The sequence below is a fragment of the Ranitomeya imitator genome, chromosome 1, assembly GCF_032444005.1.
Source record: "Ranitomeya imitator isolate aRanImi1 chromosome 1, aRanImi1.pri, whole genome shotgun sequence".
NCBI lineage: Eukaryota > Metazoa > Chordata > Amphibia > Anura > Dendrobatidae > Ranitomeya > Ranitomeya imitator.
Genome location: NC_091282.1, coordinates 447,993,935 through 448,054,567, shown reverse-complemented (window position 1 = coordinate 448,054,567; position 60,633 = coordinate 447,993,935). Strand labels below are relative to the sequence as shown.

Below are 60,633 nucleotides of genomic sequence, written 5' to 3'. Positions count from 1 at the left end.
AAAATTAAAAGTTTGAAAATTGCAAAATGTTCTAAATTTTTGCCAAATTTCCATTTTTTTCATAAACAAACACAAGTTATATCGAAGAAATGTTACCACTAACATGAAGTACAATATGTCACGAAAAAACAAACTCAGAATCAGTGGAATTCGTTGAAGCGTTCCAGAGTTATAACCTCATAAAGTGACAGTGGTCAGAATTGTAAAAATTGGCTTGGTCATTAAGGTCAAAATTGTCTTGGTCACTAGGAGGTTAATGCTGTTTTATTATTTATTATTATTTTCTTAAAAAATTTTTTTTAAAAATGTCAAATGTATCTGTGCCCAAGAGATGTTTTACAATGCCATTTATAAGGATAGTATTAAAAATATGGATAAAGAAATAATGACTTTGTGAAAATGTTGAAACCATTGCAAAAATACGTATTTATTATACAAAAATAGAACATCATGATAATTGTTATTACACATTTCATAAAGTGCATTGTAGAATGTATTATGTAACCAAACTGGTATTCACATATTGATTTCAGGAATTGATGTAGGAATAATTTACAGTGTTGAGAATATAATCCGTATGCCTATTTGAGTTCCACCAAATACACAGCTCTTCGAATTCTAAAAATTGTTTTATTCAACCTTAATGGAAAATCATTAATTGAAAAAATAAACTGATTGACATTCAAGTTTTGTAGATTTGCATCAAGGGCACATGAAAACAGCCAAATTAGACTCCATGAAAATTCTAAATCATGAGGAGCCATGATATTATACCTAAAGAGGTCTTTGGGGGCCATACTGTACCTTTTGTATTTGTCCAATTTCATGCAGAATGCAACAAACAAAATGACATGTCAAACTGGATAAAGGAAAAAGCAGGATCATTATTCCACCTGGATGGTTCTGAAGGTTCTGGACTGTTATGACCTGGTGGTTAGGAGCACCCGGCACGACCTGATAGTTAAACTCATACAGGACGAGCTCTGGGATGTGGGAGCTCTGCTGACCGCAAGCCCTAATCCTATCACACACACTAGAAATAGCCGTGGAGCGCTCCTGACCAGACCTAGGCGCCTCTTCACAGCCTAAGAACTATCTAGCCCTAGAGATGGAAAATAAAGCCTACCTTGCCTCAGAGAAATTCCCCAAAGGTAAGGAAGCCCCCCACATATATTGACTGTGAGTAAAGATGAAAGTCACAAATGCAGAAATGAGACAGGGTTCAGCAAAGGGAGGCCAGACTTACTAAATAGACAGAGGATAGGAAAGGTAACTTTGCGATCAGCACAAAACCTACAAAAGACCACGCAGAGTGTGCAAAAAAGACCTCCGCACCGACTCACGGTGCGGCGGGGCCACTCTGCATCCCAGAGCTTCCAGCTAGCAAGACAAAATCATGATAACCAGCTGGACAAGAAAACAATGAACAAATAATGACTATCAGGAACTTAGCTTCTGCAGGAGAAAGCAGGTCACCAGAGAGATCCAGGAGCGAACTGAACAAATGCAAAAACATTGACAGCTGGCATGGAGTAACGATCTGAGAGGAGTTAAATAGAGCAGCCAACCAAAGGACAAACCACGTCACCTGTGTAAGGAACCTCAGAAGCCGCAGCTTCACTCATAGCCACCAGAGGTAGCCCATAGACAAAACTCGCCGAAGTACCATTCACGACCACAGGAGGGAGCTCGACAACAGAATTCACAACACTGGACGACCATTTATTGATGTGGGAAACACACAGAAGAACATAATGCTGGATCCCGGGTAGTGGAATATGAGGAGAGAAAAGGATATCCAGCAGCACTAACACAGTATGAAAACTTGAGAACGTTATTAACTCATTTTTAAATCATAAGAATCCATGTCATGGATTACAGTGCCCTTACTCAGGTTGTTATGCAGAATGGCCGAAATATGAAATACGATATTCCACATTAAGTGTATGAAAAAACTAATTCAACTTGATAATAGAGTAATAGTAGTGAGTAGTAGTATGATGAGACATGACTTGTATTGATCCTGTCTTAAATAATCTTTTTTTCCAATTTTTCAGGTTACAAGAAATGTAATCATCTACTCCTATAGAACAGTCTTCTGCTGTGCCACATGTGCTTCAATCCAAATTTGAAGAACTGCCAAATACAATTTAATGTGAACAAGAGGTATAAACTTAACTGAAGGTGCTACTAAAGACTTCTAAAAGTGATAAACTATAGATGGTGGACTCTAAATACTTCTTGGTTTGTTTTTTTAATACTTATTATTATTATTATTAACAGGTAAATATAAACCAAAGCAAAACTATAAACAGTCAGTTCTCTGGACCTGTCAAACAGACAATCTCAATGATGTAAACATTCTACTCTCATAAAGTGCACATAAAATATTCTCCATTCTTCTTCACTTGCAGTTAGACATCAATAGACAGAGCTCAGGAACTGCTCAGGAGTTTTGTGACTGTGTTTTCAACATCTGTAAAATTAAATTGAACCCATTATGAACTCAATCAGTTAGATACAGTTTATATTTTTATTTGCAATAAAAGTCTTATAGGCAAAGTACAGTTTATCAATTTAGAGAATGAACTTGCCACTGATCTAAGCTCTGCTCACCACTGAACTACAAAGTGCATATTCACTCATCCGTAAGGTCACATACTAATCCCCGACATATCCAGAACAATACTGGATTATAAGCGGCTTGTAAGTTACAAAAATTAAGGACTGTTGCCTCTTGTACCCCACTGTTAAGAGCTGAACGGTCCAGGACTAAGACATCATTTATTGATAGCTATAGGTAATTGTTAACCCAGGGTACAGTGGTGATACCACTTAAATTACACTATTACTATCCTAATATTATTATGCACAGTAATTATATGATATATTATGAATTACATTACATTGTCCTATATGGTACACTGACAAGCAAAAGGGTAACAATGTTTTTTTTAATTTCAGTCTCCATATCTCACCATCCACTACGGCTTTGATCGTGAGACTACCATCATTTTATAGACAGTCATCTTGGCTATCTCATACATAAATTTGAATTGCAACTATTTAGCATATGATTAGTTATGCAGATTATTGTCATGTCACTGCATTGTTAGTGTTTTGCTCCTGGTGGTGGAAAAATCTTTTTCTTCCTGTATATTACAAAATACAACCTGCTCTCATATTCCCTAATATCTCAGTGTATTATTAGGTTGATTTGCAAGCAAAAGGTCACTGGTTCGAATCGAGGATCAGCCATGAAGAAGATTTCTCAAGAAAAGAGATACAGCATCATCCAGTTCATCGATAACGATCTCTCGGCCAAGAAAATTGACAAACTGCATCATGTGAGTGCCATGACAGTTGGAAAAATCTAAAATGGAGTCCATCCATCAATTCAAAAGGCAAGAGGTAGTCGTCCAGGCAAAATATCGGAATCAACAAGTCGGCTCATCACTAGGTCAATCAATTCTGGTGTGACAAACACGGCAGTGGAAGTGGCTCGTATGCTTCGTAATAGTGAGATCACAGACATCCATGCAAGCACCAATACAATGCACCTTACACAAGTGGCCCAAAAAAAAGGTGACGAAACCTAGACTTCAATATTGTCATATGATGCATCGGCTTCAGTTTTCAAAAAGTACAAAAAGTGGACAGTAGAAGATTGGAAGTGGGTGATTTAGAGGAATCACACGAAAGTGAATAGACTAGGCTCTGATAAGTGCAAATGGGTCTGGAAGAAACAAGGGAAAAAGGAGCTGACTGATTGAAGGAACTGTCAAGTTCAGTGAAGGAAATCTGATGATATGGGGTTGTTTCACAGCCAAAAGCATTGGATACCTGACCAGGATTGTTGTCTCAATGTTGAGCTATATGTGAGTATCCTACAAGATGAGTTACTTCGTACACTTGATTACTATGGGTATGAAAAGATGACAGTGTTCCAGCAGGACAACGACCCGAAGCATACTTCGAGATTAACAAAGAAATGGTTCAATGACAATGAATTAGAGATGCTGAATTGGCCCCCACAGTCCCAAGACCTCAACCCAATCAAACACTTTTGTGTACAGTTGAAGACAAAGCTGTATACATACCCAAGTGAGTCAAACAGAATGCACCAACTTTGGGAATGTGTAGAAGAGACCTGGGATCACATTTCACTTGAGACATGCTTGAATCTGATTGAGAGCATGACCAGAAGGATTCAGTCAATGTTGAAAGCCAGAAGGTGTACAGTATTTACAAAATACAATTTAGATTTTTAGTAGCAAAACACTAACAACGCAGTGACATGACAAGAATCTGCATAACTAACCATATGCTAAATAGTTGCAAGTCACATTATTGTATGAGATAGCCAAGATGACTGTCTATAAATTGATGGTAGTCTCTCGCTTGAAGCAGTAGTGGATGGTGAGATATGGAGCCTGTAAGTCAAAAATTCTAAACATTGTTACTAGTGATGAGCGAGTATACTCATTGCCCGGGTTTTTCCGATCACGCTCGGGTGGTCTCCGAGTATTTGTTAGTGCTCGGAGATTTAGTTTTCGTTGCCACAGCTGCATGATTTACGGCTGCTAGACAGGCTGAATAAATGTGAGGAATGTCTGTTTGTTAGGTAATTCCTACATGTGTTCAGGCTGTCCAGCAGCCGTAAATCATGCAGGTGAACTAGTAATTACTCGGAGATCACCCTAGCGTGCTCAGGAAAACCCGATCAATGAGTATACTCATCACTAATTGTTACCCTTTTGCTCGTCAGTGTATATGTTGTGTACTACCGTGTTCATCCCAAATTCCAATAAAGTTGTGAGTCTGTGTAATATGTAAATAAAACAAGAATACAATGATTTGTAAGTCTCTTATAGCCGATATATTTTATTCACAACAGAATGTAGAACACAGATCAGAAGATGAGAGTTAGACATTTTTCCATCTAATTTGAAAATAAATTAACTCATGTAGAATTTTATGGCAGCAACACGTCTTAAAAAAAGTTGGAACAGGGTTAACAAAAGGCAGGAAGAGTAAATGGCACTAATGAAAAGCAGCTGGAGTGGCAATTTTTAACTAAGTCACAGGACTGTGTATAAAAAGACCATGTTAGAGAGGCAGAGTCTGTCAGAAGCAAAGATGGTCAGTGGTTCACCAATTTATGAACAACTGTGAGTAAAAATTGAGGAATAACTTCAGAAAAATGTTATACAAGGTAAAATTGCAAAACCCTTGAATATCCCATAATCTACAGCACATAATATCAAGGGGCCTATTTTTAGGTAGTTGTCATGCCGTTGCTGCCGCCGCCTCTTCCCACTGCAGCTTGCCGGGTGCGCGCGCGCGCCGCATTCAGCTCTGCGCGTGCGCACATCTGATTCCTCTGTTGGCGCTCTTTCCTGTCCTCTCTGTCATCCTGGAGGACTGTAACCCGGAAGTAGCTCCCATGCTGCTATGTAAACTGCTTCCTGCTGCTTCTCTGTGCCTGATGTTCATTTGTGTTTACAAGTGCTTCTGGCCACCTGTGGTCTCTGAGCGTTCCTAGCTCTCTGACTTTGGGTCTCCTCCGCCCTCTGCAGTGCCTGCCTGTTTCCTGTGTTCCTGCCTTGTTCCTTCAGTTCCTTTTCCTCTGCAGTACCTGCCCGGCTCCTATATCTTTACCTTGCTCCCGTCAGCCTCGGTCTCTCCATATTGTCCTGCCAGTCTGGCCGCGTCCTCTTGGAGTGAAAGCAATTCAGCGATTTCTTGGATTTGCTAACTACTATCGGCAGTTTATACCTCACTTTTCCTCTCTTTCAGCTCCAATCTCCTCCATGATTCGGAAGGGTGCCAATCCTCATCTGTGGTCGTCTGAGGCCGAAGAGGCTTTCCGGTCCATCAAGCAAGCCTTTGCCTCAGCTCCTATTCTTCATCGTCCAGTGGCCAATAAACCCTTCATCCTTGAAGTAGATGCTTCTGCAATTGGAGCTGGAGCTGTGCTCTCGCAGAAATCCTCTTCTGGTCGTCTTGTGCCTTGTGGTTTTTTCTCAAAGATCTTCTCCTCCTCGGAAAAAAATTATTCCATCGGTGATAAAGAACTGTTGGCAATCAAGTTGGCATTAGAGGAGTGGCGGTACCTCTTAGAAGGGGCCTTACATCGTTTTATAATCTACAGCGATCACAAGAATCTGGTGTATATTCGTTCTGCGCAAAGACTTAATCCTCGGCAGGCCAGGTGGGCCTTGTTTTTCGCCAGGTTTGACTTCGAACTTCGTTTTTTGCCAGGAAATAAAAACTCCAAAGCCGACGCTCTGTCTAGGTCATTCCAGGTGGTGGATTTGGAGGACGAGCCTGCACACATCATTGATCCTGCCAGAGTCATCACAGTTGCTCCAGTCTCTCTAACTTCGTTGCCTCCGGGTAAGACCTTTGTCGCTGAAGGGAACAGGAGACGTGTCTTACTTTGGGGTCACGCCTCCAAACTGGCTGGACATGTTGGTTTCAAAAAAACCTTTCGTTTGATCTCTCGTTTTTACTGGTGGCCAACGTTGTCTAAGGATGTCCAAAGTTTTGTCGCCTCTTGTCCTTCCTGTGCCAAGAATAAGATTCCCAGGCAACTACCTTCTGGGCTTCTACATCCTTTGCCAGTACCTTCCTCTCCGTGGCAACATTTATCTATGGATTTCATCACTGATCTGCCTCATTCTTCTGGTTCCACCGTCATCTTCGTGGTCATGGACCGTTTCTCCAAGATGGCTCATTACATCGCTCTCCCAGGTTTACCTTCTGCTCCCGAATTGGCAAAGATTTTTGTTCACCATATTTTTCGTCTTCATGGTCTTCCTTTACATATTGTTTCTGACCGAGGTGTTCAATTCACCGCCCGCTTCTGGAGATCCCTCTGCAGATCTATGAACATTTCGCTTGATTTTTCTTCGGCCTACCATCCACAGTCCAATGGCCAGGTGGAACGTACTAATCAGACCTTGGTAACTTATCTCCGCCATTTCTCCAATTCTCATCAGAATGATTGGTCTGACTTACTGCCATGGGCTGAGTTTTCTTACAATAACCATCCCAGCGAAGCTACTAACAAATCTCCATTTTTTATTGTCTACGGTCAACATCCTGGTCTTCCTCTTCCGGTTCCTCCTGTCTCTACTGTACCAGTGGCTGATCTTCTGTCTAGAGAGTTCTCCAGGGTCTGGCAGGAGACCAAGTCCGCCCTTGAGTTGACTCAAGTTAGGATGAAGAGACATGCGGACAAAAGACGTCTTGATTCTCCTATATTCCATCCTGGGGACAAGGTTTGGGTTTCTTCTAAATTTATCCGTCTCAAAATCCCTTCACATAAGCTGGGTCCTCGCTATATCGGTCCATTCGAAGTTTTGTCTCGTATTAATGACGTTTCTTACAAACTTAAGTTGCCTGCCTCTCTGCGTATTTCTAATTCTTTTCATGTGTCTCTCCTTAAACCTGTAGTTTTTAATCAGTTTCATTCTTCTAACCTTTGTTCTCCTTCGCCTGTTTCCGAGGATGATGTCTTTGAGGTTAGGGACATCTTAGCCATGAAAAAACTTAGAGGGAGAACTTTGTTTTTGGTTGACTGGAAGGGTTTTGGTCCTGAGGAGAGGTCCTGGGAGCCTCGAGAGAACATTCGGGCTCCTCGTATTTTGTCCCGGTTTCTTTCTAGTCTTAAAAAGGAGGGGCGTAAAGGTGGGGGTACTGTCATGCCGTTGCTGCCACCGCCTCTTCCCACTGCAGCTCGCCGGGTGCGCGCGCGCGCCGCATTCAGCTCTGCGCGTGCGCACATCTGATTCCTCTGTTGGCGCTCTTTCCTGTCCTCTCTGTCATCCTGGAGGACTGTAACCCGGAAGTAGCTCCCATGCTGCTATGTAAACTGCTTCCTGCTGCTTCTCTGTGCCTGATGTTCATTTGTGTTTACAAGTGCTTCTGGCCACCTGTGGTCTCTGAGCGTTCCTAGCTCTCTGACTTTGGGTCTCCTCCGCCCTCTGCAGTGCCTGCCTGTTTCCTGTGTTCCTGCCTTGTTCCTTCAGTTCCTTTTCCTCTGCAGTACCTGCCCGGCTCCTATATCTTTACCTTGCTCCCGTCAGCCTCGGTCTCTCCATATTGTCCTGCCAGTCTCCGTGCCTCTGTAGCGTTCCCATCTTCTCCCTTGTCTCAGTATTTCCTTTATGTTCCCTCTTTCCCTTTGTGCCTGCTGTGTTCCCATCTGTTCTCTGTTGACACACTGCATGAATGATGCAAGTGAATGGTAATATAAGAGCCATTCAATAATTTGGGAGGTACACCCCAAGTCAAGAAATACCAAGGAGTGCCAATGAGTAGCAGTGGTGTAGCATGAGGTGCTGATAATTAGGAGCAAGTAAAGGTAAAGAACAGCCAGGGAGTCCTAATCTAAGGCATATGGCCACCATGACAAGGCAGTGGGTTGGGAGTGAAAGGGTTAACAAGAGTCAATGAAGTGACATTGTTCTGTATAATGTTACGTGGTGGACGTGCCAGGGATAAGATTAGTCAAAGAGATGTGAAAGAGGGTTGGCTTATAGGGAGATATATAAGGTGTGAGGGGAGCAATTTACCTCCTCTTGGTTCCTGCTTGAATTGACAACAGCAGCAGCACTCCAGGATTATGGCCGATATCCCAGAGTTACTGGAGATAGTGAGGGCAGCATCTGCGGCCCATGTTTCCAGCTTCATCTAGCAGCAGCTACATGCAGCCCGCACAGTCCCTCTAGGAACGCTGGCAACATCTCCTGCCCCTACATCGCACACTCGGCGGTCTCGGCTGCCTGAACATTATTCACTGGAGGGAGGCCGAAGTATTCATCAGAGATCTAAGAGCCCCTTTGGGGACCCTACAGGGCAGGAGGAACGAAGCAGACGTTCTGCCTCTCCTCCGGTCCCCTTGAGCAATCCTTGGCAGAAACGCACAGCACCAGAAGTTGGCGGGGCCAAGTCATGGCCTATTTCCGGTTTGCAGCCTTTGATAGTCCGTAGCTGTGTTACAGTGGCTCTGGGTGGAGGGCCTGCTGCAGGTCGATCACGGCAGTGTGGAAGAGAGGAGCAGCCCCCCCGCAGTCTGCGATGGGCTGAGGTTTGCAGATGCACCTGATGTGGGCATTGGGCCTGCCACCACTGAAGACACTATCGGGGCCTGCATAGCTCCCCCTCCTGGTGGGTCCTCCAGACAGACCACAGGATCAAGGAAGAGAGGTGCCGAGGTACAGGGAGAGGTGACTGGTGAGGGTGACAATGGGCAACATTGCTTGGTCCCTTCTGCATTCCCCTCAGACCTGTCAGCAATACCAGGAGTCCCATACACAGTGGAGAAGACGGTGAGCTGTTCACGGGAGCATGGGCAGATGCAGAACCTCCAGTAAGCAGTGTGGCGGCTGATCCAAGGACTCCTCTGAGGCAGCCTGATGAGCACGATATAAATGTTTTATTTGCCTTGTCGGGAATGTTGCTAGCGGTAGTGGGATTAGGAATGTGGAGAGGGTGAAACGAGTTAGTCAAGCACCTAATGCAGGTTCACTGGATTTCTGGGGTCAATTGTTTGATGTGTTTATAGGGTTTATTAGCAAAGCGGTTAGGGTCTGAGCACACGCTGTCTCCAGTGGGTTCTTAGGCATGAGATACCAGGGGCATAAGTGTTGTTCGGTTAAAATAGTGTCAGACTTCTTGCACGCGAGACGTGGTTATTCGGATTCATTACTCCAGAATTTGGATGGTTTAGCATTATCTAGGTATCAGTTCATTAAAATATTTGGGGAGTGTTTGTGACAATTGGCCAAGAGGTCCAATGAGTATGAGTCACATTCTTTTTTAATTGTGGCAGCGACAGAGGTGTCTCATTGGGGTTTGAGTGATGAGGTGGTTCGGCGCCTTGGGCACTGAGAGTCGTCAAGGTTTTGTGCCTATGTTCGTCCTCATTTAGTTACATTTTAAGGAAATTGTTTTGAATTTTAAGGGTGGTGTTACCTTTTCTTTGGTACTAGTTGAGTTGGTTGTTTCACCATAGGTTCTTGCCTGGTTTGGATTCTAAGTCACTGGTATGTTTGCTGGGGGGAGTTGTGACCTGATGTGCGTCCACATGGTCAGCAACTTGGACAGGATAGGTCTGCAGCATCGAGCAGATGATTGGGAATTCGCGGAATTACATGGAGTAAGGTTTTGCCCGGATTTGTTGGTGTTACACGTTGGGGGGAGCGATACTGGAGTTAGATCCTCCCGAAAACTAATCCAGGATATTAAGCTCGATTTTTTGCAGTTATGGTTATCCTATCAGGGGATTTTATTATGATTGTTGAAAATTGTGGCATGGATACATTGGAGGTATGGGAGGTCAGTAGACAGTCTGAACAAGACAAAAATAAAAGTTGAAGAAGCCATGGCTCATTTGTGGTCAGGAATAGTGGGATTGTGATATATCATAGGGATTTGGAGATTCCTTCAGCGGACTTCTTGAGACATGATGGTGTCCATCTTACCATGATTGGCACGGACCTGTGGACGTTGGGGTTGTGGGATGGTATAGAACAAGCCTTGAAGGTGTGGCGGGGGATAAATTTGGGTCAGAGGCTCTTTAAGTGTTTTGGGGGATATTAACTGTGAGTGAATCCCAATACAAATGGCGGGTGTAAGTCATGCATGGTCAAGGGTATTGACTGGGTGGTGTTAATACCCTTCCTCCCTGGGCTAGCGTGGTGTTGCCACAGAATGTTTTATAGGATGTGGAGTTTGCCTCTGGCCTGGACTTATTAGCCTGTATGTAGAGATTAAAGTATTTACTGCCTTTAAATATGTTGTGGGGTCGCTATTTTGTTGTCCGCGCCCGGGGTGTTGGTTATGTACAGTACAGACCAAAACTTTGGACACACCTTCTCATTTAAAGATTTTTCTGTATTTTCATGACTATGAAATGAACTATACATTTATGGTTCATTTATAAGGCAGGAAATCCCATTTATTAAACCTGACAGGGCACACCTGTGAAGTGAAAACCATTCCCGGTGACTACCTCTTGAAGCTCATCAAGAGAATGCCAAGAGTGTGCAAAGCAGTCATCAAAGCAAAAGGTGGCTACTTTGAAGAACCTAGAATATAAGACATATTTTCAGTTGTTTCACACTTTTTTGTTAACTATATAATTCCACATGTGTTAATTCATGGTTTTGATGCCTTCAGTGTGAATTTACAATTTTCATGGTCATGAAAATACAGAAAAATCTTTAAATGAGAAGGCATGTCCAAACTTTTGGTCTATACTGTATATTTAGTAAAATGCTGCTGTAGCCATTTTGCCCAAGTCGCAAGCAGTCACATGTCTTAACTTCATGTGTCAGTAAAGTCTCACAGTTATCAGCCTGCTGTTGTTCTACTTGTGCTTCCCTGTGAATAGCTGTTGAATAGTGTTCTGCATATGCCTGCATTCCATTACCCACCCCTAAGTGGGGAACAATTTTACCACCAGGGGTGACTGCATCCTACAATAATATTTATGGGGGTATCCCACCAAACAACTCCCTTTCACGATCATATTTTGTGATTGGTGCCAAGTTAAGAGAATTTAGATATATCCTTTATCAAGTAACGTAAATTGATTATATTCTTTAACAATTCTCAAATATTGTCATAAAACTAAGAATGGCATTGGTAAATTCTGCTTCTATTTAACATATATGGGGACTGTCCACAACAAGTAACCTCAGTAACTCCATGATTATCACGATATGTGGAGGACTTGCATAATACGAAGCAGATGGTTTTTATGCTATGGCTGATCAGTGTATGTTCCAGAAATGCAGTGTAAAATGCTTTTTCTAGCATTTTTGGCTCACAAAGGAAGGATCATAAACACATACACGCTCCCCCTTCTCTTTTATATTCATTTATTTACTTGTACAAAGATCCAAGTGTACAATAATTTTTTTCCTGCCTTCCCATTGAAAGAGAAAAATGTAAGATGGATATTCCCTAAATTGAAAAGAAGCATGGGACAATAGGTGTTTCTAGAGAATATGCAGATCTCTCCATGAGTCTTTGTTCAATTAATTGCACTTGAAGTTGTGAAATGCTCAAACATTGAACCAAGAGAAAATTTATATATTTTAATTATAATAAGATATGTACATAATGTGAAAGAAAGAGTTGAGTATTTACCAACAATTGTGTTCTCAGATATGTTTCCAGAATGGTCGCAAGAATATTTGCTTGTCGCTAATGTATCATCATTTATACTGAGTGCATCATTTGTACATCTGCTTTTGTTGAAAACAGTCCTTTCCTGATGAGCTCTTTTGTACTTTCCTATGGAAAGTCAAATACCAAGAAACTGATCAAAACTAGGCACAGTTTTGTGAAGTACTACCAGTTGATTTGACAAATTCATTTTAAAACAAATTATTGAAATCTATTGGAGTCGTAAATTATGATCAGGGTGACACAGATAAAAACTGATAATGGTAACATTTTACAATTAATTTTTTTTTTTTGCTCCAGTGTATTCAAAAATAAAAACACAGCAACTTTATAAATTAGCTGCGAGTAAGGAAGGAGACGGCAGCACTCACCGATCTTCAATGCAGGTAAAACTTTATTGCAGTAAAATCTTCACGGCTCGGGGGAGCATATACAGCAGAGTGTACAGGTCAAACGACGGCCATTTCACGCTGCTCAAGCGCTTCAACAGGTTTGCACAAACCTGTTGAAGCGCTTGAGCAGCGCGAAACGGCCGTCGTTTGACCTGTACACTCTGCTGTATATGCTCCCCCGAGCCGTGAAGATTTTACTGCAATAAAGTTTTACCTGCACTGAAGATCGGTGAGTGCTGCCGTCTCCTTCCTTACTCGCAGCTGCATTGTGATATTTTCTCGGTCCAGCACCCGAGATCTAGTGGCCTGCTCATGCTGACAGCCTGTGGGTTCATGAGTTCAGCGTCTTGGTGGTGCGGTCAGCTGTTTCTTGATTCACTAACTTTATAAATTAATTTCAGAAAAAATTACCTACTGTTTTGAGTCTACAGCGAACTATGTGTTTCCATAGTAACAAACTACAAGCAAATACTGTGTACCCTTATTCTGCTGTTATATACTCCTACATCAGTCTACTTATTCTTGCTATTATCATGAAGTCACAAACATTTGTATAGGAGTTGTAGACACATAGGACCCTATTCATCAAGGTGTCTACGCCAGAATTCTGGTATAAAACACCTTCAAATATCCCAAATTTTTGTGCAACAAGAAATTTCCAAAAATGTGTTAATTTTGGAGTGTTCACCCCAGTTTTGCCAAAATATGCAGAGCTGGGGTGGGATGGGGAGTGGTACCTGAGGACTATGAAGGCAGTCATGGAGTTACGAACAACCGACTTATGTATGAATCGTGCTTAAAAACGGAACATGCAAAAAACAAAAGAGAAAGTAATACTCGCCTCATTGCTCACCTATCCGGTTAACCCCTGCTGGTTGCTCACCTCTGTCAACCTTACAATGCTAAAAAACACCATAAGAGGAAAAACCTCCACTATTCTAGACAAAAAAACACCAGTACACAGGCAGAGATGCTTACCTGTCCAAGGCCTCCAACAATTGCACTAGCCAAGGTGCAGCGGACCCAAGTTAAGATGGAAGATACACAGGTGCAATAATACCGATAAGGCAGCCACCCTACAATCAGGAATTGGCCACTTGGTGCACCTGTGCAAACAAATAGTCTGTATGTGGCGTGTTCACACAGAAATGCAAAGTATATGGCTCAAAGCCTATTAATGACGCCATGTAGCGGGCTAACCATAATGCATCCTGTGTGAACAGAGGCCACAGTATACAGAGCCATCTAGGGCCCAGCCGCGCCCTGGAAAAATATACAGTGCACCAAAAACATAACAATGTATGCAAGGTATTGGTCGATATTATGGCTACAATATTTAAGCTGCCAACCCGCGTCAAGGGTCCCTACATATTGGCAGTCCTATTCTTTAAAAAAACACCATAAGAGGAAAAACCTCCACTATTCTAGACAAAAAAAAAACCAGTATACAGGCAGAGATGCTTACCTGTCCAAGGCCTCCAACAACTGCACTAGCCAAGGTGCAGCGGACCCAAGTTAAGATGGCAGATACACAGGGTCCGCTGCACCTTGGCTAGTGCAATTGTTGGAGGCCTTGGACAGGTAAGCATCTCTGCCTGTGTACTGGTGTTTTTTTTCAACCTTACAATGCGCAGTGACTTCCTAAGGCTGGGTTCACATTACGTTTTAAAAGTCTGTTAGACGGACTGCGTTACGCCATGACATAACGCGGTGTAACACAGTCCGTTAATGCTGCCATTATGATCTATTTCGGGCGCATCGCTAGCGCACGCCCAAAATGGGCGTGCGCTAGCAATGTGCCATCATTGAGTGATGGACCCTGGGACGCAGGCTGCAGCGCTTCCGGGACCGTCACCGCTAGCGCAGATAGAGCATCTGCTAGCTCTATCTGCGCTAGCGATATGACATGTCGGCACTTGGTTAACGAAGCAAGTTTAACGCATGTGTTGAACTGGGTGCTTTAACGCAATGTGAACCCAGCCTAAGCCTCCACATGGTCAGAATTCCTGACCTTTAGTGAAGAGGTAGGGAAGGCTGCATGTGATGGTGAAAAGAAGTGGACTGGACAATGAGCAGCAAGCAGAGGGGCAGCCAGAGAGGTGAGTGGTGAGGTGAGTATTCATTTTTTGCTTGTTTTTTTTTTAGAACTATTTGACGGCATTTTATCATTCAGAAAAATGGTGGCCAGCTGGCTACCATTTTGCTGAAATTGTGTGGCGCAAATTACAAATAAATCTGCATTTTGGAGAATACGGATTTTTGTAAAATTTGAATTAAATTCCACTAAAATAAATGTATCCATCTCTAGTAATAACCCTTCTTCATGCTATCCAAAACAAAAGATTTTTGCAGACTTTTCACTGAAAGGGAATCTTTCACCATGTTTTTGCTACTTAATCTAAGGGCAGCATAATATACAGGTGCTTCTCACAAAATTAGAACATTATCAAAAAGTTAATTTATTTCAGTTCTTCAATACAAAAAGTGAAACTCATATATTATATAGTCATTACAAACAGAGTGATCTATTTCAAGTGTTTATTTCTGTTAGTGTTAATGATTATGGCTTACAGCCAATGAAAACCCCAAAGTCATTATCTCATTAAAGAGAACCTGTCACCAGGTTTGGCCGATAAGAGATATGGTCATCACCTTTCAGGGCTGATACACATCATTGTATAATGCTGTGTATCTGTCCCCAACCTGTAAGAGAAAAAAACTGCGGGTGGTCCGGTCGGATGGGCGTCACTGGTCTTAGTCCGGCGCCTCCCACCTTTTTACGATCCCCATCCTACTGCTTGCTTCTTGTGAATGGTTCCTTCGTCATCCACACAGTCTCCTCGGCACAGCGATCCTGCGCAGGCGCACTTCTCTACCCTGTCAAGGGCAGAGCACAGTACTGCAGTGCGCATGCGCCGATGCTCTTTGACCTTTCATAGCACATGTGCACTGCAGTACTTTTCTCTGCTCTCAACAGAGCAAAGAAGTACACCTGCACAGGAGCGCGGGGCCGATGCGACGCGTCATCCACACGAAGAAGGCAGGGGGGTGGTATTACAAGAAGAAGAGAGGCGCCAGACCAAGACCAGTGACGCCCATAAGACCAGACTGCCCCACAGTTGAGTATAATAAAAGTTATTTTTCTTCACTTGCAGGTCGGGTTGGGGGCAGATATACAGCATTATAGAATGCTGTATATCAGCCCTGAAAAGTGATGGGTGTATCTCTAATCGACCAAACCTGGTGACTGGCTCCCTTTAAATTAGAATACTTTATAACACCAGCTTGAAAAATTATTTTAAAATCAGAAATGTTGGCCTACTGAAATGTATGTTTAGTAAATGCACTCAATACTTGGTCAGGGCTCCTTTTACATCAATTACTGCATAAATACAGCGTGGTATGGAAGCCCAGGTTGCTTTAATAGCAGCCTTCAGCTCGTCTGCATTGTTGGGTCTGGTGTCTCTCATCTTCCTCTTGACAATACCTCTATGGGGTTAAGATCAGTCGAGTTTCCTGGCCGATCAAGCACAGTGATACTGTTGTTTTTAAACCAGGTATTGGTACTTCTGGCAGTGTGGACAGGTGCCACATCCTGCTGGAGAATGAAGTTTCCATCTCCAAAAAGCTTGTCGGCAGAGGGAAGCAAGAAGTGCTCTAAAATTTCCTGGTAGATGGCAGCAATGACTTTGGTCTTGATAAGTGGACCTACACCAGCAGATGACATGGCTCCTCAAACCATCACTGATTGCAGAAACTTCACACTAGACCTCAAGCAGCTTGGATTGTGGCCTCTCCACTCTTCCTCCAGACTCTGGGATCTTGATTTCCAAATGAAATGCAAAATTTACTTTCATCTGAAAACACCACCTTCGATCACCGAGCAACAGTCCAGTTCTTTTTCTCCTTGGCCTAGGTAAAACGCTTCTGGTGTTGTCTATTGGTCATGAGTGGCTTGACATAAGGAATGCGACACTTGTAGCCCATGTCCTAGATACGTCTGTGTGTGGTGGCTCTTGAAGAAATGACTCACGCAGCAGTCCATTCCTTGTGAATCTCCCCCAAATTTTTGAATGGCCTTTTCTTAACAATCCTTTCAAGGCTGTGGTTATCCCGGTTGCTTGTGAACCTTTTTCTACCACACTTTTTCCTTCCACTCAACTTTGAATTAATATGCTTGGATACAGCACGCTGTGAACAGCCAACTTCTTTAGCAATAACCCCTTGTGGCTTCCCCTCCTTGTGGAATGTGTCAATGACTGCTTTCAGGACATCTGTCAAGTTAGCAGTCTTCCCGATGATTGTGGAGCCTACTAAAACAGACTAAGGGACCTTTTTAAACACTTAGGAGGCCCTAGCAATTATTAATTGCAATAACCACTTGTGACTTCCCCTCCTTGTGGAATGTGGCAATAACTGCTTTCTGGACAACTGTCAAGTTAGCAGCCTTCCCCATGATTGTGGAGCCTACTGAAACAGACTAAGGCACCATTTTAAACACTTAGGAGGCCTTAGCAATTATTAATTATTGAGATAATGACTTTTGGGTTTTCATTGGCTCTAAGCCATAAACATCAACATAAACAGAAATAAACACTTAAAATATATCACTCTGCTTGTAATGACTCTATATAATATGAGTTTCACTTTTGTATTGAAAAACTGAAATAAATTGACTTTTTGATGATATTCTAATTTTGTGAGAGGCACCTGGATGTGAAGAGATCCTGATTCCAGCCATTTATCACTTACTAGGCTGTTCATTGTGTTTTATATAAAAGCAGTGCTTTATCAGTAGGATACTATAACTAGAGGACTACTTTACCTGCTGCCATGTAGTCTAACCACGCCCCCAGCACTGATTGACAGCCTTCTATGTACACTGTGCGTTTGCAGAAAGCTGTCAATCAGTGGTATGGGCGGGACTATAAACAGTTCAGCAATTGGAGAACTGATAGATTTGCAGGAGATAAAAGTTTGTAATCAAAACTGCTACAGCCAATAAAGTAAGTTGGTGGAATCAGAGTCTCTGCCACTAAATCAGGCTTCTCCCAAATGGGGTAGCAAAAATCTGGTGACAGATTCTCTTTAAAATATATACCTATTCCTACAAATTCAACGTAAGAATTAACCTACAGAACCTACCTTGATCGTAACTTGGGAACTGACTGCATAGCCTTCTATCCAACTGTTATTGACTATAGAACACCCCTTGTAAAATGATAACCCAGGGAATGTATCTAACTGCCACATGAAGCCAGAGATAAATGAGAAGGATTAATAATAATGGATGTGTTTCCTTTTACCAGCGATGTAATTAACCCCTTCACTATGTACAGTACAGACCAAAAGTTTGGACACACCTTTTCATTTAAAGATTTTTCTGTATTTTCATGACTATGAAAATTGAACATTCACACTGAAGGCATCAAAACTATGAATTAACACATGTGGAATTATATACTTAACAAAAAAGTGTGAAACAACTGAAAATATGTCTTATATTCTAGATTCTTCAAAGTAGCCACCTTTTGCTTTGATGACTGCTTTGCACACTCTTGGCATTCTCTTGATGAACTTCAAGAGGTAGTCACCGGAAATGGTTTTCACTTCACAGGTGTGCCCTGTCAGGTATAATAAGTGGGATTTCTTGCCTTATAAATGGGGTTGGGACCATCAGTTGTGTTGTGCAGAAGTCTGGTGGATACACAGCTGATAGTCCTACTGAATAGACTGTTAAAATTTGTATTATGGCAAGAAAAAAGCAGCTAAGTAAAGAAAAACGAGTGGCCGTCATTACTTTAAGAAATGAAGGTCAGTCAGTCCGAAAAATTGGGAAAACTTTGAAAGTGTCCCTAAGTGCAGTTGCAAAAACCATCAAGCACTACAAAGAAACTGGCTCACATGAAGACTGCACCAGGAAAGGAAGACCAAGAGTCATCTCTGCTTCTTAGGATAAGTGTATCTGAGTCACCAGCCTCAGAAATCGCAGGTTAAAAGCAGCTCAGATTAGAGACCAGGTTAATGCCACACAGGGTTCTACCAGCAGACACATCTCTACAACAACTGTTAAGGGGATACTTTGTGCAGCAGGCCTTCATGGTAAAATAGCTGCTAGGAAACCACTGCTAAGGACAGGCAACAAGCAGAAGAGACTTGTTTGAGATAAAGAACACAAGGAATAGACATTAGACCAGTGGAAATCTGTGCTTTGGTCTGATGAGTCCAAGTTTGAGATCTTTGGTTCCAACCACCGTGTCTTTGTGCTTCAGAAAAGGTGAACAGATGGACTCTACATGCCTGGTTCCCACCGTGAAGCATGGATGAGGAAGTGTGATGGTGTGGGGGTGCTTTGCTGGTGACACTGTGGGGGATTTATTAAAAATTAAAGGCATACTGAACCAGCATGGCTACCACAGCATCTTGCAGCGGCATGCTATTCCATCCGGTTTGCGTTTAGTTGGACCATCATTTAAATTTCAACAGGACAATGACCCCAAACACACCTCCAAGCTGTGTAAGGGCTATTTGACCAAGAAGGAGAGTGATTGGGTGCTACGCCAAATGACCTGAACCCAATCGAGATAGTTTGGGGTGAGCTGGACCGCAGAGTAAAGGCAAAAGGGCCAACAAGTGCTAAGCATCTCTGGGAACTCCTTCAAGATTGTTGGAAGACCATTTCCGGTGACTACCTCTTGAAGCTCATCAAGAGTGTGCAAAGCAGTCATCAAAGCAAAAGGTGGCTACTTTGAAGAACCTAGAATATCAGACATAATTTCGGTTGTTTCACACTTTTTTGCTAAGTATATAATTCCACATGTGTTAATTCATCGTTTTGATGCCTTCAGTGTGAATGTACAATTTTCATAGTCATGAAAATACAGAAAAATCTTTAAATGAGAAGGTGTGTTCAAACTTTTGGTCTGTACTGTACATGTTCGTCAAAGGTAGTGTCCCTGCCTTTGATGTGGGCTCGCACTCAAAGCCCACATCTTTCCCACACTTGATGGCTGATTAAATCTGTCAGGTGATCAGGGGGCGCCGATGTATTGTCATGAGAACTGGGTGTCTTCTGATGACCCCCATGCCTGTCATTACGCTCCTCCTGTGAACACCGGCTCGTGGCTGATGTTCACAGTAGATCATGATTTCTGTTATATATAGCCATGCTAATGCACTGTTATAGCCAGGAGAACGGATGAGGGCAGCTTCAAGTCTCCTATGAGGACTATTGGAGATGAAGATAGTAAAAAGTAAAAAAAAAAATGTTTAAATTTGAAAAAAAAAAAATGAAACACCCCCCCCCCCCCCCCCCCCACAAAAGTTGAAATCACACCCCTTTTGCCCCATTAAAAATAAAACAAATAAAAAATACCCATATTTGGTAAGGCTGTGTTCAGCAATGTCCGACTTATCAAAATCTAAAATAAATTAATCCGATCTGTAAACGGCTCAACGAGAAAAAGAAATCAAAACTCCAGGATTTTGGGGTTTTTTTGCTCATATATCCCCAGATCACAAAATCTCGGCAAATAACAACAAAAACAAATTTTTTTTTACAGATTTACAAAATATTGTCATTATTTTAATAAAGATAAACTGTACATGTTTGGTATGTGCATACTTGTACTGATCTGGGAAATCATATTGTGAGGTCAGTTTTACCATGCAGTGAGCATGGTAAATTAAAAACCCAAAAAACAATTGTGGGATTGCACTGATTTTGCAATTTCAACGCACTTGAATTTTTTTTCCGCATTTTCCAGTACACTATAAGGCAAAATGAATGGTGTCATTCAAAAAACAAGCCCTCATATGGCTATATGGCGAGAAAAATATTTTTACTCTTTGTTTCATTGCAGCCATTTGGTAAATTCAAAAAAGTAAATTTTTCTCTCATTAATGTACATTCTGAACCCCATCTTGACTAAAAAAAACAGAAATGTAGAAATTTTTGCAAATTTATTAAAAGAGAAAAACTGAAATATCACATGGTCATAAGTATTCAGACCCTTTGCTCGGTGCTGAGTCGAAGCACCCTTTTGAGCTAGTACAGCCATGAGTCTTCTTGGGAATGATGCAACAAGTTTTTCCATACCTTGATTTGGGGATCCTCTGCCAATCTTCCATGCAGATCCTCTCCAGTTCCGTCAGGTTGGATGGTGAACGTTGGTGGACAGCCATTTTCAGCTCTCTCCAGAGATGCTCAATTGGGTTTAAGTCAGGCCTCTGGATAGGCCAGTTAAGAATGGTCACAGAGTTATTCTGAGGCCACTCCTTTGTTATTTTAGCTGTGTGCTTAGGATCATTGTCTTGTTGGAAGGTGAACCTTCGGCTAAGTTTGAGGCCCAGAGCACTCTGGGAGAGGTTTTCATCCAGGATATCTCTGTACTTGGCCACATTCATGTTTCCTTCAATGGCAATCAGTCGTCCTGTCCCTGCAGCTGAAAAACACCCCCATAGCATGATGCTGTCACCACCATGTTTCACTTTTGGGATTGTATTGGGCAGATGATGAGCAGTGCCTGGTTTTCTCCACACATACCGCTTAGAATTATCACCAAAAAGGTCTATCTTCATCTCATCAGACCAGAGAATCTTATTTCTCATAGTTTGGGAGTCCTTCATGTGTTTTTTGCAAACTCTATGCAGGCTTTCATATGTCTTGCACTGAGGAGATATGAGAGCAAACACCGTGTGCACTGCTATACTCTGGTGCAGAGACTAGGTACCCAAACCATATAGTAAAATGTGAAAGAGTCTCGCACTCAACTTAATTGTTTATATTTGTAGATTTATTAGAAGTAGCACTGGAGAAACGTTTCAGCCCAACCGGACTTTCATCAGTCACTACATCATTAAAGAAACAGAAAAACAATGTGGTATATACAAAAACAAAAGTATATACAGAATTTCACAAAATCTCATTAGAGCCAAAGTGGTAGATTATACATCTTCATACTGGTACCGCAGTAAAACCGTACAAAATATCCTCACTAAGTGTGTTATGTGGACTATGGTTGTAAAGGTGTAAAGTTAATACACGTACCGTGCTGTGCCAACGAGTGTGTGGCAACAGGTCCTACATTCAGATGCGGACAATTGTGATGCCTAGGGTGGCATAAGAAGGAGGTGAGGATAATTAACCAAAACCTAGTGGTCTGTGGTAAGTCTGGTATGAGAAGAAAACACACGTACCGTGCTGTGCCAACAAAAATGTGGCGACAAGTCCTAAATATAGATGCAGAAATGCTTGGTGCCTAGGGTGGCATAAAAAGGGGAAAAAAGGGATGTTTCTTTATCCATACGTAAAGGTCTATGACAGGTCTGGTATGAGAATGGTAGTACTTACAGATAGTGACCGCTTGATATAGGAATAGAGTAGTGGATGAGAGGAGTATACGTAAACTGTGGAGTAATAGTAACAGGAGGGAGGGGGGAAAAAAAGGGGGGGGGGGCGAGAGTGAGATCCAATGAAGATATGTCAGTGACCTCTATATAGATATATCCCCTTATAGTTGTACCATTACCTCACAAGGTAGTATGTTCGGCTTGAGGTGGTGACCTCTGACTGCCAAAAGTGGGACAGGGGCTGTAGAGAACAGAAAGTGGAGCATAAAAAAGAAAGTAAAATAATATGACAGCGCAAAGAAACCGGATACTCATATGTCCGGTTTGCAGACTGGTGCTCTGTTACCTGGAGTGATGCCGCTGCACTGTGTGGAAGGTCCTCTCAGATGCGGAGTCCACCGCTAGTCTGAGGAGAAGATCCCTGCGGCGTGCTTATATTTACGCGGTCTGTATAGTGGTGGATGGCCGCGATCACGTCATTTCCGGTCACTCATACCAGACCTGTCATAGACCTTTACGTATGGATAAAGAAACATCCCTTTTTTCCCCTTTTTATGCCACCCTAGGCACCAAGCATTTCTGCATCTATATTTAGGACTTGTCGCCACATTTTTGTTGGCACAGCACGGTACGTGTGTTTTCTTCTCATACCAGACTTACCACAGACCACTAGGTTTTGGTTAATTATCCTCACCTCCTTCTTATGCCACCCTAGGCATCACAATTGTCCGCATCTGAATATAGGACCTGTTGCCACACACTCGTTGGCACAGCACGGTACGTGTATTAACTTTACACCTTTACAAACATAGTCCACATAACACACTTAGTGAGGATATTTTGTACGGTTTTACTGCGGTACCAGTATGAAGATGTATAATCTACCACTTTGGCTCTAATGAGATTTTGTGAAATTCTGTATATACTTTTGTTCTGTATATGTTTTTGTTTTTGTATATACCACATTGTTTTTTTCTTTAATGATGTAGTGACTGATGAAAGTCCGGTTGGGCTGAAACGTTTCTCCAGTGCTACTTCTAATAAATCTACAAATATAAACAATTAAGTTGAGTGCGAGACTCTTTCACATTGCACTGAGGAGAGGCTTCCGTCGGGCCACTCTGGCAAAAAGGCCTGCCTGGTGGAGGGCTGCAATGATAGTTGACAGGTTCCCTTTAAACAAAGCTGGACTCCAATGAAGGAGTAGAACCATCTCAAGGAGGATCACAAGGAAATGGACAGCATGTGACTTAAATATGAATATCTGAGCAAAGGGTCTGAATACTTATGATCATGTGATATTTTAGTTTTTCGTTTTTAATAAATATGCAAAAATTTCTACATTTCTGTTTTTTTATTCAGTTAAGATGGGGGGCAGAGTGTACATTAATGAGAAAAAAAATGAACTTTTTTTGCATTTACCAAATGGATGCAATGAAAGAAAAAGTGAAAAATTTAAAGGGGTCTGAATACTTTCCGTACCTACTGTATTTTACTGACTTAGGCTGCCGTCACACTTGCAGTATTTGGTCAGTATTTTACATCAGTATTTGTAAGCCAAAACCAGGAGTGGAACAATTAGAGGAAAAGTATAACAGAAACATAGGCACCACTTCTGGATTTATCACCCACTCCTGGTTTTGGCTGAGAAATACTGATGTAAAATACTGACCAAATACTGCTAGTGTGAAGGCAGCCTAACTTTGTATTGTGATTCCTGATTTGGCATTAGAAAATACTGAATTATTTAAAGTTTTTTTGGGAGGGGAGCACTTAATAATCAGAATGCTTTAATGGTATTTTAGCGTTAAAACTAAAGTGAAACAAATATCTATGAAAAATAAATTAAATTGACTTACCATACCCCACTGCCAAGCTAACAACTACAATCCATATTGCCAAACTGACAAATGAAAGCTTCCATTCTTGAGATTTCTCATTTTTTACAGGTTCTGTAAAAAACATCAACAATCAGATAAAAATAACTAAAAAAATAGAGTAAACTAAACAATGCCATTAACACTATACAGCATGTGGCCATTTATACAGTAGAACACAGATTTGCAATGACAAGTGTTTGGCACAAGTGGTCATATGAACCGCTCAATGTTTAGGGTCTGAAGGGGATTATATTTGTTAAGTGCGAGCTGATGCTATAGTCTAAATTCAATACTTAAAGGGAACTTCTCACCAGGTTTTCCTTATATAAGCTTTAACCACCACCTTTCCATTGCATTTTACAAAGCATTCCTGTGACATCCCAATTTCCCCACATTCCTAAAAAGTTACTTTTATTATTGTCCCATGCCCTGTGCTAATTGACACAGTATAATCCAATGGGTGTTTCTGGGCTGAGCCCAATTTCTCCTCTGCTTGGTGCCTCCTCTGTCTCTGTAACTGCCGTCCTCCTGTCTTGATTGACATGGCTGACAATCTCCTACGTCATCTACACAGTCTATTCAAATATCACTCTGGCACTGTAGATGACAGGAGCTACGCCGACTCTGGGCATGATGTCAACCTTGTCAATCAAGGGAGGAGGACGGCAATTACAAAGACAGATGAGGCACCAAGCACAGTCCAGAGATATTCATCCCATAGGACCAGACAGCACTGAACATCTATAATATAATGCTGGGAACGTAACTCTGTCCGAAGCCTTTATAGGCCGCGGAAGCGCAAGCGCCGGCGCAGTCTGGACCCCACAGAGTGACGCAGCCCAAGAGATCACGGTATGTGTAAGCACTGAACGCATACCGCGATCTCCGACGGAGAAGCAGGGACGTGCCAGGAGGGGTTGAGTATGCAATATTCACCTGTCCCCGTTCCACTCCGCTCGGTCTTCCGCGCCCTCTAGCTGTAACGTTCAGGTCACAGCTAGAGGACAAGGAAGACAGAGCGTCACGCAGCGATGGAACGGGAACAGCTGAATATCGCAAGTGCCAGTGCCTGAGCCAGCAACGACTCCCGCACCTGACCCCTATAGCGCACCGGTGTTCCCACCTGCTCAGGCCCTCGGCACTCGGTGCCCAACGATGAGAGGTGAGTATGTCTTTTTTTTTTTTATCGCAGCAGCAGCATTCAGGGCATATTATGCTATGGAGCATCTTATGGGGCCATCAACCTTTATGGAGCAGCATACGGGGCATATTATGCTATGGAGCACCTTATGGGGGCCTTCAACCTTTATGGAGCAGAATACGGGGCACATGGATGGGAGCAGCACATGACAGAATTAGGGCGCAGGTTAGGAGCAGCACATGACAGGATGGGGGCGCAGGATGGGCGCAGCACATGACAGGATGGAGATGCAGGATGGGAGCAGCACATGACAGAATGGGGGCACAGGATGGGAGCACCACATAACAAGATTGGGGCGCAGGATAAAAGCAGCACATGACAGAATGTGGGCTCAGGATGGGGGCAGCACATGACAGGATGGGGGTGCAGGAAGAGAGCAGCACATGACAGAATGAGGGCAGCACATGACAGGATGGGGGCGCAGGATGAGAGCAGCACATGACAGAATGGGGTGCAGGATGAGAGCAGCACATGACAGAATGGGGGTGCAGGATGGGAGCAGCACACAACAGGATGGGGGCGCAGGATGAGAGCAGCACGTGACAGGATGGGAGCAGCACATGACAGAATGGAGCGCAGGATGGGAGCAGCACATTACAGAATGGGGGCCCAGGATGGGAGCAGCACATGACAGGATGGGGGCGCAGGATGAGAGCAGCACATGACAGGATGGGGGCTCAGGATGGGAGCAGCACATTACAGAATGAGGGTGCAGGATGGGAGCAGCACATGACAGAAAGGGGGCACAGGATGGGAGCAGCACATGACAGGATGTGGCGCAGGATGGGAGCAGCACTTTACCGAATGGGGCGCAGGATGGGAACAGCACATGACAGAATGGGGGCGCAGGATGGGAGCAGCACATGACAGAATGGGGCGCAGGATGGGAGCAGCACATGAAAGAATGGGGGCACAGGATGGGAACAGCACATGACAGAATGGAGGCGCAGGATGGGAGCAGCACATGACAGAAAGGGGGCGCAGGATGGGAGCAGCACATGACAGAATGGGGCGCAGGATGGGAGCAGCACATGACAGGATGTGGCGCAGGATGGGAGCAGCACTTTACCGAATGGGGCGCAGGATGGGAGCAGCCCATGACAGAAAGGGGGCGCAGGATGGGAGCAGCACATGACAGAATGGGGGCGCAGGATAAGAGCAGCACATGACAGGATGGGGCACAAGATGGGAGCAGCACTTTACCGAATGGGGTGCAGGATGGGAGCAGCACATGACAAGATGGGGGCGCAGGATGAGAGCAGCTCATGACAGGATGGGGGCTCATGATGGGAGCAGCACATTACAAAATGAGGGAGCAGGATGGGAGCAGCACATGACAGGATGGGGACACAGGATAGGTGCAGCACATGACAGAATGGGGGGCTCAGGATGGGAGCAGCACATTACAGAATGAGGGCGCAGGATGGGAGCAGCACATGACAGAAAGGGGGCGCAGGATGGGAGCAGCACATGACAGAATGGGGCACAGGATGGGAGCAGCACATGACAGGATGTGGCGCAGGATGGGAGCAGCACTTTACCGAATGGGGCGCAGGATGGGAACAGCACATGACAGAATGGGGGCGCCGGATGGGAGCAGCACATGACAGAATGGGCGCGCAGGATAAGAGCAGCACATGACAGGATGGGGCGCAGGATGGGAGCAGCACTTTACCGACTGGGGTGCAGGATGGGAGCAGCACATGACAAGATGGGGGCGCAGGATGAGAGCAGCACATGACAGGATGGGGGCTCATGATGGGAGCAGCACATTACAAAATGAGGGAGCAGGATGGGAGCAGCACATGACAGGATGGGGGTGCAGGATAGGTGCAGCACATGACAGAATGGGGGCAGCACATACCAGAATGGGGGTGCAGGATGGGAGCAGCACATGACAGCATGGGGGTGCAGGATGAGAGCACTACATGACAGGATTGGGGCGCAGGATGGGAGCAGCACATGACAGAATGGGGGCGCAGGATGGGAGCACCACATGACAGGATTGGGGCGCAGGATGGGAGCACATGACAGGATGAGGGCACAGGATGGGGGCTGCACATGACAGGATGGGGGCACAATATGGGGGCTGCACATGACAGGATGGGGCACAAGATGCAGCACATGACAAGATTAGGGCGAAGGATGGAAGCAGCACATACCAGGATGGAGACTATATACCAATATAAATGCTTGCCACCCGGGCGTAGAACGGGTTCAATAGCTAGTCTTAATATAGGACAATTAGAAAAGTTATTTTCTTAGGTATGCGGGATAGCTGGGCTCTTATGAAGAAAGAATGGTGGTTATTAGTGATGAGTGAACGTGTTGGGATAAGGTGTTATCAGAGCATGCTCATGTGCTAACCGAGTGTTTTCGGTGTGCTCTAAAAATATGTTCGAGTCCCCGCAGCTGCATGTCTTGCAGCTGATTGACAGCAGCAACACGTGCAGGGATTGCCTGTTTGTTGTCTGAGCACTTTCGTTCATCCCAAGCAGTTAAACCTTATACTGTATAGAGACAATCTGGCCACAAGTTCTCTTTAAAACAACATTACATACTGTATATAATTGAACATAATGACTATATAGGCTATGGTACTCAATAACATATTGGTATGTTGTCATTATTAGTCTGCACTGTTTAGTGTAAGTTGTACAGCAATATGGCTTCTTGGATCATAAGCTTTTCTTGGTCAGACCGCGTCTCCCTGAGCTCCCTCCTTAGTGATCAGGAAGAATGCTCAATTGAGGCACCTTACCTATAAGGGTATGTGCACACGTAGAATGGTCCACTGTGGATTTTTCCACAGCGGATTTTAGAAATCCGCAGGGCAAAGACACCGCGTTTTTCCTGCGGATTTATAGCAGATTTACCGCGGATTTACCGCAGTTTTTGTGCGGATTCCACTGCGGTTTTACACCTGCGGTTTTCTATTATGGAGCAGGTGTAAAACCGCTGCGGATTCCGCACAAAGAATTGACATGCTGTGGAATGTAAACCGCTGCGTTTCCACGTGTTTTTTTCTGCAGCATGGGCACAGCGTTTTTGGTTTCCCATACGTTTACATTGTACTGTAAACTGATGGTAAACTGCTGCGGACCCCCAGCTGCGGATCCGCAGCAAAATCCGCATCGTGTGCACAGAGCCTCATGCCTTCCATTTGTGGTTTTTAAGCCTCACTAACATGGCAGAGGAGCAATATTTCCAAAATAATTAATTTTTCATATGAAATTCAGATACAAAAACTGAATGGCTTCATATGAAACTAGAGGTACAGGCCCTATGCACTGTTATGGGAACCCCGGATTTGTACAAAACAACTGTAATGCTGTCACCTATCTTAGTGTTGTTGAATAATCAATAAAGAGAGAAAAACTTAATAAAAAATAAAATAAATAAATGGGTAAAGGTAAACATAAGGCTAGATATTTATCTGTTGAGAATTACAGAAAACTGTGATTACCTGATACCGTAAAAGTGAGAGATGTTTCATTATGATTTATTTCATTCCAGAAGGTACAAGTGAGTGTTGTACTAGATGTTACTGGGATTCTGACTACACTCGTGACATTGAACAATCTATCAGCAGTTATCGTGTAGTTGATGTTCTGGACCACAGTGAGATTCTCCTTGTCTACCACCCAAGTGACATTGGCCTTTGGATATCCAAATGATTGACAGGAAACTTCTCGAACTGTCTCACCAGAGGAATTAACCACATCTCTGACTTGTGTTGTTATGTTCTTGTATGGTGCTAAGGAAAAAAGAGTATTTTATTATACACTGCTGAAAAAAATAAAGGAAACACATAAACAACACAATGTAACTCCAAGTCAATCACACTTCTGTGAAATCAACCTGTCCACTTATTATTTATTATTATAGCGCCATTTATTCCATAGCACTTTACATGTGAGAAGGGGTATACATAACAAAAACAAGTACAGTAATTTTAAATGATACAAGTCGCGACTGGTACAGGAGGAGAGAGGACCCTGCCCACGAGAGCTCACATGCTACAAGGGATGGGTGAGGATACAGTAGGCGAGGGTAGAGCTGGTCGTGCAGCGGTCTTCAGGTTCTTTTTGAAGGTTTCGTAGACCCGGAGACTGCCCGTCCCAGTCTATGCCGTAGCCTGGAGCCCTCATTATCATAGTAATATGTCAGTTAATAGTTTTTGTAAAGCTTTATAGTGTAGTTTTAGGTCAGAGAGGGATGGTTAGGGATGAGCTAGCAAGGTGCAGGGACAGGTAGTGATGTCTATTTGCGGACATGTGCGGCACTTGTGGTTTTGCACTTGCGGTGAGACAAAAAAACACTGCTAGCAACGTTTTTGTCCATTGCTGCAAGTACCGCATTTACCGGATCGCGGCAAAACCGCAAGTGCCGCACATGTCTGGAAGTCCCATAGGGAATGAATGAGGACGAACGCAGTGTTGCCGTAAGTGATCCGTTATGCGGCAGATGCGGAAAAACTGTCGGATCTGCTGCAAAAGGCTACTTTCACATCAGCGACTTTTGCCAAAGTCACTGCCGATAGTGTCATACTCACCAAAGGGGGAGGCAGCACTAAAAGTGCCTATGGCAGCAGAAACTCTAAATACGGCCCTGACAGTTACTGTATAGTAGTATGAGGCAGTGTCTACAACCCACAAAAGTTGCTCAGATAGAGCAGCTTATCCAGGATGGAATGTCAATGTGAGCTATGGCAAGAAGGGTAGCTGTATCTGTCAGAAATGCCCAGAGCATGGAGCAGATACCAGGAGACAGGCAGTACATCAGGAGATGTGAAGAGGGCCATAGGAGGGCAACAACCCAGCAGCAGGACCTCTACCTCCTCCTTTGTGCAAAGAGGAACATGAGGAGCAGTGCCAGAGCTATGCAAAATGACCTCCAGCAGGCTACTAACATCCATGTGTCTTATCAAACTGACAGAAATAGACGCTATGAGGGTGGAATGAGGGCCCGATGTCCACAAGTGGATGTTGGGCTTACAGCAATTGGCATTTTCCAGAGAACACCAAGATTGGCAGATTCGACATTGGTGCTCTGTGCTCTTCACGGATGAGAGCAGATTAACACAGAGCACATGTGACAGACGTGACAGAGTCTGGAGATGCTGTGGAGAATGTTCTACTGCCTCCATGGTGTGGGGTGGCATTTCTTTGGAGGGCCGCACAGCCCTCCATGTGCTACCCAGGGGTACCCTGAATGCCATTAGGTACCGGTATGAGATCCTCAGACCCACTGTGAGACCATATGCAGGTGCACTGTGCCCTGGGTTCCTTCTGGCGTCATGTAACTCAAGTGTGTCAGCAGTTCCTTTATAATGAAGGCATTGATGACTGGCCTCCCCATACCCCAGACCTGAATCCAATGGAGCACATCTGGTACATTATGTCGCAATCCATCCACCAATGCCACATTGCAAAACAGACTGTATATGAGTTTACTAATGCTTTAATCCAGGTCTAGGAGGAGATTTCTCAGGAGAACATGCGCCGCCTCATCAGGAGCATCCCCAGGCATTGTAACAAGGTCATACAAGCACATGGAGGCCACACACTACTGAGCATCATTTTCTTGTCTTGAGGCATTTCCACTGAAGTTGGATCATCCTATAATTTGATTTTCCACTTTGATTTTGAGTATCATTCCAAATCCAATTAATTCTGATTTACATTAATCATTTTTATGTATTTTTCTCAACGCATTCCACTATGTAATGAATAAAGATTTGCAACATATTTCATTCAGTGATATCTAGGATGTTGTATTTTAGTTTTCCCTTTATTTTTTTAAGCAGTATACTATTGGATGTTGAGAAAAATATAATCAACTGGGTATTATTTGAGCCTTATTTGGAAACTTAGTTCAATAAATATGAGGTATGGTATGAATTCTATATTTAACGGTGTATTTTTAAAGGGAACCTGTCATGTAAAAAATGCTATTAACCTGTAGTTATGGGTTAATCTGCAGGTTACTAGCTTTCTGAAGCTGCCTGGCACCTGTACTGAGAGCCTCGCTGCTGGAAGGAGATTAACTTTGTTGATCCTCGAAATCTCTGTCTTTGAAGCCAAGGCAGCTTCAGTTACTTTACCTATCAGTGCATAGTGAGCAGTGGCTATAACCACACACCGGCACTGACTGACAGCCGGCTTAGCATTAGAGCCGGCTGTCATTCAGTGCCAGGGCCACGGATACAGTCGCCAGCCCACTTTTATGACTAAGAGACTGAGGCTGTCAGTAGGAATAAAGTTAATTTCCTCCCTGCAATGGGGCTCTCAGAGTGGGCGCTGGGCAGATACAGAATGCTATTAACCTGCAGATTAAACCCACAGTGTTTTTTTTACATGAAATGTTCCCATTAACGTAATGAATTGTTTTAATTATTTAGACAGCAAGAAAATAAGCAAGTTTGCAATTGTCTTGCTTTTTCTATGTGATGTCATTCTCCTGCAATGGCAGTTTTTATCTTACATAGTGTACATAGTTTTTCCATAGTGCTTGACCACTAGTGCCTACCTAGACCATGGACTAGTGTGCGCAGGAGTTACATTTTAGGAGAGAAGTTAAGGCTAGGGTCACATTGCGTTAGGGCAGTCCGTCTAGCGCATAGCGCTACGGACTACGCTAACGCAATGTCCCAAAAGGGATCGCGTTAGCCGATCCCGCTAGCGCAGATCCCGATCTGTGCTAGCGAGGAACGGACCGCGAACGCTGCAAGCAGCTTTCGCGGTCCGTCACTCAAATGACGGCACATCGCTAGTGCACGCCCAATGTGGGCGTGCGCTAGCGATGCGTTCGCCATTACAGGCTATGGCGGCGTTAACGGACTACGTTACACCACATTATGCCGCGGTGTAACGTACTCCGTTAAATGCGGTCACATGACGCAATGTGACCCTAGCCTAACTCCTAACAAACCAGTCAGCTCTCTTTGGCACATTGAATTCTATGCATTCACCACCCTCCACCTCCCTATCAGCTTCTGACCAAGATACTGTAATCAGTCCTACTAACCACAACCTCCTGGCACCCAGCATCTTGACTTTCACTGTTCTGAGCTGTGTGCTTAAAAATATACTGTTATCTCTACATGCAAATACAGTGATAACAGTGCATACCCCACAACAAACCAGTGCCCATTTTGGTGGAGCGGTCCAAAACTGCTGTGAAAACTCTAAAAGTTGCCAAATTTTTGAGTATTTTGAAGGTTTTTTTACGCTAGAATTTTGGAGTAAACACCATGATAAAACAGAGGAAACGTGTGTGCCAAAAGAAGGCAAACATCAGAAATACATCAAATGGTACATTAGAATATAAATGTATACATCAGTGTACTTTATTTTGTTTTCAACTGTACTGAATGGTTGTCCAAGGTTTCAATACAACAGGGGCAAGCTGTCATTTCTGTGTACATTTTAAAGACATAATGGAAAAGCAATTACCTTGCACGTCCAATTTTAGCACTTTATAGTCTGATCCGTGGGAAGTTATAATGCACAAATATTGACCTGCATCAGTCATCTTTAGTTTACTAATGTGAAGAATGGCCCTGCCCTTGTGCAGTTCATTCGATAACAGCTTTATGCGGTCACTGTAGTTCTTGTCTGGCAAAATTTCAATATCTTTGCCATTTATATGCTTTACTACTTCTACAGCGTCCATTTTATCTCTGCTGTGCTTCCATAAAACGTTCAACTTTTCAACACCTGTTCCCATGTCCAATGCGAATTGACATTCCATGGAAACATTATTTCCGTACACTGCAATATAATGGGACTTTTTGGCCTCCACTGTAAACAACCCTGAAATGAAAAACACATATATCAGGAAAAGTGATGAAGTGATAAGTACTGCGGTGGTTTCCTATTCTAAGTGGTTAACAAATACAGACTTTAACCATGAGCTCTGTATAACCCCGCCCACACCACTGATTGGCAGGTTTCTGCCCGCGTACAAAAAAAGCTTCTAATCAGTGATAGGGGCGGGGTTATACAGGGCTCATGAATATAGAGGACTACATGCAGCAGGTTTACTAGTCCCCTAGTGATAATCTCTTGCTGATAAAACAGTAATGTTATCAAGACTACACTAAGCATCCCAGTAAGTGATGCATCACTGGAATCAGGGTCTCTGTCTCTACATTATGCTATCATATTAGGTGGCAAAAACCTGGTGACAGAATTCCTTTAATATGACAGCTGTCAAGAATCTGTAAGTCTTATGGAAAGACATAATGGACAATGAAGAGGACAGGTAGTTCTATATGGCAGATGTCATTTTACCATATGGAAGGTTTGAGTTTCCCCAATCAGAGAAGGGTCATAAGGAGGGTAGGGGGCTCTTATATAGTGTCCATATGCCCTTATAGAGCATATTGACAGGCAGGGTCATTGTGGGTCAATGCTTTTTAGAGCAAAAAGTATACTGTGAAAGGGGATGAAATTGTGTGTTTCAGAGCACTTTGTTAGCCTTGACAACAAAAACATTGTCTTAAGGGGTTTTCCAGTTTAAGAAAACTTTTCCCCAAACAGTTTGTCATGAAGCAACAAGCTGCTCTTTACTCATCCTGCCCGGGTCCACGAGTCTACACCACTAGCTGTTATGGCGTACAGCGCTGACAACGCTTTTTATATGGCGTTAAAACTGCAGACTCAGTGCTGGACCTGGGGAAAGTGAGTAAAGCCCAGTTTGTTGTTTTAAAACATCTGTGCTTCAGTTTTTTCAAGCATTTGAAATGGAGCTTGTCATAAGGATTTTATGGCTCAAACGAGTGGCATGCGGCTTTGATGCTGAATAATTCCATATCTTGATTACAGAAGTCTATTTTGAGAAATGCAGCTATGAAGTTGTATGCAAATGAGCTGCAAGTGCTTTGGGATGGGACATGCATTTGCAGCCCTCTGCCCCCTCCCTATTCCACTCCCACGATAGGTCATGTTTGTTTCAGTGACCTGCCTCACCTACTCAAGATCTTTCGCTAAGCCCTCAAGTTATGAGGACCTTACTGTGCAGGTACTGCCCCATTCACTGTCAGTGCTGGCAAGAAAGCTTGGTCAGGTGAAGCTGGTCTCTGAAACAGGATTTCAACTATGGATTTCTTCCAAACGCCATTTGCTTGAGGTATAAAATGACAGTTTACCGTTAAAGGGAATCTGTCACCAGATTTTTCCCATATAAAGTAGGGTCAGCACGTACAAACCCTTATATACAGCATTCTAGAATTCTGTATATACAGGTGCATCTCACAAAATTAGAATATTAGCAAAAAGTTAATTTATTTCAGTTCTTCAATACAAAAAGTGAAACTCATATATTATATAGAGTCATTACAAACAGACTGATCTATTTCAAGTATTTATTTCTGTTAATGTTGATGATTATGGCTTACAGCCAATGAAAACCCAAAAGTCATTATCTCAGTAAATTAGAATACTTTATAACATCTGCATGAAAAATTGATTTTAAAATCCTACTTCACACTAGACCTTGGAAATCAAGGTCCCAGAGTCTGGAGGAAGGGTGGAGAGGCACAATCCAAGCTGCTTGAGGTCTAGTGTGAAGTTTCCACAATCAGTGATGGTTTGGGGAGTCATGTCATCCGTTGGTGTAGGTCCACTGTGTTTTATCAATACCAAAGTCAGCGCAGCCGTCTACCAGGAAATTTTAGAGCACTTCATGCTTCCCTCTGCAAACAAACTTTTTGGAGATGGAAATTTCATTCTCCAGCAGTACTTGGCACCTGTCCACACTGCCAAAAGTACCAATACCTGGTTTAAAATCAACAGAATCACTGTGCTTGATTGGTCTGACATTAACCCCATAGAGAATCTATGGGGTATTTTCAAGAGGAAGATGAGAGACACCAGACCCAACAATGCAGACGAGCTGAAGGCTGCTATCAAAGCAACCTGGGCTTCCATAACACCTCAGCAGTGCCACAGGCTGATCGCCTCCATGCCATGCCACAATGATACAGGAATTGATGCCAAAGGAGCCCCAACTGTCACGTTTCTGCAATGCAGGTAGGTGCAGGCTCCACTAGATAGCAGTAGAGTGGAAGCAGGACTGCACCTAAACAGAGCTGGCCTGCAGTGCAGCAGTGAGGCTACCATGAGAGGCAGCAGAATAGTCAAATAAGCCGGGTAAGATCCTAGACTGTAGCGCAGTACCAAAGGAATAAGCAAACTAATAGGTCAGAGACAAACCAGGGGATCAGTAACGGTCAGGAGCGGATTAGCCAGAAGACAAAAGACAAAACACTAAAGGGAAACATTGAGTCAAGATGGGAATAGGGGAAAACAGAGATACGGGTTCAAACAGCAAATGCAGCAGGACAAATCAGTGCAATCGGAGTCAGATACAGCAGCCCTAGGCAAAAACTATAACTGACATCGCCTGCAGGAAGCAGCGGCGATAAATAGCCAACCTGAGCCCAGACCCAGGCAGGGAAAAGTTATCTCTTGACATGACCAGACTGGGAAAAAGGGAAAAGAGGACTCAAAACCCAGTCTGGATCATGACACTGACCAAGTATTTAGTGCATTTACTGAATATACATTTCAGTAGGCCAACATTTCGGACTTTAAAATCATTTTTTCAAACTGGTGTTATAAAGTATTCTAATTTACTGAGATACTGACATTTGAGGTTTCATTGGCTATATGCCATAATCATCAACATTAACAGAAATAAACACTTGAAATAGATCACTCTGTTTGTAATGACTCTATATAATATATGAGTTTCACTTTTTGTATTGAAGAACTGAAATAAATTACTGTATATACTCGAATATAAGCCGACCCGGGTATAAGCCGAGGCACCTAATTTTGCCAAGGAAAACTGGGTAAGCTTATTGACTTGAGTATAAGCCAGGTATGCATTGTCCCCTCATCCCTATCCTGCTATGCGTGGCTCCCCTGTCCTGTCCTGCTATGCGTGGCTCCCCCTGTCGCTGTCCTGCTATGTGCGGCTCCCCTCATCGCTATGCTGGTATGTAGCTCCCCTGTTTTGTCCTGGTATGTGTGGCTCTCCTGTCCTGCTATGTGTGGCTCCCCCTGTCCTGTCCTGGTATGTGTGGTTCCCCTGTCCTGTCCTGCTATGTGTCGCTCCCGCCCATCCTGTCCTGGTGTGTGTGGCTCCCCCAGTTGTATGGGTGGCTCCTCCGGTCCCGCATGGGTCACCCCTGTCCCATCTTTGTATGCTTGGCTCACTTTCCCCCCATCCTACTCACGCTCCTTGCGCCGTCGCTGCATCTCCATTGTCCCAGCACAGAAGCTCTCCTGTGCTGAGCGGTTACATGGTACCGCTCATTAAGGTAATGAATATGCACTCCACGCCTATGGGAGCTGTTCCGCCGCTCCCTCCCCCCGGCATTCTGGAAAATGACTCGTGTATAAGCCGAGGGTTGGCGTTTTCAGCACAAAAAATGTGCTGAAAATCTTGGATACGGTAACTTGTTGATGATATTCTAATTTTGTGAGATGCACCTGTATGTCCCCAATACGCTCTGCATAACAAAAAAAGGCTTTTGTTAGAGGGCTGTGGAATCAGTAAGCCAAACATCCAACTCCGACTCTTCAATTTCCCTGACTCCAACCCCACAGCAGTGTGTCACTACTGAGCATATACATAAAGTGCAGCACAGATTCATCTGAACTAAAAGCCAAGATCCTTTTTTTCAATCAGATCATTTTTCATTGTGAAAAATATCAAGATATATTCACATTTTGTTTCTAGTAAAAAATCCGAAATCCTTAGATCAGGAACAGAACAGACATTTATAGGACAATTCATAACTTTCCCAAATTTTTATGAAAAATTTACAGTACATACTGCATTGACCTGGGCAGCATGGTCGCTCAGTGGCTAGGACTGTGGCCTTGCAGCGCTGAGGTCCTGGGTTGAAATCCCACCATAGACAACATCTGTAAGGAGTCTGTATGTTCTCCACGTGTTTGTGTGGGTTTCCTCCCACACTCCAAAGACACACTGATAGGGAATCTAGATTGTGAGCACTAATGGGGACAGTGTCAAAAATGTCTATAAAGTGCTGTGGAAATAATGGCACTATATAAGTGAGTAAAATAAATAAACTACTGTCCCCAATTTATTATATTTTGTTGGAGCCAGTCCATTTTATACCGAATCCACAGCCCTGTTTTATTATACCCATCTATTGCACGGTCTGGTCTGATAGAGGCCATCACAGTGATCAAAATGAACCAATATGAAAAATTCCCTATTGTTGCCAGTTACCTGCATATGTGCCGGCCATGTTTTTTCCAGGAAGAAGACACGGAGGGCCAGAGGACGGAACAGGAGGGTCCGGGGATGGCACAGGTATTGGAAGGGCGCAGGGGACCATAATTTACCTCTCCTCTTACATGTGTATCACATTGTAACAGTGGGCACACTTTTTTTCCCATGATCGGGGACAGGAAATCCAGCCCAGATCACGTTCTCCAGGATCTCAGCTACACCCAGCAGCCGAGACCCCGGAGATTTTCTGACTATGGGTGGTGCTACAGCCTTATTATCGATTGCCTTTTTAAAACAGCAATGAGGGAATAAGGCCCCTTAGCGACCGCCGTTTTAATACGTATCGGTGGTCATTAAGAGGTTAATATACTCACCTACCGCCACCTTCTACGGGATTCAACAACCGTTCACTCCTCTTCTCAGTAAAGTCACCACTCTACAGACTCTCCGGGTCACACTGCTCTTTGCGTGAATCGGAAGTGGCTATTACAATGAAAGCCTATAGAACGTCAGAACATGTGACCTACTACATAGTCCATAATGAGTACATGTTTCAAAAACAGAACACAAATGTGATTCACAGACATCTGAATGAGGACTTGGAGCTCTTTCAGACGTCAGTGTTTCCAGTACGTGTGGTGAAAGTTTTCACACGTACTGGAGACACTTAAACACTGACAGAGTCACTGGCATAGTATGTGAACGGAGATATGTGTCACTTCGCGTACAGCGGTCAGTGATGTAAAACCAGAGTGTTTTTGCCTCCAGCACGCTAAGTGCTGAGAGGGTTAATAATAACCTATGTTATGGGCTGGTTTTAGTGGAGGTCCACCGAATCCCCACATGCAGAGTCCTGACAGGACCTGTGTGAGGTCAAAGTCATGTGACCATCACATGGGTGTTAAATACCTGGCCATGAGAGTCAGTGTGTGTTGTGTATTGGGAGAGCAGGAACTCCCACATAGCTCCCGGAGGAGCTAAAGGACTGCGCAGGAAAACTGCAGGTAAACCCTGCAGGGAATGGACTCATAAGGACTGTGTTTTGTTTTATTTTACCATTATGCCAGCAAGGCTTTGTTTATTTTGCTGAACCCTGCCAAGGTTTATGCTATCCACAATAAACCAGCAGGTGATTTGCTACCAGAACGGTTCCTGTGTCTACCCGAGGAAGCAGTTATGTGTGTCAATCCTTCACAACACGTTGACCCATTCAAGTGAATGGGTCTGTTCACATGTCATTGTGCATCCACAGACCGTGTTTCTGTGGGCAAAACATGCTGACATGTCTGTTTTTTAACATCAGCACAGGCCGGGCGGCAAAATGTTCCGCACACGTGCACACTGATGACACACGGATGACATCCGTGTGTCATCATTGGGACACGTACCGGCGCCTGGGAATCAGCGGTACAGTTAGCACCAGGTGCTGAAGACAGCTCTCATCATTCTCCCCTGCTCACGCTGCAATCATCGCTAGCAGGGGACAATGTTGAGAGTTGTTGTTCAGCTGATAAATGTGAGAGCAGACAGCAGCTGATGGGAGTATTCATTATCTGCCGCCTGAACTATAGATACATTATTTTTTTTAAATATGACGTGGTGTTCCATTTATTTTTGATAACCACCTCCGTCTCTTTTATCACCTTCATCTCTTTCCCTGAAATAAGAGGTTTTCAAAGACAGTGATAGAAGCAGTGTGACACCGGTGTTGCTCCCCAAATTCTATCTCCACTCTCAAGCGAATTGTCACCAGGGGGGTAATGATAGAAGCAGGGAAAGTGACACCAGCGACGCTCCCTGATGAAGATTCATTTGAGGGTGGTGATAGAAAGTGTGGGGCAGCTCTGCTGTCACTCAACCTGTTTCTATCACCCCGCCCCCTGATAACATCTCATTTCAGGGAAAGAGACAGCAGTGATAAAAGTAGGGACTGAGGTGACGGCCATTGAAGATGCGGAAAGCAGGCACCGATTTGTGGCAGCAGGCACAAAGGGCCAGAAGCACCAGGAACCTAGGTATGGCTGCGGAAGTGATGTGGCAGCACCTCACCGAAACAGGACCTCATCATGGGACGACAGTGAGAAAGTTGTGGTAAGTGACCACAGTGTCAGCCCTTGATGACAACATGTTTCAGGAGGGGTGATACAAGCTGGAGAGAAATGACTACAGGACCATCCTCCTGTGACGTCCTATTTGAGACTCCCCTAAACAAAGTCTCAGGAAGTCAAGTAAAAAAACAGATATAGGAATTAGCAGGCAGGATATGGAGAACGGTAGGTGTGACGGATTGTACAGGGGAAGTGGTGTGCCAACTTCACTCACCTCTGGGGAGGGGATGTGAATGACCCAGCAGAGATTGACTCTCTGGCGCCACCACTTACCCTAGGCCAGTCATGGAACTGCACCGAGGGCAAATAGTCGCCGGAGAGGCTTCCCTTATAGGTATCAGTTATTGAGGAGCTCCCAATGAGGGGGGGATATATATCACCAGTCCGGGCTATGGATGTATATGTAAACCTCCCGGCCATAACTGTCAGAATTCCTCACTAACACAATACGGTATGCTGCCACCAGTTCTTCGTTAGATACAAGCCCCGTCCGACAACAGGCTTATATCGGGTCAGAAATCAACTCTGGTGTCGTGTATAATAACCAACCAAGCGTGCGGACGTGGGGATTCGTGAATCGAGATAAAAGAGCAGCCCAAGATTAATATTGTATTTAATCGCCGAAAGGCGCACTAGAAAGATACAGGTGTATATATATAATATATATATATATATATATATATATATATATACACTAGATGGTGGCCCAATTCTAACGCATTGGGTATTCTAGAATATGCATGTCCACGTAGTATATTGCACAGTCCACGTAGTATATTGCACAGCCCACGTAGTATATTGCCCAGCCACGTAGTATATTGCCCAGCCACATAGTATATTGCCCAACCATGTAGTATATTGCCCAGTGATGTAGTATATTGCCCAACCATGTAGTATATTGCCCAGTTACGTAGTATATTGCCTAGTGACATAGTATATTGCGCAGCCACGTAGTATATTGCCCAGTGACGTAGTATATTGCCCAGTGATGTAGTATACAGCAGAGAGCCACGTAGTATATTTCCCAGTTATGTAGTATATTGCCCAGTGACATAGTATACAGCACAGAGCCACGTAGTATATTGGCCAGTTACGTAGTATATTACCCAGTTACGTAGTATATTGCCCAGTGACGTAGTATACAGCACAGAGCCACGTAGTATATTGCAAAGCGAAGTAGTATACAGCACAGAGCCACGTAGTATATTGGCCAGTCACGTGGTATATTGCCCAGCTATGTAGCATATTGCCCAGCCAGGTTTGTCACAGGTTAAAAAATGAAAAATAAACATATACTCACCTTTCCGAGGTCCCCTTGTAGTCCAGCAGCTTCCGGTCCCAGGGTTGGTATGAGCGCAGGACCAGTGATGACGTCGCGGTCACATGACCGTGACGTCATGGCAGTCTTTCTAGCGCAGGCGCGCAGGGCCTGTGATGACGTCGCGGTCACATGACCGTGACGTCATGGCAGGTCCTTCTCGCGCAGGCGCGCAGGGCCTGTGATGACATCGCGGTCACATGACCGTGACGTCATGGCAGGTCCTTCTCCCATACCATCTTTGCCACCGGAACCTGCAACGGAAGATGGCGGCCGGCGCGAGCGACTACGGAGGGTGAGTATAGCAGGTTTTTTTTTTAATTATTATTTTAAACATTACATTTTTTACTATTGATGCCGCATAGGCAGCGTCAATAGTAAAAAGTTGGGGACACACAGGGTTAATAGCGGTGGTAACGGAGTGCGTTACTCATGGCATAACGCGGTCCGTTATCACCAGCATTAACCCTGTGTTAGCGGTGACTGGAGGGAAGTAGGCGAGCGACAGGCCCTGACTGCGGGGAGTAAGGAGCGGCCATTTTCTTCTGGACTGTGCCTGTCGCTGATTGGTTGCGGCAGCCATGACAGGCAGCTGGCGAGACCAATCAGCGAATGCATAACCATGACAGACAGACGGAAGTGACCCTTAGACAATTATATAGTAGATATATATATATATATATTTGTATATATATATACAAGAACAATATACAAGTATACAGTCAGGAGTGTAGCACAAGGGTAGGATACAGATAGATTACAATTACTGTGTTATGCAGCATGTGACCACAGAGTGGTGCTGATGGATCACAGGTCCAAATCTTTGTTACGTGATTCTCTGGCCGCGTCAGCTAACGTGCCTCCTGTCAGTAGAAAAACTGAGTCCAAAAATCTGAAGCTGCCTATTATCCCCTAGGCTGCTCCCTCCCACACGCTGTGCCAACCCCTGGGCTGTGCAGCCTCTCTCCTCCCATATCTGAGAGCATGGTTTTACGGCCAGAACCGTGGATGCCAATAACTTTCCGCTCGACACTCTAAATGGGACGGTGGCACCACTGGGTTCTGATGGATTTTATCTGTGCAGGGAGACCAAATATGGCTACCGTATTTGATTCCTGGTAGCTACACTTTATAACTCAATAACGCAGAGTTCTAGAGGTGGCTGTATGGTATAGGCTTGTGTGGAAAGGAATGCAGATTCCGATTATGTGCTTGGCTAGGTTCAGAGCTAATTAAAAAAAAGTCATTGGTCTTTTTTGTTCAAGGAAGTGCATTCGCTGGATAAGGACATCCCATTGTTTGATGTGTATTTGACTTCCATTTTGGCCTGGGGGAATGCCAAAGATAGGGGGCTGAGTTTTGGAGCAAGTATTTTTGGGTCAAACTATATCTGACAGGGAAACTCCATCAGATATCAAAATGATATCAATTATATATCATTTTCCCATATCTCACAGTAGGTAGTTGTATTTATTTTTTTGTAAAGCAAATTACAAAACTGGTTAGTGTTTAAACATAGATTTTTATAATGGACATTATAGGTATCGGACCATCCTTTAAGTGATTGTACCGAGAAACAGTTTAATGGAAAAGACTACAGTGGCACTGCAATGATGCTGTTTAAAGCCTCAAAATCATCACTACATGTTAACACAGTACCAAAGATATCTGTGTCCGTGTGTTACATGTGCTTCATGCGTGTGGCATACGTGTGACAACCGTGTACCGTATCAGTATCACACGTACCGGTGCTTGAGAGAAGCTGACATAGTTCGCTGTTTCCCGATGCCGGGTGCTGAAGACAGCTGGCATAATTGTTCCCTGGTCTGCTTGCGATTAGCGTGAGCAGGGGACAATGTTGAAAGTTGTTTTCAAGTGTAAAATTAAGAATAAAATAAAAAAATCACATTATACTCACCTGTCCGAAGTTGAAAGAATCCAGTGTCCCACGCCACCATGCTGTAATCCTTCTGTGCAATATTTGCTCATCAGCATGAGCTGTGGCCGGAGAGTTCATGCTGAATAGCTGAGGAGAATGACTCGCTGCATTGAGAGTGGGCCTCAATTTTTCTCACTGTGGCAGCGGTGATCTCACTCAGGTCACCGCAGTTCATCGGCTCGGCTGGGAACGCAGCCTCTGTGACCTGCGGTAACCTTGATGATGTCACTGCTAGTCACTGACCCTACGCTCGCAGCAGCTCATCCTCCAGTGGTTTTCAGCCTGGACGGTCGCATCTTGGCAGCATCCAAGTTGAAAACTTTTTATCTCAGACATGGATTATGGCGTGAGACAGAACGTCAGGTGAGGGATATTGTTGTTTTTTATTTTCGTTTTATTAGAGGAGACCAGGGCTTCAATGGAATGGGCATTAGGTGAGGCTAACTATGTTTGTTATCTTTAAATAAAAAAGTAAAAGTGTGTTTTGTTTTAATTTCAAATAAAGGACTTTATACTGGCTGTATGTTTATTTACAAAATAACTATAGGATTAGTAATGGATATGCGTCTTATAGACACCTCTATAATTACTAACCCATGGGCTTGATGTTACCGGACAATACAAAGATGACATCAACCCCACAAATATTAACCCACTTGCCACCACCACAGGGCAAGAGCTGGGCAAAGAGCCAAAATTGGCACATCTTTTCTAGGAGTGATTGCGGGCTGCTATTTTTAGGCTGGGGGGACAAAATATAGGGCTCCTTACCAACCTGAGAATACCAGCCCCCAGCTGCATGCTTTAGCTTGGCTGGTTGTCAAAAATGTAGGGGACCCCACGCTATTTTATAATTATAATTAAAAAATACAGCTTGGGAACTTCTCTATTATTTATAATGAGCCTTGCTAAAGCTGACAGCTGAAGGTTGCAGCCCACAGCTGTCAGTTTTGTATGGATGGTTATCAAAAATACAGAGGAACCCACGCCTTTTTAAAAGAAATGTATTTATTTATAACACAGGCTGATAAATACTCCCATCAGCCGCTGCCTGCTCTCGTTGTTTTCAGCGACAGCAGGCATAGGCTGATGAGAGTAGTAGTTCCATCAGTCAATGCCTGTGACCAGAGGTAACATTTCAAATTGACAGGTGAGGAATATTGTTGGTTTTTATTTTTGTTTGTTCACAGGGACATTGCCTTCAGGGAATCAGGTGTAAGTATAATATAATTTTTTATTTTATTCGTAATTTTACACTTGATTGCAATTCTTAACATTGTCCCCTGCTTGCCCTGATTACAAGCACAGCAGGGGACAATGATGCAAGCTGGCATGCGGGGAAACATTGTGAACAGTACCGCTGATTCCCAGGCGCTAGTATGTGCAACACTGATGGCACATGGATGTCATCCATATGTCATCAGTGTACACGTATGAGGGACATTTTGCGGACCGTGCTGCTGCTAAAACGGACATGTCAACGTGTTTTTCCCACTGACACAGTCCGTGGAAACGCACTGATGTGCGCACAGACCCATTCCTTTGAATGGGTCTACGTGTGTAAATGTCTCCGTTACAAGTGAAAACTGTCAACATATGAGTCGGAGACATTGACGTGTGAAAGAGCCCTGAGACCTGCAATTGACTTTGAGAGAAGGACTGATCTGAAGACTACATGATGTGCTTAGTCAGCCTCACAGGATTTTGGAGGCACAAGCTGTGGCATCCGCATCAACAGCTAATTATGCAATCACACAAAATCTGTACCACAATCAGCTGCTAATGCTGTAACCACAGTCCATTGTCCCAGAAAAACCCTTTATTAAAGCAGAGCTGAAGAGGACTAAAACTCTAGTGCCACCTATTGGAAGTAGCAATCCTAACATGGCAAGGCTTATTAAAGGGTCAATAATATTGATTTTTAGGTTGCACTAGAGTTCTAGTCCTCTTCCTATTTGAAGAGGCAGTTTGCATACTTAATTTCCCAGAGGAGCATGCATGGTGTATAAGTCTCTTCACTCTGACATGCCAGGCCTGGGTTGTCACTCTCCACAAAGAGAAATGTTACCTCTTAAAGGGACTCTGTCACCTGAATTTGGCGGGACTGGTTTTGGGTCATATGGGCGGAGTTTTCGGGTGTTTGATTCACCCTTTCCTTACCCGCTGGCTGCATGCTGGCTGCAATATTGGATTGAAGTTCACTCTCTGTCCTCCATAGTACACGCCTGCGCAAAGCAATCTTGCCTTGTGCAGGCGTGTACTATGGAGGACAGAGAGTAAACTTCAATCCAATATTGCAGCCAGCATGCAGCCAGTGGGTAAGGAAAGGGTGAATCAAACACCCGAAAACTCCGCCCATATGACCCAAAACCAGTCCTGCCAAATTCAGGTGACAGAGTCCCTTTAAATTAAAGCACAACTCAAATATATCTCTATGGGCAGTGAACTTATATTAGTGATACCATTCTGTCGATGAAATAAAAATCACCAGAGCTTTGCTTTAAATATTAGCTTTGTAGTGTATACAGATTCCAATGAGTAGAAAAGAAACAACTGCTTACCACTTATAATGGTGCAACACTTCCACAAAAGAACAGCAAGTAGAAAACTACTGTGTGAAGCCATCTGGAGCCTAAGCCACAAAGACAATAACACAGTGCAGGCTGTCAGATTCCACATGACCAAGCATTGTACATAGTAACTATAAGTTTTCATTAAACATTTGGACGATAAAATAAGAAAAATCTATTTAATAATTCAATTCGGGCATATGAACATTACTGAGATAGAGATCTAGAGATCAAAGTAGGAGATTAAAGTTTAATTCCAGTGAAAAATAAAAACTTCACAGTGTTCTTCTGGGTGTGTTAGTGCAGCAAGCGGCATCAGAAGAAGGGAGACAGGGAGGAGAATGTGACTGGTCACTGTCTGCGTTCACAGATGGGGACTGCATTCACACCGTGCTTATTCAGGAAGCAAGCACTGTCAATCAGAAGTGGAGAAAGGGCCCCAAAATGTACATGAAGAGTAACAGTGCACCAAATTCATGGTACATGCCAAGGGGGCACCAAAGCCTCCTCATTGGCTTACGAATTCAAAGTTATTTTCTCAGGCACAGTACTAGTAGTAGCAGATGCATTTTGGAGGTGACAGACTCCTTTTAAAGTTGCTTAAAAGAATTAACATATGCACTGTAATGTGAAGACAGTCTTTTTCCTGAAGTGAGTTTGGTACTCCCATCATTTTTCCAGCAGCTCTGCGGCCATCATCCTCTCCTTATATTTTCAACTGTAAAGAGCTAGTGGCTTTGTTTGGAAGAACGAACATGTTACTTTTAACCACTTCACAATTTCAAAACCGTAATGTGAATAACCCCTTAGTGATTGAGGCAATTTTAACTTTAAAGGGGTTGTCCATTACTAGGACAACCTCTTCTTGATCAAAATGTTGTCCCCCATAAAATAAAAAAACTTTTACTCACCTCCTGTTCCGGCATCGTTCCCGTGGTGTCAGCACTCTGTTTTAATTAATAAAAGATTATTTTTCTCAAAATAAGGTGTGGGCTCCCACGTAATTTTCGTAGCTAGCAGAGGGAAAGCCGATGGCTGGAGGCCAATGTTTATAGCCTGAGAAGGGAGTAATACCGATGTAGCTTCCCAGGCTATTAATATCTGCTCACAACTGTATACTTAGCCTTTACTAGCTATTACAATGGGAGACCATAAAAAAATTAGGTGGGATCCACCTATAATTAATAACCAGCAAAGGCTATGCAGACAGCTGCGGGCTGATATTAATAGCCTAGGAAGGGGCCATGGATACTGCCCCCCAGGCTAAAAACATCAGCTCTCAGCTGCCCCAGAAAAGGCGCATCTCTAAGATCTGCCAATTCTAGCACTCATTCTTCCCACTTGCCCTGTAGCGCTGGCAAGTGCGGTGATAGTTGGGGGGTTGATGTCCCCTTTATATTGTCAGGTGACATCAAGCCCACAGCTTAGTAATGGAGAGGCGTCAATAAGACATCCCCATTACTAACCCCATAGTCACATTGTATAAAAACACAGACAAAAGTCTTTTAATTGAAAGAATGACACAGACTCCTTAAATAATCTTAATTAAACCATACTTATGACCTTGCCTAATTCCACCGAAGCCCTCGTTCTCCTGTAATAAACCAAAAATAAAAAATAACTATCCCTCACCTTTCCGTTGTTCTGTCCCACGCCGTGATCCATGTCTGGGGGATAGTTTTCAACCTGGACGGTGCCAAGATGCGATTGTCCAGGCTGAGAGCCACTGGTGAATGAGCTGCTGCGAGTGCAGCCACAGTGACTAGCGGTGACGTCACTGAGGCTGCGTTCCCAGCCGGGCAGAACTGACGTGACATTGGTGAGTTCCCCGCTAGCATGGTGAGAAAGCCACACGGTGCAGAGGCAAGTTCACAGGAAGAATATCACTGCGGTGAATTTCAACTGCGGTCACTTGAAGCAGATCATTCACCAGTGGTTCTCAGCCTGGACGGTCGCATCTTGGCACTGTCCAGGCTGAAAACTATTTATCCCCAGACATGGATTACGGCATGAGACAGAACCACAGAGAGGTGAAGTATATGGCTGTTTTTTATTTTTGGTTTATTACAGGAGAAAACTCTGTTATTTAAATGCACTTTTGCTTTTTTTACTTACATCAGAGTTTCTGCTTACTTTTTTTCTCTTGTAGGTTTTAAGGTTCTATTTAAGTGAATTTTTGAATGAGATCAGGTGTGGCACTAATCAGGCTTGGGTGTGGCTAGAGAATTTGAATTCAACTTCCCAAAGATGTGATAACCCACAGTTAATTTATATTTAAGGGACAATCACTTTTTCTTTACACAGAGCCCTGTAGGTTTGCATTTCTTTTTCTCTCAATAATAAAGACCTTCATTAAAAAACTGCATTTTGTGTTTACGGTACTTGGGTTATCTTTGTCTAATATTTTAATTTGTTTGGTGATCTGAAACATTTAAGTGTGACAAACATGCAAAAGAATAGGAAATCAGGAAGGGGCAAAGACGTTTTCACACAATTGTATATATGCACTGGCAGACGAGGAGAAAGTCAGTGGAAAACTGATGATGATAACGATAACACTGGCTATGATGACCAACTGTCACAGCAGGGTGTAAAAAGTGAACCATGTGAAGGGGGCCCTCAGTCATGCTGGAGGTAGAGCAAGCAGCATATATGACGGCATGTGGGATGACAGGCATATCATTAGCATCATGAAAAGGTATGACTATTGAAAAACCATGCTTTTATACCCTCGCTATAAAGCAAAATGGAGACAATTTTCACAGCGTGGAGCCAAAATTGGCACATTAATTGTAACAGCTAAGGTCCCTGCATGGTGAAGCTTTCACTAAGAATATGACTGCTAATCACAGATCTGACCAGGAGACTGTCTATGCTTAATGCAAAGCCAATGCTTCCCCATCTATGCTAGTGCTAGGACTACAACAAGTAGCCGAGGCCGCACTAATTACAATATATGGCATGATGAACCAGATATTTTATTTGCTGCTGCACATAACATGACGAACATCAGCAAACAGAGATGCACTGCTTGAACAGCCTGGTTCAGTAGTACCTGGACTAGTTTATTTCTCCACCAGATACCCAACCCTATGGACTTCAAGGTCAGTAGAATGGACCAATGTAATGAACTGGCCCAGTTTGCCATGGACGCATTGTCCAGCCTCGAATCTACTGTCTGAACGGGTATTCAGTGTTGCAGGTGGCTTTGTGAGGCCTAAATGGACCAGAGCCTCCATAAGCGTGCAAAACCGCACATTTATCAAAGTGAATCAGGCATGGATCACTGTCAATTGTCATTCGCCTACTTTTGATGCCAATGATTGGCTCGAACTTAGTATCTGTCTTCATGTCCATTGTGTTACACTGTTATGTCACCATTAATGCTTATCCCCCTGCCTGGGCAGCTCCTGCGTGTCAATCATGTTATGTCTGTACTGTGCCATTGCTGCTGCTGTACTGTTCTACTACTGCTTTTGTACTGTGCTACTGCTGCTGCTGTCATGACTGCCTGTGCTGGCCCTACACAGCAGGTCATCCCTTTGCCTGCCTCTACATATTCTGCTACCTCTGCTGATAGAAAGCCACAGATTTCCTGCCTGTCCAATGACGTCTATAGCTATACTGCACTGCTGCTGAGATTTCATGTGACGCCACCTGTGGGGTAAGGCTATAGATGGCCGACGCTGCTTAAGGGGACTGCTGGGTCCGGTGATGTTGCAGCTGAGATAGTTTGGCTCCCCACAGGTGGAGCGGGGCCCCACGGCTACCAGAACAGTTTATGAGGATGGTGGACGTTGGGGTGCAGGAATGAGGGTGCAGGAAATGATTGGAGGACACAAGGACTGTAGTTTCTTTACCTATAATAGCAGGTGCAGTACGGGGCACTGGTAACAGGTGATCATGGAGGTCCAGGCAGCCTGGAGCATTTCAGAATCCACCTAGCCAGGTGGATTTGGAGGCCTTCCTTCTGCGCTGCTCCCTATTGCTGTCTGTCCATGATATAGAACATTCCCAGCATGGCAGGCAGCTTGAACCTGTTCCAGGTGTCACTCCCTAGTGGTGACTCCGGGCTCTAGTATATTGCTCTACGTCAGGGTGTCAGCTGGTGCAAGGAGACTTGCAATCTCCTGACCTCTGGATTTAGTTGCTGGGCCTGCAGTTCCCACACAACCACGGACTCCGGTGTCCAGTCTTTGGCACTCAGTCATGGGGTGAGCTCAGTCTCAGCTCCAATCCCTAAGGTTCTCCTCACTTGCCTCCTCTTCCTTCCTCTCCGACTCACACACCAAGACTAACTAACGAACCCCGATTCCAGAACAGAACTTATAGGGAAGCTCCCCTAAAACAGGTGTTAGAGCTCCCCCTTCTGGTCTTTAGTCAGGAAAGTGTTGCATGCCAGTGTAACCTGCTAAGAGGATCCCTCCTTGCTTCCAGGCATGACATCACCCCCTGTGAGGGAGGCAATGCTACTGTGGCAACTGGACTCCTGGGGCAGTGGCGTATCCAGGAGGGCAGCCGGGGCATGTGCCCTGGATGCGGCCGACAGGGGGCACCAGCACGCCGCCTGATGTGGCGGTCCAAGGAGGAGGCTCTCTGTCGGCGGAATTCTGCCGCCCCCACACTTAGATTCTTCCGTTCTCTGAGCTGGCTGTCAAATTGACAGCCATCTCAGAGAAAGTGCTGCGTGTTGGTTCCCAAGGATGTACTAGTGTCTGAAGACGCTACTACCCTTGATTTATGCCCTGAACGCCGCCGGCACTTCCGCATCAGTGAAGCACCAGCAGCGTGATCAGGTCACATGATCACGCTGCTGACATCACTCGCCGGCTCTTCACAGGCAGCCTTGCGGTTTGTGGTAAGTGCTCCAGCTCCAGACGGCTGGGTAATGGAGGCTGGAGCTGAAGACACCGAACTGCCAGAAGGAGAGATACGGGCTGTGCTGTATACTACTGTGTGGACGGTGCCGTATACTACTATGCGGGCTGTGCTATATACTACTATTGGGGGTGCATTACACTATACAGGCCTATGGGGGGTGCATTACACAATACAGGCCTATGGGGAGAGCATTATATTATACAGGCCTATGGGGAGTGCATTACACTATACAGGCCTATGGGGGGTGCATTACACTATACAGGCCTATGGGTGGTGCATTACACTATACAGGCCTACAGGGGTGCATTGCACTATACAGGCCTATTGGGGGGTGCATTATGCTATACAGGCATATGGGGAGAGCATTACACTATACAGGCCTATGGGGGTGCATTACACTATACAGGCCTATGGGGGAGTGCATTACACTATACAGGCCTATGGGGGTGCATTACACTATACAGGCCTATGGGGGAGTGCATTACACTATACAGGCCTATGGGGAGTGATTTACACTATACAGGCATATGGGGAGAGCATTACACTATACAGGCCTATGGGGGTGCATTACACTATACAGGCCTATGGGGGAGTGCATTACACTATACAGACCTATGGGGGTGCATTACACTATACAGGCCTATGGGGGTTCATTACACTATACAGGCCTAATGGGGGGTGCATTACACTATACAGGCCTAATGGGGAGTGCATTACACTATACAGGCCTATGGGGGAGTGCATTACACTATACAGGCCTATGGGGGGTGCATTACACTATACAGGCCTATGGGGAGAGCATTATACTATACAGGCCTATGGGGAGAGCATTACACTATACAGGCCTATGGGGGTGCATTAAACTATACAGGCCTATGGAGAGTGCTTTATACTATATTGAGGACTATCTGGTACATTATACTATATGGAGGCTATCTAGGGGGCCATCCAACAGTGTAGGGATTACAGTGGAAGGGCCATCAAGCAGTTTGGCGGCTACTAAGGGGTCAGTATACTGTGTGGGGGTACATTACAGTGAGGGGGCATCATGTTATGTACAGTATAAGAGAGCATCATGCTGTGTATAGGGGAGCTGTACAGGGGGAGACTTGGGACATTATTCAATGTTAAGTGGGCACTTATTGTTATAGGGGAACTCAGGTTACTGTGACTATCACAGGGGCACACAGAAGGCATTACTTTAGGGGGCAAAGTGTGGGCACTGTTTTCTAGGGCACTTGCGCCCAGGATTACTATTTTCTAGAGAGTTGCTTTAGAATTTAGAGGGCACAGAGAACCCCACAGCAGGCGCAGTAATAGGGACACATATTGCAGCAACATTGGGGTACCAGTAGGATGAGGAGTTTGTGCAGGTTGGGAATAGATGGTGAAAATATGAGACGTGAAATCTGTCATTTCTTGTAATCTCTGCAGCCGAGTCCTGGGTGGAAGAAGTTGTTGTGTGGGTCTGGGCCAGATGGAAAAGACGGGAAAAGTGAACAATTCCAACAGAAAGAACGTCAGTGGTAAGTCATTATCTGTAACTGTGCTGTGATCTCTTATATGTCCTGTAGGACACTAACCATATGGTGGTAATATTAATGTTGGTCTTTATATAGAGATTATCTTCAGTAACAGCGCTGACTTCTGCCGAGGTTCTCCTCCACTATTAGGATGCGTCACTCAGATGTTATCAAGGTTACCTGGTTAGAGGCCCAATCAGAAGCTTCGCCCCCCTGAACCAAAACCCTAGCTACGCCTCTACTGCTAGTGATCTTCAGGATTTCACCTGCTTGTGTCCAGTAACCCTGCTACCTGCTAGTGATTTTCAGAATTTTACCTGCTTGTCTTCGGGTTTCCAGTAACCTTGCTGCCTGTCACTGTTCTTGCAGTAATTTTTGAAAACTGTGACAATTGCTGAGGCTGCAATGTGTAAACACAGCCTTAGCCATTCACCAGCAACAAAGTAACCTAATTGGATGGACCTTATCACCTTAACTCATACTAACTCAAGTCTCTATGTGCTTAATCAAGTCTCAAATGAACTGGGTTGGAGATAATGTATTATATTAATTTATTACTATAAGAAAGCTGGCCTTACTCTATACAGCTCTGTCAAAAAATAAGAGACCACCACATCAAATCCCTGTCATGGGCAGCACAATCTCCAGACCTGAACCCCATTGAAAACCTCTGGAATGTAATCAAGAAGATGATGGATAGTCACAAGCCATCAAAGAAGAACTGCTTACATTTTTGCACCAGGAGCAGTGTGAAAGACTGGTGGAAAGCATGCCAAGACGCATAAAAGCTGTGATTAAAAATCATGGTTATTCCACAAAATATTGATTTCTGAACTCTTCCTGAGTTAAAACATTAGTATTGGTGTTTCTTTGAGTTATCGGAGGTCTGAAAGCACTGGTTTTTTTTTTCCTTTTCACCATTTCTCCTTTTCAGGAAAAAAAACCCCAAAATGTGTTGCTTGGAAATTCGGAGACATGTTGTCAGAAGTTTATAGAATAAAAGAATATTTTACTCAAAAATATACCTATAAAGAGAAAAATCAGACAAATGGAACATTTTGCAGTGGTCTCTTCATTTTTGCCAGAGCTGTATTTTTCTAAACTAGAGCAAGTCTGAACATTTTTTTTGTCTCAAATGTCCTTGGTAACAATAATATATTCCATCAATATTTGAGTGCAATTATTTCTGCTAAGGATGGTGCGAGAAGCTGTTAGGGAAAATAGGGAAAAAAAGCCTTCTGTGAGATAGTCTATCAATAGTTATATGATATGATGGACGGTGGTGCAGTGGTTAGCACTGCAGCGCTGGGGTCCTGGGTTCAAATCCCACCAAGGACAACATCTGCAAGCAGTTTGCATGTTCTCCCCGTGTTTGCGTGGATTTCCTCTGGGTTCTCCGGTTTCCTACCACGTTCCAAAGACATACTGATAGGGAATTTACATTGTGAGCCCCATCGGGGACAGCGATGATGATGTGTGAAAACTGTAAAGCGCTGCGGAATATGTTAGCGCTATATAAAAATAAAGATTATTATTATGGACCTCAAGGTACACAGATTTTTAGCAACTGAAAGTATACATTAATCAGACTACCCCCATAGAAAGGAACACCAGTACACATAATCAGAGCCAACATACTGTCCCAGCCATGACCAATAGTGTCAGCACAGAACCCTATAAGCACAGTGCCAACAGGGATCACCCCAATACACAGTGCCAAGTGACTACATAACTAGTAATGTCAAAGTCCACTTACCCAGAAAACTACAACCACTGTGGCTTCATAGGCGACTCAGTACTGTTGTGTGCTTCCTCCATCATAGCATATAAATATGCATGAGGAGGAAGTAACTTATGTTGTAAATCACTGTATGACTTGGGGAAAATTTACTTGTTTTTTCTGATTTTGAGGAGAGAACAATTTGGCTTTCCCATTTTTTGCTAACTTAAGACTTAACTTCTTGCAAATGTTTCAATCCTTTTACTTCACCTGGTCAGCAACTTATTCTGAAATAGCTGCGTAAGATGAAAGCTGACAAGCTCCTCTATATGCCTGGTGTAGCACTGTTGGGATAGATGAGCAGAGATGGAACGCCCAACATCATAAGATCATATATCTCCAAGCTAACAGAGTTCAGCGAGGGTCACATACCCTCATGTCTCATTACAGTGACTGTCCAGTCATGGGCTCAAAAATGAAATGTAGGTCCATTCTTATAGGGGATGATTGGTTTTTTTTTATCTAATTTCCATCAGGGCAGAGCTTTTATCTATGACCACGGGGATGATTGTTTTTTGTATCTAATTTCCATCAGGGCAGAGCTTTTATCTATGACCACAGTTTAGCTCCAGTGTCTATGGGGATGTGCAGTAGTCTGATACACACCTCCTGCCCCATCACTGGCTTGGCCACCTTGCCTCCCCTCTGCAGCTCAAATTATCTTTTGTATTTAACCTCCTCACCCCCTTTATACTGTTTACTGATCCGATTAATTTATTTTATATTTTGATAGGACAGTTCTGAATGCAGCAATACCAAATATGTGTATTTTTTTTAATTGTTTTATTTTCATGGCGGTGATTTGATCTGTTGTGGGGTTTTTTCATATTTTTTTTAAACGTTTTTTTTTTTTACACCATATTTAATAATCCACTTAGGAGAACAGAAGCTGCGTTCGTCAGATCGCTTGTGCTGTACATAGCAGTGCTCTGGCATAGCTATGCATAGCAGAGATCCCAGTCAGTCTGAAGCTGCGCTAACAACATAGCGGCACGGTACCGGACCGGCACGGGGAACAGCTGAAGACAGGTGGTAAGTATGTTACTAGGGGCGGGGATCGTTACATTAGTAGCACGACTCCAGCGCTGAAATAAAAAAAATACCACTGGAGTGGCACTTTAACTGTAATAATTATAAAGATGAAATACTATAAAGTTAACATCACTCGGCTAGACGTAACAATAAAAACGTTGTTATAATTTCCACAAAAACACTATCAAAATTGTGTTTGCTCATTGGTTTTTGGCTATGAAGCCCTTAATAATCTTGCCAACAAGCAGTTAACAAAATTGAAATAGACTAATTTGTATACTATGAAATGGAAACTTTTTCTCACTTTCAGTTACTTCTGGCTGTGTAATTCAGGAACAATGTCACCATCTAGTGAACAAAAAACAATTCTACATATTCTGGATTTGCCCATGATGTAATTGCCAAGAACTAATGACTTTCCTACATAGATTCTTGTAAGAAGACCTGAAGGCTTTCATATAACATCTAGCTATATATTTGCAGTATATCAGTTTATGTGGTAGATTATTTACAGATTTTTGGTGGATTTTGCTATAAAATACAAATGATAGCAAAATCCACAAATACATTTTTGCCACTTTCCCCGATATTCCCGTTGCAATGCTTCTCTGGTCCCCTGCCAACCTTTGTACCCCCACCATCTAGCGATGGTTCGTTGTGACGTGGCAGCCAACCTCAGGCTGCAGCGGTCACATGAATTAGCAATTCAATTCTACATAGCAAAATCAGTAAGGCCACAGTCACACTAGCAGTATTTGGTCAGTATTTCACATCAGTATTTGAAAGCCAAAACCAGGAGTGGAACAATTAGAGGAAAAGTATAATAGAAACATATGCTCCACTTCTGGATTTATCACCCACTCCTGGTTTTGGCTTACACATACTGATTATTGATGTACTGATATTGATACTGATGTGAAATACTGACCAAATATTGATAGTGTGACCATAGCCTAAGTATGAACATTCTTTTAAGATCACGTTCACACTATCAGTATTTGGTCAGTATTTCACATCAGTATTTGTAAGCCCAAACTATGAGTGAGTGATAAATCCAGAAGTCGTGCATATGTTTCTATTATACTTTTCCTCTGACTGTACCACTCCTAGTTTTGGCTTACAAATACTGATGTAAAATACTGATGTAAAATACTGACCAAATACTGAATGTATGAACGTATCTTAAAAGCCAGAATATCACTCAATGCAACATCAAAATGATATAAGACATAACTGAGCCTATTGTAGACCAATAATAACCTTTATAAGACCGATCTGGAAATGCATTATGGTGTTTGTTTCGAACAGACTCCACAACGCAAATGTGAACAGTTTCCTAAGTGAATGTGTGAGTGGGTAGTGAGCTACATCAGTGGAATGGAACTCCTTATTTTTCACCAATGAGTATATGTTCATATGGTTGTGCTACAGGAGCACTCCTGATTGTTGTTTGAGGGGTTTGTTTTCACCCAAAACATTGTTTCCGTTGCACTATTTATCTATGTGCTGTAACATTTTAGTCTATATGTTTTCTCATTACAATACTCTATAAAGAACCTGTAGAGAGTGGAAATTATATAATTATATTACAGAACTAGAAGGAACTGCTCTGGCAGTTTGCAAAGTTTTTGTTTTGCTATGATATTGGGACTGATTACTGTACCTTACGTGTTCCCTGACCTCATGTATAGTTATAGTCTTTAAAACTTTATCCCTATATCTTTCAGAAATGAGGAAGTTAATGGAAGGTATCTCTCCAGCAAAGGTGTAACTTACCAGAAGAGATCAAACTAGGAAATTGTTCAGGAGGAAACAACATTGCTAAAAAGATCTGGCCTTAAAGGGATATTCCACCTCATAAATTCATATCATATTACAAGGATATGCCATCACTTTATGATCAGTGGATATTCCAGCCTCTGGGTCTGTTTCCCCACCTACATTGACAAGAGCTCTGCTGTAGTTCTTCTGCACAGCAGGTGGGGCACCACTGTGCAGGAATAAAACTGTGCCACTATGAAGTGGTGGCATATACTGGCAATATACCATCACTTAAAAGATTGGGATATACCATTAAAAAATGACTGACACTCAAGGAAAAGTAATTCCCAATTGTAGATGATATGATATTTCTCTTCAAATTCATGTCTCCGTTGCTCTTTTTATAGTAAGGTTGTCATATTATTTAAACATATCCAGGAGGAAAAACAAAGGAATGACAAAACTCAGAGTTCTAATAAATATATTCCATTGTTGTAATCTTATGGGAAACGCCAATTTCTACTGAGAGACATGTCAGAAGAGAGTTCTCCTTACAATTCATGGTGGATGCTGGGATGTATTAGAAGGAGTACAGGTGTGTGTTGTTAGTGTCCATGGAAGATTAATCCCAAGTAGCAGGGAAGTATAGATTTACTAGTACAGGTCCTTCTCAAAAAATTAGCATATAGTGTTAAATTTCATTATTTACCATAATGTAATGATTACAATTAAACTTTCATATATTATAGATTAATTATCCACCAACTGAAATTTGTCAGGTCTTTTATTGTTTTAATACTGATGATTTTGGCATACAACTCCTGATAACCCAAAAAACCTGTCTCAATAAATTAGCATATTTCACCTATCCAATCAAATAAAAGTGTTTAATAACAAACAAAAAAACCATCAAATAATAATGTTCAGTTATGCACTCAATACTTGGTCGGGAATCCTTTGGCAGAAATGACTGCTTCAATGCGGCGTGGCATGGAGGCAATCAGCCTGTGACACTGCTGAGATGTTATGGAGGCCCAGGATGCTTTAATAGCGGCCTTAAGCTCATCCAGAGTGTTGGGTCTTGCGTCTCTCAACTTTCTCTTCACAATATCCCACAGATTCTCTATGGGGTTCAGGTCAGGAGAGTTGGCAGGCCAATTGAGCACAGTAATACCATGGTCAGTAAACCATTTACCAGTGGTTTTGGCACTGTGAGCAGGTGCCAGGTCGTGCTGAAAAATGAAATCTTCATCTCCATAAAGCATTTCAGCCGATGGAAGCATGAAGTGCTCCAAAATCTCCTGATAGCTAGCTGCATTGACCCTGCCCTTGATGAAACACAGTGGACCAACACCAGCAGCTGACATGGCACCCCACACCATCACTGACTGTGGGTACTTGACACTGGACTTCAGGCATTTTGGCATTTCCTTCTCCCCAGTCTTCCTCCAGACTCTGGCACCTTGATTTCCGAATGACATGCAAAATTTGCTTTCATCAGAAAAAAGTACTTGGGACCACTTAGCAACAGTCCAGTGCTGCTTCTCTGTAGCCCAGGTCAGGCGCCTCTGCCGCTGTTTATGGTTCAAAAGTGGCTTTACCTGGGGAATGCGGCACCTGTAGCCCATTTCCTGCACACGCCTGTGCACGGTGGCTCTGGATGTTTCCACACCAGACTCAGTCCACTGCTTCCTCAGGTTCCCCAAGGTCTGGAATCGGTCCTTCTCCACAATCTTCCTCAGGGTCCGGTCTCCTCTTCTCGTTGTACAGCGTTTTCTGCCACATTGTTTCCTTCCAACAGACTTACCATTGAGGTGCCTTGATACAGCACTCTGGGAACAGCCTATTTGTTGAGAAATTTCTTTCTGGGTCTTACCCTCTTGCTTGAGGGTATCAATGATGGCCTTCTTGACATCTGTCAGGTCGCTAGTCTTACCCATGATGGGGGTTTTGAGTAATGAACCAGGCAGGGAGTTTATAAAAGCCTCAGGTATCTTTTGCATGTGTTTAGAGTTAATTAGTTGATTCAGAAAATTAGGGTAATAGGTCGTTTAGAGAACCTTTTCTTGATATGCTAATTTATTGAGACAGGTTTTTTGGGTAATCAGGAGTTGTATGCCAAAATCATCAGTATTAAAACAATAAAAGACCTGACAAATTTCAGTTGGTGGATAATGAATCTATAATATATGAAAGTTTAATTGTAATCATTACATTATGGTAAATAATGAAATTTAACACTATATGCTAATTTTTTGAGAAGGACCTGTATACTTAGGTATACAGCAAAATACAATACCCAGTTTTTGGCTTCAAATCGGAGCCTTCGTCAAGTGGGTATGTGGGGTTAACACGCTACAACTTACTATACTAATCTGCTACTTGGAATTAACCTCCCATGGACGTTGAGAGCGTACGTACTCCCCTATTCCTGCAAGTACATGCCTGCATATCTATTTCCCAATCATATACTTGATCACGAATGAAGAGTTGCAGCAGCAGCTAACAAATAGAGGTGTGTTAGCTTGTACAAGCCTACGGGAGAAGGAGAATCCCCCGGTGAACCCCTGTGCAGGAGTGGGCCATCACCCTCTTATATGAGCAGTGCTTGGCATAATATACATGAATCACTATGTACAGACAAAGCATCTTATTCATTTATTACTCTACCCAGTTCACTGTTATAGAAATATGGGATTGATGATAATGTCACATTTGCATGTAGATGAAAAGTGGGGCCCTGGAGTTGGTTACTGGCGGGCCCTTGGTTCCCCTGTCCGACACTAGATGTGAATGTATAATTGTGCACTCCAATCACCAACAAAAATATTCTATTTAAAAAGGTGCACATTTTTGTAAAGGATGAGCTTTGGCATATTGAGTAATTGGTGATGGTTGGTGATGAGCGAATATACTCATTACTCGAGATTTCTCGAGCACGAGTATTTTTTAGTGCTCGGAGATTTAGTTTTCAGCGCCGCAGCTGAATGATTTACATCTGTTAGCCAGCATAAGTACATGTGGGGGTTGCCTGGTTGCTAGGGAATCCCCACATATAATCAAGCTGGCTAAGAGATGTAAATCATTCAGCTGCTGCAAGGAAAACTAAATCTCTGAGAACTAAAAAAATACTCGGAGGACCCCCGAGCGTGCTCAGGAAATCTTGAGTACCGAGTATATTCCCTCATCACTAGTGATGGTCTGACTGCTGGGATCTCCCCTAATGAGGAGATTTTGAGCCTATTGCCGCTGTTGCTAATCTGAAGCTGTTTGTCTATAGTTTCCACTCTTTATTTTTTTAAACTGTACTGTACACCACAAAGAATTAATTTTTTGGAATAAAGCGAGAGAAGACATATGTAGCACTCACTAAAATGTTGTGTATTCCATTGTGTCTCTTCACACAGCACAAAACATGCAAAACAAGAGATGGGGGGCATTATACAGTGTGTAGGTGCTGGGGAAGCATCGTTCTGTGTGGTGGGTTTTTGCGACATTATACTGTACTGTGAGTGTGGTGTTGTGAGGGCATCATACTGTTTGGGGTGAGCTGTGGGGGAATCATGCTGTAGGGGCATAAAAATTGTATGGGGGGCTGTTAGTGCATATTACCGCACAGGGGGCTGTGGGAGCCATCATAATGTGTGGAGGAAACATACTGTGCTTGTGGGGAGGTGTGGGGCATCATACTATGTGTGGTGGGACTGTGAGGGCATCATACTATGTTTCATGACTCTAGGGTTACTGATAGAATGGTGGCTCTATGGTGGCTAATAAGTCCACCAGTATGGTATATAGCACCTGGCAATAAAGGAGTGAAATGCAGCACTGAACAGAGTCAGTGGTACAACAGACCTGAACCGTGGGAGATAAAACAAGGAAAGGTTATGTTGGTGCGCTGCCACTGGAAATAGTGAGGATGTGATAGTTAAAAGAAAATACCTTTTATTTAGGGTTTTCAAAATCACAATCCGGTTTTCAGCTCCAGACCGGAACCTTTGTCAGGGAATAAAACCTATCCGGTGGCAGCGCACCTACATAACCTTTCATTGTGAATCTAGTGGTATTATACTGTGCGTCGGGGGCTGTGTGGCATGGTACTGTGTGGTGGGGACTGTGGGAGCAACATGTACTGGGGTCTGTGGGGGCAACATGCTGTGTGTGTCATGACTGTAGGCCAACATACTGTGGGCTGTGGGGCATTGTACTGTGTGTGATGGGGACCGTGGGAGCAACATGAGGCGGGGACTGTGGCGGCAACATGCTGTGTGTGGTGGGGACTGTGGGGACAACATACTGTGGGGGGTTGTGGGGTTATCATAAAGTGTGGGAGTAATGGAATGTGGGGACCCGGGAATCACACTGTGTGTAGGAGGACAGTCGGACATAATATTGGTATTGAAAACGTATACAGAAC

At 43.6% G+C, this 60,633-nt stretch overlaps 1 protein-coding gene across 2 annotated transcripts; it reads right to left on the bottom strand.

Moving 5' to 3' along the window:
- Positions 1–407: 407 nt before the first annotated feature.
- Positions 408–53,469, bottom strand: LOC138675780 (programmed cell death 1 ligand 2-like). 2 transcript variants are annotated; one of them, XM_069764306.1, is made up of 7 exons: positions 53,400–53,469; positions 45,231–45,301; positions 32,486–32,845; positions 28,495–28,785; positions 23,807–23,899; positions 12,166–12,312; positions 408–2,476 (listed from the first exon to the last, which is right to left on the bottom strand). In XM_069764306.1, exons 2-7 carry the CDS (start codon positions 45,292–45,294, stop codon positions 2,436–2,438), a joined length of 996 nt encoding a protein of 331 aa, XP_069620407.1. In that variant the 5' UTR covers positions 45,295–45,301; positions 53,400–53,469; the 3' UTR covers positions 408–2,435. The 2 variants fall into 2 exon arrangements, with proteins under 2 accessions (XP_069620407.1, XP_069620415.1); XM_069764314.1 differs by lacking the exon at positions 45,231–45,301 and having other exon boundaries at positions 53,400–53,448.
- Positions 53,470–60,633: the final 7,164 nt, after the last annotated feature.

Excerpts from the sequence above, each read along its gene's own strand:
- LOC138675780 (XM_069764306.1), bottom strand. The coding sequence starts at position 45,294 with ATGGCTTCACACAGTAGTTTTCTACTTGCTGTTCTTTTGTGGAAGTGT. Across the intron at positions 28,786-32,485 it reads GCTAAAATTGGACGTGCAAG|CACCATACAAGAACATAACA; the intron begins GTAATTGCTTTT and ends TTTTTTCCTTAG. Across the intron at positions 2,477-12,165 it reads ATCTGAGAACACAATTGTTG|ATGTTGAAAACACAGTCACA; the intron begins GTAAATACTCAA and ends TTAATTTTACAG.